The sequence below is a fragment of the Clarias gariepinus genome, chromosome 2, assembly GCF_024256425.1.
Source record: "Clarias gariepinus isolate MV-2021 ecotype Netherlands chromosome 2, CGAR_prim_01v2, whole genome shotgun sequence".
Classification (NCBI taxonomy): domain Eukaryota; kingdom Metazoa; phylum Chordata; class Actinopteri; order Siluriformes; family Clariidae; genus Clarias; species Clarias gariepinus.
In genome coordinates this window covers 33,956,531-34,028,619 of record NC_071101.1, presented here as the reverse complement: position 1 = coordinate 34,028,619, position 72,089 = coordinate 33,956,531, and the positions used below count along the sequence as shown (strand labels likewise).

General features: G+C 39.5%; 3 protein-coding genes across 5 annotated transcripts; 2 read left to right on the top strand and 1 right to left on the bottom strand.

Annotated features, from left to right (window-relative positions):
- Window positions 1-20,774: 20,774 nt before the first annotated feature.
- On the top strand, window positions 20,775-31,061 carry LOC128539423 (protein FAM180A). Of its 2 annotated transcripts, XR_008364678.1 has the most exons (4): window positions 20,775-20,974; window positions 25,937-26,034; window positions 29,262-29,892; window positions 30,009-31,061. XR_008364678.1 is itself a non-coding variant. In XM_053510670.1 (3 exons), exons 1-3 carry the CDS (start codon window positions 20,893-20,895, stop codon window positions 29,589-29,591), a joined length of 510 nt encoding a protein of 169 aa, XP_053366645.1. In that variant the 5' UTR covers window positions 20,775-20,892; the 3' UTR covers window positions 29,592-31,061. The 2 variants fall into 2 exon arrangements, 1 of the variants encoding a protein (XP_053366645.1); XM_053510670.1 differs by having other exon boundaries at window positions 29,262-31,061.
- A 7,899-nt stretch (window positions 31,062-38,960) lies between these two features.
- Window positions 38,961-58,399, top strand: upf2 (UPF2 regulator of nonsense mediated mRNA decay). Its single transcript, XM_053483071.1, has 22 exons — window positions 38,961-39,060; window positions 41,945-42,319; window positions 42,433-43,212; window positions 43,304-43,464; window positions 46,127-46,318; window positions 46,405-46,560; window positions 46,646-46,749; window positions 47,048-47,133; window positions 47,596-47,704; window positions 47,874-47,987; window positions 48,089-48,205; window positions 48,383-48,568; window positions 48,666-48,869; window positions 49,007-49,282; window positions 49,464-49,647; window positions 54,333-54,484; window positions 54,725-54,826; window positions 54,925-55,023; window positions 56,513-56,680; window positions 56,851-56,992; window positions 57,083-57,203; window positions 57,333-58,399. Exons 2-22 carry the CDS (start codon window positions 41,946-41,948, stop codon window positions 57,340-57,342), a joined length of 3,837 nt encoding a protein of 1,278 aa, XP_053339046.1. The 5' UTR covers window positions 38,961-39,060; window position 41,945; the 3' UTR covers window positions 57,343-58,399.
- Window positions 58,400-64,977: 6,578 nt separating this feature from the next.
- LOC128539671 (uncharacterized) lies at window positions 64,978-71,585 on the bottom strand. 2 transcript variants are annotated; one of them, XM_053510686.1, is made up of 4 exons: window positions 71,496-71,585; window positions 70,731-70,910; window positions 68,385-68,640; window positions 64,978-68,082 (listed from the first exon to the last, which is right to left on the bottom strand). In XM_053510686.1, the coding sequence occupies exons 2-4, from the start codon at window positions 70,791-70,793 to the stop codon at window positions 66,653-66,655; spliced, it is 1,749 nt and encodes a 582-aa protein (XP_053366661.1). In that variant the 5' UTR covers window positions 70,794-70,910; window positions 71,496-71,585; the 3' UTR covers window positions 64,978-66,652. The 2 variants fall into 2 exon arrangements, with proteins under 2 accessions (XP_053366661.1, XP_053366662.1); XM_053510687.1 differs by lacking the exon at window positions 71,496-71,585 and having other exon boundaries at window positions 68,385-68,636; window positions 70,731-70,817.
- Between the last annotated feature and the right edge of the window lie 504 nt (window positions 71,586-72,089).

Here is a 72,089-nt window from a genome sequence, read left to right as displayed (position 1 = left end):
CACATTTTTTTTATTTCCCTGCTCTGCCACACCCTTTTCTATTTGGAAAAGGTTCATAATTAGCTGACTAGTTAAATCAGGTGTGCTGGGAGCAGAGAAAACACTAAAATGTTTAGTGTATGTGGTTCTCCAGGAACTGACGTAATACACCTTTTAGCCATAAAATTCAAAGTAGTACAAATAATCATAACACTCAATGCTGGCCATGAAAGAGAGGCTCCAGAACACATAGTGCACCACAGTCTACCGCATGCAGGGCCCGTCAGGTAAAAAGCCCAAGGGCACTAACCTGGCCTCTAAACTGGACACTTTCTAATAATTTTGGCACAAGAGTACCCCCAATACCTAGGTGGTTTTAATGGTATGGCCAATCTATGTACAGTATGTTAAAGTAGAGTATGGTGTTTGTGACATATGCTATTTGAAAACTATACAATCATAATTTCATATACTTGCGTGTTGTTGGGAGATGAGGAGAAGCCTGTTAACCTCTTCACAGATATTAGTCAGAGCTCGAGCTCATACGCTGGTGCTTTGAAGCAACGTCACTGCCTGAGGCACCACGGTACCACTCTGATCATTTTATTTCATTAATTAAAATAAAGCAGCTTTAATGGTGTCTAAGGCAGGAAATAAATTCACATGATGGAATGTGTGCTTGTTAAAGCATATTTTTCTTTCTTTTTTTCCCCCTGGGAGAACCACCGAAGGTTCAGTTTAGAAGAGTAGTACTACTTGTAGTACTGTTTTAAAAAGCTAGGATCCCTTAAAACATTTCTTGTGTAGATGTATTTTTATAAGCTTAAAAAATAATGGCCTTTTTAGGAAGCTGCTTCAACACTGATGTTTCTTAAAGAAATGTTGTTCCTAAATTGTTGAACTGAATTTTATGCAGAATATATTGCATGCTGGAAGAGAGACAACACCTTAGCAAGTGAACATATCTTGAATATAGTCAAATAATATTAGCCAAAATGAATAATGATTTCCTGTTCTATGATGCCAATGATTCTGGTATACTTCAGATGTGTTCAGGCAGATATGTCTCCTCCACCAGTTGTTGACAAGTTATTTGTTAATGTTCAAGGATCAGGTGTTTCTGAGCCACCTTTGCTAGGATCATCATTCATGGACGTATCCTTCTTTAAAATGTTTGCACCATTCAGATGTTTCACTGCGACTAAGAGTCTCACCACTGTGCGTGAAGTCTTTTGTAAATGTCAATCGGTTTTACACCTTCATTCTCGAGAACTGTCATCACAAGTCCCGGTTTGACTTGAACACGCCCCATTGTAGTAGCAGCAGTAGTAGTAAAAAGTATATACTCTCATATTTGATTCACTGTAATTGTATAACAGAAAATACTAGACATACAGTATTTGACAAAATTTACGATATGTTTTAACTGAGATGTTTTTTATTGCCGTCTATTGCTGAGCAGCAATACCAGTGAGAAATGTCTTAGACCAAGCCAGATCAGACTTATTTATTTCCAGCAGAATTATTTAATTCGCTTTAGTCTGTTGGTGTCTCTAGGCACCTGATATTTCTTTTTATATGACAGTGTAGCAGGCACTGAAGAGAAAAGTGCAGTCTCTTGTTTTTCCTTTTATTTTCTAATGCTTTAATAACTGCAGTTAGTTCTGTGTCATGTTTATCTGTTGTCGTTGTTGTTGTTGTTGTTGTTTTGTACAATCTTTGCATAACCAACATCAGCATCATACTGTGGACATCATACTGACCTCCTTACCACCAAGCTCTTAACAAAAACCTAAATCTTTGTAGCAGTGTGGCCCTCATCCAGGGCTTAGTGTGAAGCACAGAGATGATGAAATGCATTGAAAAAAAAAGCACACACTTAGTTCATTAACAGATTTAAATAATAATAGCATGCAGTGTGGAGCGTTTAGTGCGTAGTGACAGGCACGCTTGTAGGGAACAGCCCTCTGTGATTACCATATGGTATAAACTAATTAGATCCTAATTCCTATTTCTAAGTCATTTCTTCCAGTATGTTCTCACATCAGATGCCTCTTATAAAAGGCCCAGTAAGGCAGATTTAAACTGAAATCGATGATATGTAGTGTAAGGGAGGGTAAAATAGCTTTTTTTCTCCATTTCCAATTCTCTTTTGCTATTGGCTCTGTTTATATCCACTTGCATCCTCTTTTTAAATTTTCTTTACAGAAAATGTAATTAAAAATCTTGGAATGTTGCTATTTTCATAAAAAAGGAGTTAATATTAAAGTACACTTTATTGCCAAAAGCCTTCGCTCACCTGCCCTCACATGCATATAAACCTTGAGTAACATCTAATCCTTAATCCACTGAGTTTAAAATGAGGTTGGCCCACACTTTGCAGCTATAACAGCTTCAACTCTGGAAAGGCTTTCCACAAGGTTTAGGAGTGTGTTTATGGGATTTTTTGATCTGATCCAAAAGTGCATTTGTAATTCATTCCAACGGTGTTCTATCAGGTGGAGGTCAGGACTCCGTGCAGGTCAGTCAGGTTCTTCCACACCAAACTTGCTCATCCATGTCTTTATGGACGTTGATTTGTGCACTGGTGCGCAGTCATGTTGGAAGAGGAAGGGGCCATTCACAAAGTTGGAAGCATAAAATTGTCTAAAATGTCTTGGTATGCAGAAGCATTCAGGGTTTTTTTTACTGAAACTAAGGGGCAGAGCCCAACTCCTGAAAAACAACCCCACACCAATTCCAACATGACTGCATACCAGTGCACAAAGCAAGGCCAATAAAGACATGGATGAGCGAGTTTGGTCTGGAAGAACTTGACTGGCCTGCACAGACTTGAGTTCAGCTTTTATTTGTCACATATACATTATAGCACAGTGAAAATCTTTCTTCGCTATCCACGCGTAACTTGGGTCAGAGCGCAGAGTCAGCCATGATACACATGCCTGGAGCAGATAGGGTCAAGGTCCTTGCTCAAGGGCCCAACAATGGCAAATTGCTGGGGCTCGAACTGCCAACCTTCCGATCATTAGCCCAATGCCTAAGCCCTCTGAGCTAAAGTACCACTGACCTCTGACCTCAACCCGATAGAACATCTTTGGGATAAATTAGAGCAGAGAGTGCGAGTCAGGCCTTCTCATCTAAGATCAGTGTCTGACCTCACAAATGGCCAAAATGGCCGAAAATTTCCATAAACACACACGCCTTGTGAAAGCCTTCCCAGAAGAGTTGAAGCTGTTCTAGCTGCAAAAGGTACGCCAACATGGATTAAGAATTAAATGTCACTCAAGTGCATATGCATGTAAAGGAAGACGAGCAAATACTTTTGGCAATCAAGTGTATGTGACCCATCATATCAAGTCAGGTATTACATTGCACATGTTAGTTTTACAATATAGCTAAGTGTGCATTAGGTGAAGTGTTTTAAATGTTTAAATGTGTAAAACTAAATACTTTATGGGTGGGTCACTTGTGCTACTGAAATACGAATATTTTTTTCACTGCAAAATGATTCTACATAGTCAATCTTCATTATAGTCATTTTTATTAGTGTTTTTGTTTGTCTTTTTATTATAATATTAATAACCCTATTTTGACACTTTTTATTGTTTACTCAAAAACGTAAGACTGGCCTGTGTGTATTGCGTAGGGCTAAATATTCAATTAAAACAGAGGCTAAGAAGCTGACTGATGATGGGCAGAGAGACTGGATAGTGACATGCAGTATTAAATACTTACTAGACCTTACTAGATAAAATATTAATTATCATATTATCATCTGATCTGTTTTAAATATCCGTATTCATATTTTAGTGTGAGTTCAAGATAACTGAATCAGTGCAGGAATACATTATAAATATACATTCATAATGTATACATAAATGCATTAAATACATTTCTATCTCTATTTTATATTCTTGTCCTCCACAAATCTGTCCTGTGCTGTAACCCTGAAATGGTGACATCGCCATCTCATTACTGTCTTCATTATTTCCATGTTATCCCAGTAGCTTAGGGCACATCATTGCTGGACATCAAGGGTTGATAATGCTATAGAAGTAGATACAGAGAGCCACAGGGGTTGCTTGGCTTTCTGACCCTTTGGATGGCATTATGTACAGCCTGTAGATTGCAGGTTCTATACTAACAGTTCCAGACAGAACCAGCCTGGAGATTATAAAGTCGTTGTGAAGCTAATCATCCCTTATTAAAGGAAAGGCCAATGAATTAATATATCCGGGGTCTAAATGGATTCAGAATGTTAATCAGAATTTAAAGAGGGGTGTGTGTGTGTGTGTGTGTGTGTGTGTGTGCGCGCATGTGCGTAAAAAAAAGAGCACCAAGGTGAAACCTACACATTGTGGAATCCAGCAGCCGCTGGAATTACTCAGTTACTAAAAGATATTCATTTTGAATGAAGCAAGTTTATCCTCCATTCCATTAGTATTCACTCCATCATTCTTGGCCACTAAAATGCAGTTTATGTTCCAGGTATTATTTATGGATCATTTTTTACCTCAGGCTAACAAGGCTAAAAGGATTTGTTGACCACTCCAGTTTAATCCATCTCCAGTTCTGAGTTACATTTAGGAGTTGTGTGTCTACTGTATATATACAGTGGGTACGGAAAGTATTCAGACCCCCTTACATTTTTTACTCTTTGTTATATTGCAGCCATTTGCTAACATTATTTAAGTTCATTTTTTTCCTCATTAATGTACACACAGCACCCCATATTGACAGAAAAACACAGAATAGTTGACATTTTTGCAGATTTCTTAAAAAGGAAAAAACTGAAGTATAACATGGGTTTATATATTCAGACCCTTTGCTCAGTATTTAGTAGAAGCAGCCATTTGATCTAATACAGCCATGAGTCTTTTTGGGAAAGATGCAACAAGTTTTTTACACATGAATTTGGGGATCCTCTGCTATTCCTTCTTGCAGATCCTCTCCAGTTCTGTTGGTGGACACCCTTTTTTTGGTCTCTTCAGAGAGTCAGGGCTCTAGCTGGGTCATTCAAGGACAGTCACAGTGTTGTTGTGAAGCCACTCCTTCGTTATTTTAGTTGTGTGCTTAGGGTCATTATCTTGTTGGAAGATAAACCGTCAGCCTAGTCTAAGATCCTGAGCACTCTGGAGAAGGTTGATGGCTGATGGCCACTTCCAGCAGAATAATGCACCATGTCACAAAGTTCGAATCATTTCAAATTGGTTTCTTGAACATGACAATGAGTTCACTGTACTAAAATGCCCCCCACAGTCGGTTAGCGGCACCAGCTTCCCTTTCTGCCCTTAATGGCGAAAGAGCCGAGCGACCGCCTGCAGCTCAGTGGCGCTCGGTAGGTGAATCTAGCCGGGGACAGGGCTACCCATCGCGGCTAGGTAACGAACTCGTCTCAAAGGTTTTGCGGCGATGCCGAGGCACGGGACCTCGGGACTACCGCTGCAACGTCCTCAGGCCTGAGGGACAGCGTATTCCAGCAGCCGCTAAACTAGCGCCGGGGGGACGGTTGGGAAGCCGTACTGGGATTTACGTCAACTGTGTGCTGGACGGCGCCTTGCTGCGGGCGCTCGCGGACACCGGCTCCACTGTTTCGCTGCTGCGCTCTGGATTACTGGGGCAAAGCAAGCGTGTTTGCAGACGGCCCGATCCCGCCTTCAACATCCGCACCGTTGCTGGGGGCTACGTGAAGGTACAGGCGTGTCGCACGGTGCGAGTCCAAGTGGGTAAGCAAACTTATTCACACATTCTTTGTGGGTGGAGGTGAATGTCGAGGAGGACTGCATTTTGGAGTTGGACATTTTGGAGAGATGGGGTGCAGTGCTGAATTTGGCTAACGGAACTCTGCTTGGTAACTTCGGGGTAGCCAGGTTGCTAGGACCCAAACTACAGCCAAACAGGTTAGTAGCCCACACCTGGGGGGCAGAACTTCCGGTAGTAGACCGAGCGGGAAACCTACACGTTAATGCCGGCGCGTTATCCCGACGGCCTGGCAGCAAAGCGCGCCATCGGAACTGCGAGCGAGTTGAGCGTCGTTGCGTCGTAGAACCCTCGACTCCGAACATTCTCCCCATGCAGTCCTCCAGGCTCTCCGGCGATGATAAGCAGTCCGAGCCAGCGTGCAGCCAAGTTACTACATCACCCGTAGTCGCTTCGCGGTGTCACAGTTGGACCGTGACCCGCTCATCGCCAAGCAGGAGAAGGGGGGCACCTATGGAGCTTATGGGCGTGGACACTTACAGCCGGGGGCGAAATTTTGCTGCTGGAGAGCAGGTATGGGTGTGTTCCTCCGGAAGGAAGAGGGGGCTCTCGGCCAAGCTTATGTCCCACTGGGTGGACCCCTGTACCATAATTGCTCGGCTCTCCGATGTCATCTACCGGGTGCGGTTAGCGGGGCGGGCACGAGTCTTGCGCCTTACCAGCCGCACACAGACAAAACATCAAACTCTGTGGAGGCCGGACCGCCTCAGGACAATGTTCGCGCTCATCCCTCACCCGCCAAAGGACTCCGCCTCCACGCCTCCGAGACGAAGTTCGTCATGGTGACCGGAGACGGTCACAGCTCGGGTGACGACCAGCATGCCTTGCGGTGATGTCTGTGTGTTTACCATGTTGGGGAAGGGTGTTTGAGTTAGTGGCTTCAGCCCTGTTTGTGTGTGGTGTGAGTGTGACGTGTGGAATGTGCTCCGATTCATGCTTCTGCTGAATTGCAGGTAGGTTCTTGTGTGCTGCTTATGCTATACAGTGCTGTGTGCATAATAAAGTACTCCCAGCCATTGCATACTTGTGCTTCGCATTTTGTGTAACTCTTTAATTGTGTAAGAGACTAATAATTCTAGTGAACTGCAGCTCATAGAATCCTAAGGCTCTGTTTACTTCTTAATCGGCATCCAGGCTTTATTAGCCCAATCCTAAGATGTGCTACGGTGCAAATCAGACCCACTAACTGTCCAGTGGGCGATTCACGAGTTAAAATAAGGGAAGACAAGAGCAGATTTATTTAAAGAACAGAATAATAAAGCTCACATGTAGAGCTTTAGTTCAGGCTAGCGTGGTTTTACTGCAGCTCAGCGTTCATCATGATTAAAGAACATGGACGTCTTTACCGCTTGATAGATTTTTATTTGCTTTTTCTGTTTACAGCATTGCCATGCACAAAATCAAGCAGGCAGTTTCCCTGGGTCGTGGCCAAATGAAGAAATGTTCCATGCACCTGCTGATGCATTACCCACTTTAGATTGCTTTTTGGGGTGCTAGGAAATAAGTGTTTGAAATTGACATCACCATCAATCAAAGCTGAGTCTGTCTTTGTAGATAAGACATTACTTTCATTTCTTTAGGTTTAGAAATACTTTGCACAAATGCAATAATAACAGCATGTAAGTGGTTAGTGATTAATGATTTAAAGGTAGACCATTTTTCTATTAAAATCATGCACTGTGTTTTGTTTTTGTTTTGTATTTTTCTCAAAGTGCCTTTTATTGTTTTGTTTAAATTAGGCTTAAGGTCAGTGCAATCGAAAGCATTGCCACTTTGTCTCCTACAATGTCATCTGGTTTGATGCTTATTATTGCTTTTAATATCAGGCAATTAAAACAGGACGTTTTTCTTGCGCTCTGTCAATTGCAACTAATAATACACAACAAACTCAGGTTATTTTAAAGAAACTCCAGCTACAGCTTTTTTTGTTTTTTTGCCCTAGCACTCTAACTCTGACATCCCTCAAACCAGCCCAGAGCTTATGTTGCAAATCTGCATCACACGTTTCAGCAAATTGCGCTCGGCTTTCAACCTCATGCAATGGCTTGAAATATTTATGAAACTATTAAAACCGAGATAGCTGCTTAGCCCTCTGTGGAATTAATATAAGGCTAACTTTAGTCTAAAAATTGTGGCTGAGTATGCATATACAGTAAATTCTAATTTGTGAATACATCAATGTCAATTCCTTTTTTAATGCAGTAGCTTTACTAATCCTGAAGTGCTTTGCAAATGTTCTGTGCTCAGCTTCTTTCACACTCGCACTTTTATGTAGGAATTCTGGTGGTCAATTCCAGAGACAGCGGTTAAATGGGAATCCAACAAAGAGTTGAATTGCAAGAAAGAGCTTGACACAGCAATCAGCCCAGGGAAGACACTGAGCACAATTCTAGGAAAATTATCAGGATGGCCCATGTGATTTAGAAGTCAGCACTGTGAAAGAGATAACAGGAGAAAAAGCCTGAAGCCAACAAAGAAGAAATGCGTAAAAAGAAATTGGAGCAAGTCAGTGAAAGAGCTGTTGGCCATTCGTACAAAGGGTGAAATTATTCATGAAAAGAAATGGCGGCGACCAGGATGCATCATTTATAAGTGAGTCACAAGCAGACTTCGAGAGTGGTCTAAGCAAAAGGAAGACGCACTTAATAAATAATTTCAAGTGTTTGAAATGTAAATTTGCCCAAACCTATTGTGTGAAACAGGATTTTTTTTATAGCAAATGTGAACATGTGCATTTGTTAAAATAGTGTTTGAAGATTCAAGGACTGAAAACATTAAGCCCAAACATTAGGCATAATAATGATCTCCTGGGTTTTAAATGTACGGGAAAAAAAACTGTTAAGGTGTAAACTGTGTAAACTGTTAAGAGCCTGGTAATCCCTAAGCGGTTAGATCAGGGGCGCCAAAGCAAACACATTAGATTAGGCCAACTCGGCACACCAACTTGGGTTAATACTAAATCACTTTCCAACTGTCTGAGAAATTGTTCAAATTTAAAAATGTAGTGGTAACCCATCATTACCACTAATACCACCCTCCATTAGAAATCATACTGGAGCAATATTTAAAAATAAAGGTTTTAACATTTCCACACACGGTGTATCGAACTTACAGGCTTGGGACTAAACAGTTGTGTGTCCATAAGATAACCAATAGTTAGTGAGGCAAATTAGGGAAAAAAGGCTTTATTATGATAAAGGGCATAAAGATTGGACTTTGGAGTAATGGAAAATGTCCTGTTGTCTGACGAGTCCAGATTGACCCAATTCCAGAGTGATGGTTATGTTTTTTTTTCTTGATGGCACAGCTGTATTTCAGGATGACAATGCCAAGCTTTACTGGGCTAAAAGTATCAACTTACTAGATTAGGGCAACTCAGCCAACCACTGGGTTAAAACCAGATCCATATTAGCTAGGGAAAATGGACGACTTCTTTACAGTAATATGTGGATGAGATGGTTTGGCACACCCTTTGCAGCTATAACAGCTTCAATTCTTCTCAGATGGCTCTCCACAAGGTTTAGGAGTGTGTTTATGGGAATGTTTGACCATTCGACCAAAAGCACATTTGTAAGATCAGACACTGATGTGTCTCCGCTCTAATTCATCCCAAAGGTGTTCTATCAGGTTGAGGTCAAGACTCTGTGCAGGCCAGTCAAGTTCTTCCGCACCAAATTCGCTCATCCATGTCTTTATCGACCTTGATTTGTGCACTGGTCCGCAGTTATGTTGGAAAAAGAAGGGTCATCCCCAAAGTTAGGAGCATTAAATTGTCCAAAATATCTTTGTATGCTAAAGTATAGGAGTTCCTTTAACTGGAACTAAGGGGCCGAGCTTCTGAAAAACAACCCTACATCATAATCCCCGCTCCACTAAACTGCTTGGTACAATGAAGTCAGACAAGTACTGTTCTCCTGGTAGCCACCAAACCCAGACTAATCCTTTGGATTGCCAGTCAGAAAAGTGTGATTCGTCACTCCAGAGAACATGTCTCCACTGCTCCAGAGTCCAGTGGTGGCATGCTTTATACCCCTGCATCCATTGATTCATTGCACTTGTTCATGTAAGGCTTGGATGCAGCTGCATGAAAACTTATGCAGCTGGATGCGGCTATGAAAACTTATTTCATGAAGCTCTCTAGATGCTGTTCTTGAGTTTATCTGAGGGCCACATGAAGTTTGAAGGGCTGTAGCTATTGACAATGCAGAAAGTTGCACTTTGTGGCTAAATTGCTGTCATTCTCAGTTATAATACCACTAACAGTTGACTGTGGAATATTTATTACAGAGGAAGTTTCATTGGCTGCTCCGTTATATGAATTTGTTCATCTCCAGTGGTGAAGATTTTGCATGTGGGAGTAACCGGTGGACCCTGAAGAAACCCACACAGGCACAAGAAACCCATATCCGCCTAAAATCCAACATTAAATTCTTGGGCTTTGAAACAGCAATGCTCCCCACTGCACCACGGTTTGCCCCTGCTATATAATATTATAGGTCTTAATCTAAATGTGAAATTAGAAAATAAATACAGCAATAATATATTAATGAATTAAATATCTGGCTCTTATTCCGTTTTGAGAGAATACACGACAGATCAATTACCCCTTGGGTGGACTGATGTTGCACTGGTCTTGCAACTCTTTCATCAGATCCTCAGTGCAGTTATATAGAGCTTTGCAGTGTGACTTTTGCAATGGTGGTCTGATTTGGCTCTGATAGAGCTCTTTCAGCTTTTAAAGCTCAGTATTGATCCAATGGTGAATCTTTTCTTATGGGCATTTTTTGTGGGGGCCCATTTCCTCATAAGAATGGAGAAACAATAAATACCTTACCTAGCTTTTAGTCATTAGGTGAAATACTTGATGACTATGTGTGCATATATGTTTGGGAATGTTTTACCGAACCAGTGCCCATAAAGCTCAGCCTTATCATGTGTTTTTTGGTTCATTTACTTACACTCCCAATGGCAGTATTTTACATTCAGTCTGTGTAGATGCTGAAAATGTCATCAGTCACACTCATCAGATCTGTATGGATAAATGGATAACTTCAAACTGCAACTTTTTTATGTATACACTAGGCAGACTAATATATACAGTAGGCCTATATATATATATATATATATATCATGTGACCATCAGAAGAGAGGCATATATTTTTCATGTCGAAGTATGTCCCTATACTTATTTAGTATATATATATATATATACATCTATATATTTATATATACTGATAAGCTATAACATTATGACCACTGCATACTAATGGCCTCCCTATTGCCGCCAAAGTATGCCACAGTAATGACCTTTGTGTCCTGACACCTTTTCACTGAAACCACCTTAACTTTTTCAGCAATCTGAGATAAAGGAGCTCTTCTATTGCACTGGACTAGCCTTTACTCCCCACATGCATCAATGAGCTTTGGCCACCCATTACCCTGTTGCCAGTTTACTGGTTTTCCTTCTTTGGACCACTTTTGGTATGTTAGTCCATTGCAGACTAGGATCACACAACAACAGCTGCAGTTTTGGAGTTTCCCTGACCGAGTCATCTAGCTATCACAATTTGGTGTTTGTACGCTTGTACAAATTATACCCTGTACAAGCGTACACACACCTTGCTAGTACTGAGTTAGCTCCCTTTTGCCTTAATAACTACCTTGATTTTTTCTGGCATGGGTTTAATAAGCTGCTAGAATCATTCCTTAGAGAGTTTGTGCCTTATTGACAGGATAGCATAAGACAGTTGCTACAGATATGTCAGCTGCACATCCATGATTTCAATCTCTTGTTCGACCACATCCCAAAAGGCGCTGTATTACATTTAGATTAGGTGACTTTGGAGACCACTTGAGTTAACTGTCATGTTCAAAAAAACAGTTTGCAACCAGTCTAATTATTAGTCAAATTATTGTCATACATCAAGCAAAGAAAACAACTAAGGAGGTTGCTGAAACTAGGTCTTGGTTCTGCAACATCATGTGCCCATACTGAATGGTGCTCAAGTTGTGAAAGAGTGGTTCAGGAAGTATGAGATCATTTTCACGCATGGATTGGCCACCACCAAGTCCAGATCTTACTCCACTGAGAATCTTTGAGATGTGTTATATTAGGCTTTACACAGTCGTCTGACTCTCCCATAATCAATCTTTGAGAGAAATGAATATGGCTCTGAGCTAAAATAAATGGAGTGAAATGAAGCTTAACAAAATGATGCCACAGCTGTAACCAAAGCAAAAGACTGTCCAACTAAATATTACTTTTGTCTTTTTTTTTTCTTTTGGCTGGGCAATGCATATGTATATGTATATATTTTTTTGCTTTAAATGTGCAGGTTTGTTTTCGCTCATTGCTCTCTCTCTCTCTCTCTCTCTGTGTCTCTCTCTCTTTCTCTCTCTGTCTCTTTCTCCTTTTGTTTTTCTGAAGAGATAACACAGTGTCTGACCCCCAAAGCTACAGATGATTCAGTCACCACCAATCCTTCCTGCATTTTGGAGAGCATGTCCTTCACATCACAGGAGGAGTGATTTATCAGCCATCAGATAGTTCTCAGGCCTCCAGCTGAACGCACTGATTACACAGCAAATTGCTCAGTGCTTTGCTGTATGAGCAAGTGCCATGTGGAATATAGATCCAGGAATGCTCGAAGTACAACTTTTCCCTGCCTGCACCACTTACACTGTGCACTTTTCTAATCATTGGTGTTAATTACATGCCTAATTCCATGCCTCTGTTAATATCATTTACAGGTTGTCCATAAAGATAAATAAAGACATGCATGCTAGAAAGGAATATTGTTTAAAATAACCCATGCTGGAGCTTTAGTTCAGGCTATACTATACAGTGTATAGTATTGGTGTATTGGTGTATTGGTATATAGTCAGGCATGCCAAAAATACTTGTCATGAATCCTGCTTGAACGATTTTCTTCTTCAAGTTAGAGTACCCATGCTGGAAATCAGAGTTTTGTTTATTTGTATCTGTATGGTGTGATTGCGAGAGTGTGAGGCACTTTTCGATTGCCCCAGTAATGAAATCTCTAATGGAGCTAATGAATGCAAACAGCATGTGGTATTAGGAGCCGGCGCATCCATGGTAAACGTCTCAAGACTCAAGGCAGAGACAGACACGCATTACTTTGCCTACAAATTGGTATAAAAAGCTAGCAAATGTCAGGATGACTGGAATAAGTGCTTAATTAAGTGAAGGTCATATTCAGTTGACTCTAGCTGGCATAGGGGAGCATATGTTTGTGTTTCAGCTGTCTATATTATAAACACTACCGAATTAGGCTCTGGTTGTGTGATGAAAAAAAAAATCCACAAAAAGAACCTTTTCTGGTGCTGTGGTCATTAAGAAGAGAACAGCCATTAATTTAGCAGTGTGTGGTTATCTCTGATAAAGTTCTTACTGGTTAAATTTTTTATGGTTTGCTACAATTGTTTTCAGAAATTTACTGAAGACCAGAAAAATTACACTCTCACTCATCGTCTATACCGCTTTATCCTGTACAGGGTCACAGGGGGCCTAGAGCCTATCCCAGGAGACTTAGGCCACGAGGATGGGTACACACTAGATGGGGTGCCGATCTATCACAGGTCACACTCTCATTCACACACTATGGGCATCTTGGAAACGTCAATTAGCCTAATCTGCATGTCTTTGGTCTGTAAGAGAAAATCAGACTAAACCCACCAAGGAAGGAAAGGAAACCCGTATTGTTAATTGTATTGTTACAGTTTCAGTAGTATGTTTATTAGAGAACTCAGCAGATTCATGACCTATGTATGCCTACTGCTCTTCCCACGAAATGGCCAGACACTCTTTTCCAACGGTGCTGTAATTTGACTGTCACACAGAGTGCTTCACCCTCCAGCACCTGAGATAAAATGGCCCACATTCTTCCCTCTGATGCATCTGTCTTTAACACAAAATGTAAAGAAAATCAGGCGAGGGTAGAAGGAAGGTCCTCCAGACAGCTGCTTTAATGATCACAAAGGGCTGTTGGCATTTCTCTGATCACTGGACACTGGAAGAAAGGAGTCAAGTTTAAAACTGCTCTCACATAAAAGACACAAAAAAATACAGGAAAAAGCCTTTTCCACTTCCCGTACCACAAGTAACAGAGGTTTAAACTATTTATTTCAACTTGTTTAGTGTTCGGTTATGGTTGTGTGGGTCAAATCTGGTGCAGCCTGGCTTGGACTGCATTTATTCCCAAAGATTGATAAAGAATACATTGTGTACCTCACATAAATGATTTGAGTTAGGATCTTTTCAGAGCCGTGCAACATACCAGGGAATATAGCTGACATGTTTTGGAAAAATTACACATGGAAATGATTCCAGCAAAATTTCTTCTTAGATTAATGAAAAAAAGAGTTATATGTCATAAACTACCCTACCAGTAAAACATCTAGACAGTTTGCAAATAAACTGTTTAAGAAAACATCTTGTTCATTTAGGTTCTTTTTATGAAGATAGTAGTATTACAAACTGATAAAGGAAATGTTGTGCATGTTTTCTTTGATTCATAAAGAGTGAATTTTGTGTGGTTTTGCTAAACCCTGTAACTCCACATAACACAGATTTTTCACAATGTAGAAAGCCGCTTGCAGGTGTTTGTGGTCATATTGGTATGCAATAGGTAAGTAGAAGGGTAAGTCAAAAATTATCAGCAATTCGGTTATATTAAACCTTCTATTGGCCACCCTGTCTTATTAGTGCTTTCTATTCAAAGCTATTGTCTCCCCAGTCACTGCTGTGCAGTTGTAAATGTGTTACATTAGTTTTTTTGTAACTGGGATGCAAGCAAAAATGGATGCCCCTCTTGTGATTTGTACAAAAGAAGAGCAGCATGCAGTGATTTTTTTTGTTTTGTTTTATTTTTTTGTAGTCTGACGGTGTATCTGATGCTGAAACAAGGCATGGAAAAGCATTAAAAGAAGCATTTGGATACCTGCAAACTAAATTTCTAACAATACCTCGAGGAAGGGGAAAGTTTCTTAAGAGAATCATTACTGGTGATAAGGGATGGATTCCTCACTACATGTCTGAGAGTAAACAGCAGTTTATTGAATGGAAACTTCCTCAATCGTCGATCAAGGAAAAGTTCAAAAGCCAACCATGTCTATATTGTTTGAGAAATATTACTGTAAGTGCTTCATGCTTTAAAAGAAGGAAATAAAAAGAAGAAGAAAAAGATTGATTAGTCAAAAAGTATATTGCACTAGAAAAAAACTTCACCACAGTGCTTACTGCTTACACATGCCGCATTGCTTTTTTAAGTACTGTAGCATGGTGCCCACAGACCACCCAAATCGCAATGCATTGGAGACTTCAAGTGACACATATGTATCTGTATACTATTGCTGTGGTACACAAAGTGTGTACATGTTCTTCATTTTGGCATCAACATTCCCTAATATCCATCAAATGTATTTTATTCATTTGACTTTACAGCAGGCAGTTTCATGTGACAGAAAGAAGCAACGAGATTAGCTTTTTACAACACGTCTGCTTTTGCTTTCAAATTCTGCCATATACTGTATTTGTCATGCCTTGAATATAAAAAAAAGGTTATATAGTGATTTTCACTTTAAACATTTTGTTACAGGTAGTTAAGCTTGTGTGCCAGAGAACAATTAGTTGTCAAAATATGTAAAATTCCTAAAATAGTGATTATCGTGTTTTGCTCTCAACCCTGCTTATATATACCTTGTATTGTCTAAAACCCACTTTAATGAAATTTAACAAATATGTATTCATCTATCTATGAAACTAGAGTGCTTTTAGTAAGCAGATTGTACTTAAAAACAACTTGTTACTCCCACAACAAAAGTTTTATTTACAACTGGAATTTTTAACTCAGCAGATGAGCAGATGTGTCCAATCTATGAATACCTACAGTAGTTAAACCCTACCACTGTTTGGGTCATTTGATATTGTTTTGCAGACACAGTGGAAATTCTTCAGTAATTGACTCCAGACTGCAACGGATCCAGGAGGGAGGACCTGTTATTGACCAAAGCTGTCCATGAAACCTGGGTCGAATGTACCTATCCTTCCGTTTACACAAATTAGTATTGAACGTGATTACTAATGGATAAAAATAATTACAGCATTGTGATTTTGTTTGATTACAAGTTGTTATGTGAAAAGCATTCCAACTCCTTCTGGGTAAAAAAAACTAGGGAGAGACTAAAAAAAAGCTATATTGTTTTTTTTTTTTCTAAATGATTCAGTTACATTGACTCTACTACAAAACAAAAAAAAAGAGAAGTTAATCTAGTACTGCCACTTAATTGTAAATTCAGTGTAACTGTGTATCTAATCTGTGTATCTAACTATAACGCTGTTAAGCACCAATAAATAACATTTCATGTGTTTTCCCAGTGGTGCTGAAATCGTTGCACCAGCATTTCAGGATGTGCAACAGCAGTGTTGGGGCTTTTAATGATCAGATTGCATATATATTTGAGCGAACCTTGCAACTGACCCTGCATGTTCTCCAGACATCTGCCAAGAAGAACTGACAGGCGTTGCAATGTGTGTGTACTTAGCCTTTGAGTCATCCACTTGGTCTTTTATCTGTGTTAACAAATCAAGTGATCTGCTAGTGTTTGCTGCTCTGTCTCGCTTTGCACCTGCAGTTACCGGGAGTTATGTGCATTATTTGCAGGCATTAGCCTGTAGCAAAGGCATAAATCTAAATCTTTAGTGCTTTAGTGTTGGTCATAGCAGCAAGTATGCTTATCTTTTACTCCGGTCAATGCTTTGAGTTGCTGTTGAGTGTCGCTCTTTCACCCATTTCATACATTGTAAAAAAGACCAGTCACTTGCTTGTGCTTAACCCATACCTTTATACATAATGATACCTTTAAATGGTTTAGGAATTCAATCATCTGTGTCAAGTTGAATATCAGCCATCAAGGGGGCATTTGCAACTGATGCTGAGTCAGACTCCTGTGTTAAGCATCAGGGACCATCTCTGTACTGTATGTAAGGTGTGTATAGGCTACTTAGGACCTCTTTTGCACTGCTGTAGAGCCACTAAGAGTTTTTGCATTTGGACTTGCATTACCTACAAGTCCTACAAGTCTACCTGAGTCTCCAATAACTACCTGGACTTCATATTTACATCAATTAACATTAACTGTTATAGCTAAACTGCCTGCCGTCTAACACACAGTATGAATGCAGATCAATTCCTGCTTTCTGTTTCACCAAAATGAGGATGGGTTCCCTGTTTTCCTTGCCACTGTCGCCCTCGGCTTGCTCACCAGGGATAATCTGATCATTCTGATTCATACGCATTCACATTCCATACAAACTAAATAATTTTTTTTATTGTGTAAAGCTGCTTTGCGACAATGACAATTGTTGAAATGCTATACAAATAAAATTGAATTGAATTGACTTTGTCTCTGAATTTAAACTCCAATGCGGTAAAAGTACTTGCTCTTCCAACTGACAACCTTTTAGTTGTTTCCTTTTGTTCCACTATAACACAGCAGTCCCTTGTCTCCTCAGTGAAGAGGACGGTCCTGAATAGCCTCAGAGACATAACGTAGGCATTGTTAAAAGCCTTATTCTCTGGTTAGTGCAATGGTCTGGGAGTTCCTGTAGCAAATGTTCAGCCCTGAAATAGGCTCATTATTTCAGTGTTAAATACACTTTCTTTGATGAAGTTCTGACTTGAAGAGGTTCTGGACTTTATTTACGCTTTACTAAAGAGTTACAATTTAGTTACTCTTTGTCTGCAGAATCCATGCTTGTCACATGCAAACGTGCTCCCACTAATAATTTATGAAGGGTTTTGAAATTGCAGGTTCGTCAGAGAGACCTTGGAACCTTAGGGAACTGAAGATGATTTGATGAATGAGAAAAAAATGAACAGAATTCTGGAAAAAAGTGTATTACTTCTTACTGTACTGTAAATGTCTCAAAAGTGCAACTAGAAGCAACAGTTTTGGAAATGCATATAGTTGTTAATATTTATTACAACATTTAGTACAACATTAAAATACCTCATTTGTATACATTTAGAAGTATCTATCTAATATATCTGCTGAAGGTATAGTAAAAAAAAAATTGTCTGAAAAATGTATTTCATCTTATACAGTATGTGGCTTTTAGCTTGGAGTATGTCCCTCATTAAGACTCATTAATACTTTTGCGGACATTAAATAATTAGATGTTAATGCAAACAGAGGAACGCAAAATAGGAATGTGTATTTACTCGAAGGATTGGATATTTACTTGAAGTATATTTGCGATCCATGTTCAAGAAGAAGGGAGAAGCAGTGTGATGAGAAACAGGTAGAGGAAATGAGTGCAGTACACATTAGCCAGAGATTGTTCACGTTGTGGACCTTGTCTACATTTTAATCCCTTAATGCTATAGGCAAAGTAATCTCCGACTCAGCCTCACACTGCAGTCGAGGGACTTTTTACTTCGTGTCATACTGGATACAGAAATAGTAGCTTGTGGTTCAGAAATAGAGTTTGAATGATAGAAAGAGAGAGCTGTAGACTAGTTATGGTTTCAGGGTCAGAAACTGAAGCCCTTTTGCAGGTAGAGTTAGAAGGCTAGATGCTGTTTACCGTGTTCCTGTCTTTCATTCTTTTTAAAAGCAGATAAAGCATTGCTTTGATATGCAGCCTCACGATGTAGCAATTAGGGCTATTGAAACACACAAAGCCAGCAATCTAAGACCATTTACATATCTGAGGTTTACCCAGGCAATTACATGGAGGGGCTTTACAAGGGGGCCCACCTGCATTTAAATTCACACAACACGGAAAGTACTTTGCGTAGTTTCATTAGAGAGGGTTTTTTTCCCCTAGATTTGTTGTTGCAGAGCTCAAAAATGAATCCAGTGCCAACCGAGCTGGAGTTGTTGCAAGGTGCCAGGGAAAAGACAGATATGTGGTGTACCAGTGCCACCTGTGGGCAAAAGTGAACAAAAGCAGAAAGTGTGGGGGGCGAATACTTATCTGTCACTAAACATTGATTTCATCAGTCATCCCCACTGATCATCTCAAGCATATGCATGCTATGTAGAATAATCCATGTTGACAGGAACTCTAGGAAGATCTGGTGTTTACATGAGCATGCACTAGGCCAGAGGTCCTGGAGGATAACCTATCCTGTACTTTTTAGTGTTTTCTTAAATCAGGTTTGTGTGCTGGGAGCTTGGGGGGAAAACTGTCTTAAATTGAAATCTACAGGGCAGGGGTCCTCCAGGACCTGAGTTGAGAACCACTGCACTAGACAGCACATCTGACACAGATTGTACAGTACAGCATTTCATAAACTGTGAGCAATATGTGGGGAATGGATCTCAGGTATGAGTACTCGGGTGTATTTTTGATCCCCTGGGTCCCCCTCCAGGCTTTTGTAGATTCTGTGAGATTTGGTATAATTCAAGTGTATATTCGTATTCCATTGATGCCTTCTTCGTGACTTTTTTTAGCCTTGATTTTTACTTGATGAAGTAAAGTCTTAAAGAAATATATCTAATTATACAAACTATAATTGCATGTATGTATGTATGTACGTATGTATGTGTCATAAAGAGATTTACTATATACAATCTTAGTATATTAAAGAAGAACAGCCATATCTTGATGCTATATGATGATGAGTTCCTCTGATTGTACCCTTTTGTTAAAGCCTCACTTAGAGTTACAAGACACATAATAGAGTCTTACATTAAGCTTTTCATTTACCAAATTCCAGACTTGTGGTATGCTAGAAAACATTTATCCAAGACACCATAAAATGGGGATCAATAAATTAACCCGGCTTCTCTTTGTATATACCAGAACCGATTGTGTAGAACTGGTTCAGGAGCCTACAGAGCCTTTCGTGTCCACAGTTGTGTTGCAAACTTCAAGGCCAATACCACATATGGCTCTTTGGAGTGCTTTTTTTATAACAAAAAAAAATTAAAAAAAACAGTCCTGACTGATCACAAAGAACAGAATATGCAAGCTTGAAGTGAAAGAGACTGACTGCTGCATTCAGGCTGAAGGTACTTAGTGCTTTGGGACAATTATTTTCCCATGTTTGTGCCACCACTTTCTTTCTTAATATTCATTTATGCGCCACCTGTTGTATGATTATTTCTGAATGAAGAGCCCTCAAACTGTTCGTTTGTCTTGTTGTGCCTGGAGACTGGCTAATAAACATACATCATCCCAGTGTGCAAGTTGTTCCCGGTGTTGATTTATGTATGTGACTGTAAAGAATATGCATGGTTATTTTCATGCATTTCATTTTTATGTTTGTGCATGAGTGTGTGGGTGTATTTTTCCTCCTGATTTCTGCGGAATACTGAATTCCTTTTCAGTGTGACCCAGCCAATGAAAATGGAGAACTTTGAATTCCTGTAAAAGCAGACTGGTTCACTGCAGCTCTGCTGGAAATAGTAACAGTTAACTGGAACTGACCCCTAACTAATGTTTTTTATCACATCTGTTGCAGTGACTTTGGCAGATGAGTGAGACTTAATAAGGGGGAATGTTACAGCAGCTACCAATGCTGAAGGTAAAATCAAAAAAAAAAAAAAAAAGAAGAAGAAGAAGAATGGTGAATTGAAAACATTATCATTTTAGTCATTACTGCATTTTATTAGGATAATGAAATGGATAATGGGGCAACGGTGTAGCTCATAGGCTTTAGATGTTGGAAGTTTATTGGGCTCATAAACAAGTCCACCTGTTTGTTTGTGTACTTGACTTTGGCGTTGGATAATTGTACATGTAAGTCAGAAAAACTTGGAGTTAATTGATGTAATGTGCCTCATTAGTCAATTAGAAAAGAAAACACGTCGTCTCAATGTCATGATGACTTCCAGATGAACGTCACCCTCCGTCTACTCTGCACAACGTTCATTTCTCTGTCAGAAAAAGAGAGGGAGAAGAAAGAGGAGGAGAGAGTGCCAGGAAGAGGAGGATGGAGTTTGGTGTATGTGTGTGTGCGTGTGTGTGTGTGTTTGTGTGTGCATTTGTGTGTGTGTGTGAGAGAGAGAGAGAGAGAGAGAGAGAGTAATGTGCAGGCAGTAGTATGTGTTCATTGTCTGGGTTCAGACTCTTGTGCTCTACATTATTGACAATAAGAGGAAACCTTAAAGACAAAGGAGAGCATGGAGACCAGCTTGGCCCTGGTGATTTTATCCTTGGTCCTCTGTCATCTGTCCATCTCATCTGCACTGCACTCTCGGAGAGGTAAATACAAAAAAAAACTATAAGACTAACACAGAAAACTATATTGTGACTTATTTGGTTATTAAAATATTTGTGTGCCATTTTACTCACACCTGCGCATGAACAAGAGAAATTTATTCTCAGATTTTTCAATATAATAAAATTAGATATTGCCTCCAGAAAATAGTTTCATAGGTATTTAATTTTGGAAACTCCAGGGTTGATTTTAATATGAAAACAGATCTGCTTCTGGCTGCCTTTTTCCCCCCATTCTTTTTTTTTTTTTTTTTTTTTCATCGTGACCAGATCCTTGAATTGTTCTGTTATGCCTGGATCCAGGACTGTATCAACAAAAAGTCTTGCTGCTTCTTTGGAATCCAAACTGCTTTCATAAATGCATCAATGTTCCAATAAATAAACACATCCACAGTGTCCCAAGCCAAAGTAGTGTCTGCAGTGTCTGTTAATGGCTGTTAGAAAGGATGAGGCATGTGGAACACCTTAATCTCAATCCCTGTGAAAATAAAAACATATTTGCATGAACAATAAACAAAACAAAGCACTTGCATTTTTTTATTACAACTGAAAGCATAAATGAAAACGGTGTTGTGTATCCACAGAAAAAGAGGTAGTTCAAAAAGATTATAGAATTGTTATATTATTGTCTGGCAAAAAAAAAAGTGACTGAATGTAATATTTCAATATATGATATGAAATATGGCTGTGTCACCAGAGATGAAAAGAAAAATCCATAGATGTAATTACCTGGTCATTCAGTACTGTATATTCGGCTAGTCAGCTGTCTTAACTTTATTGCCAAATAATTTGGATTGAGATCATACCACTGCCTCCAGAGCCTTGTACAGTGGGCATGATGGGTGCATAGTGATATGTGCTTCCCCTCGTACCCTGACATGGCAATGCTTGGGATAGAATCAATCCTTCCCATGTGTCCTGGAATATCTGTGAGCCTCCGCATATTAATCATATACAATGTCTTGGAAATCGACCCCACCCACTAAGAAATGTGATATGTTGACATTGGGCATGAGGCAGGGTACACCCTGGACAGGGTGCCAATCCATCGCAGGGCACACACACACATACACACACTCACACACCCATTCACACACTAAAGGCAATTTAGGCATGGCAATTAGTCTAACCTGCATATCCTTGGACTGTGGGAGGAAACCGGAGTACCTGGAGGAAACCCACCAAGCACAGGGAGAACATGCAAACTCCATGCACACAGAGACGGGAATCGAGTCTGGCCGGGAATCGAACCTGGACCCTGGAGATGCAAGGCGACAGTGCTAGACACTACACCACCGTGCCGTCCTCTCACTCACTCATTCTGAAAAAAAAAATCTGAATCTATTATCACTAAATCTATTTTTTCAGATCGAGCAAATGAGAGAAGGCTCATGCATACTGATTTATCCTGTGCTCAGTGTGCCTGTCACTTTTCTTAGTGGACAGGGTTGATTCCCATGATATTGTTTATGATTGTGGGTGTTAGGGATCACTGCTATCAATACTCAGAAGGTGACCAGATCTTTCGTGAGACAATCTTTGTCAATGTAGACTCATTAGACCACATGACATTTTTTCCATTGCTCCAAACTCCAAAGCCTTTTTTTTTCCTGATTAGTCTCACTAACAAGTAACACTATGCGTTCTTGTCAAATTGTCTGGAAATACTTTTACTTTCACTTTGAAACCCAGCTGTGATTTCTATTGCTGAGTTTTTCTCTACAGCTTAACCAAACAGGGATCATCAAACGTGATCTCCAATTGCAGTGAAGTTGAAGGTTGAGTACTGTCCTTTCAGGTTTTTAAAATGCTTAGGACAGTTCTTAACCCAGTTCCAGTAATTTTATTTGATTGATGGGGTCCCTTCTGAAATATTGACTCTTTTGGCCAGGCTACTAAAGAAATTTGAAAATATAAAACATACTCTGAGTAATTTAACACACTTTTGTTGGCTACATAATTCCATTTCTGTTCTGTCACAATTTCAATGTCTTCCCTATTTATATACAATGTTGAAAAGAAAAAAAATAAATGAAAAAATAAGGTGTTCCAACTTTTAACAGGTACTGTACATTGTTATATATTTATCCTGAATGACAGAATGAAATTGTCAATGTGTTTAGTGTTACCTCTTAGAGTAGTTTTAATGAGATGCCTGAATGTGACATTTGGCTAAAAGGCGTAGTAAATTACAGATGTGCTTCCTGGATATTAAACTCTGAAATACTTTTTTTTTTTTTTTGGAAAGGCATTCTCCAGCTCTTGCTCATAAGCACATATTCAACAGTAATCCTTCATACTGTATTGTATCACCCAAAAATTTCAAACTAGTCATTCTGGATTTGAAATCCCATTTTAAGGTGTTATATATTATACTAAGGTGTACACTTATACTCATTTTATTTGAGCCAGAACTTATTACTGGCACTGTTAGTATTATAGGGTCATTCAATCTTCAATCCATTCAGAGGATTACTAGCCATTCACGGATGTGTGTCAGCTCACATGCACATGAAAGATGGTAGAGAGAGGTTTTTTTTAAGTGATATAACAATGTGAACAGCAGCTTAAAAAATTCAGTACTTTATGAAAGAAAATTTGATTCGTCTGCCCAGGGTAACTTTTTCAACTTTATTGCTCTGTGGTGTAATTCTGATGCTCATGTGCCCATCGTAGGTGCTTCGAGTGGTGGACATGGGTCAGCACGGGCACTCTGACTAGCACCATACACAGCAAGCTGGAATGGATTGTGTTGTGATTTCTTTCTATCATAGCTAACATTTTCATCAATTTGAGCTACAGTAACTCTTCTGAGTGATCAGACCAGACAAGTTAGCCTTCTTTTTTCATACACATCAATGAGCCTTGGGCACCAATGACACTGTCACCAGTTTACTACTTGTCTTACTTCGTACCACTTTTGGTAGATACTTTCTCCTGCACACCCACAAGACCTGCTGTTTTGGTGATGACCGTCATACAGTAGTTTGGCTCTTAAATAAAGTGGTTCAGGTCCTTATGCTTGCCCATGTTTTGCTTCTATTATCAGCTTTGAGCCAAGTTTAAAAATATTATTCACTTCACCTGTCATCATTATGATTGATTGGTGTATGTGGTTTGTTGGCTGCATGTGTCTTAAAGGAAGCATGTGATAAGTATTGTATTGTTCGTTTATTTCATCATAAAATTATATGGTTTAAAGAAAAGAAAATGATGCATGTGACTTTAAGAAAGCAGGGTGATTGGCCTTGATTTCATGACTTGTGCTCTTGAATTCTGCTTAGTCTGTGAGAATGCTCAAATGCTCAAAGCAAGAAAAAAACATTTGCTAGAACGTTGTGTTTATACATTTAATTTTACACTCATAAATCACCAAAATAAAACAATATCTGTAATTTAAGCTAGATTAGTATTGTTGCTTTGTCTTCTTTTTAAAGAATCACAAGCTATGCAGTGTAGCAAATATATTTAAAACCTAATAATCTGACTATATATATATATATATATATATATATAAAGCCAGTAGATTGTGAATGTATTGGAGACATAGTATACTACACAACATCAGGTAAAAAAGGCCATTACATTATACATTATGCAATGAACATATATATTGAGAAAGAAATCATTCATGATAAATATAAATCAGTGTACAGTACATGTCAAAAGTTTGGACACACCTTATTATTCCGTGTTTCTTTTTTTAACATTCTATATTCAACTCATCCCAACCCATCTCAACTGGATTTAGATTGGGTGATTGTGGGGACCAGGTCATCTAATGCAGCACTGTGTCACACTCCTTCTTGGACAAATATCTCTTTTATAAAGAGGTGTGTTTGGGGTCATTGTCCAGTTGGAAAACAAAAAATGCTCCCACTAGGTGCCAACCAGATGGGATAGTATGTCACTGCAAAATGCCTAATGTAGCCATACTACTTAAGTGTGCCTTCAATTTTGGCTAAGAGTGTCACCAGCAATGTACCTTCACACCTATACCTCCTTCTTCGTGCTTTACAGTCAGAACCATGTACAGTATTAAGGAACTGTCTGTTCACTCTCTCTAACAAAGACATGGCGGTTAGACACAACAATATCTAATTTAGACTAATCAGACCAAAAGACAGTTTTTCACTGATCCAATGTTCATTCCTTGTTTTTCTTGGCCCAAGGAGTCTCTTTTGCTTGTTGTTCTTCCAGTGTAATAGTTTCTTTGATGCAGTTTGACCACAATTTTGTCACCAGTCTTTACTTAACTAAGTATTTCTTCCCATAATATGGATTTGCACAGTAGTTGTAGAAGCACTAATAGACTGCCACCCTCTGCACAAGACAACCGATGGTTTAAAGCACATTAAAAAGGCAAGAAATGTCACATATTAACTTTTGACAAAGTACACATGAACTAAAAAACCATGGTACCAAGCTGTCATAAAAGCTAATTGTTGCTACTTATAAAATCTAAAACATTTTCTGGGTTGTTTAACATTTTTCTTTTTTACTATATAATTCTTTCATAATTTGTATGTCTTCAGTATTAATGTACAATGTTGAAAATAATAAATAAATAGATAAAAACACTGAAGGAGAAGAAGTGTCCAAACTTTCGACTGGTAGTGTATGTTTTACCATCAAAAGCTGAGGGAACATCAGTGCCTGTGTATTTGATGAGGAGCAGACACAGTCCTTAGAAGCCTGCCACACAGATGCCTGTTTGCTTTGTAGTGGACCATCTGCATAACATGAGAAGCATGTTGTGACCTAGGAGCAGATGAGGCATCTCCTAGTAAAACCTGGTTGCCGACAGCCACAACCTGTTATGTATTCCCTGCAGTCATTCTGTCAGCTCTCACCATATGGTTTAAATGTTCAGGTTTGATGTGTAAAGAGAACAAAGAAAATGTGGTACCACGAACATGCAGTGACCTTTGATCTTTTCCTTCTCAGTACTGTACCCATCTGCCTTTAGAGTGAAAAGAGGAACTCCAGCTCTGCTCAATCCCACTATTCAGAGATCAGTGGAGGATGCCAACCTGCTTTATGAGGTACTCTTCATCCAGCCCTCTCACCATCAAGTGTGGAACCCAAGCCAGTTTAAATTGAAACGAATGACGAATGTTGATTTGGGTGGCAGGGTGGCTTAGTGTTTAGCCCTGTAGTCTTGCCCCAGATTTGATTTCAGCCACGGGGTCTGTGGGCAGGTTGCCTGTTTTCCCCATGCTTGGTGGGTTTCCTCTGTGTACTCTGGTTTCCTCCCACAGTCCAAAGCCATGCAGATATGCAGATTGGGCTAATTGCTCTTAGGTTCCACTGCTTTGCTCATGTTTATGTGTAGCAATTCCACTGCCCTCCTTAAGGAGAAGGAAGTTAACGGGAGGTAGCCAGATTGGGCTAATTTAAACCTACTTTGCGGCTACCAAGGGGCAGTTTTATAACAAGTAACCTGAATATAATAGTGCAGTCATTTGTATTGTAAAATATATCGCATTATGTGGGGGTACTCTAAAAATTCACTTGAAACTAAGCAATAGGATAAATCAAATGTCACTTCATTTTGTTTATGGCTGTGCGCTTAATATCATCCCATGATACCAAACTCCCTTTTGCACTGTGGGTAATGGTGGTTTAGCCTGACTGCATTCAAATAAATAAAAAAAAATTATTTGAATATACACGACCATACACATGATATACAGTAAAATGCTTATACAACTGTTCATGACCTAAAAAATAAAAATAGGGTAGAGTGGAAAGAGGATAGGTTAGAGAGGATTTTATTGACCTGTGATCATGACCTGTGAACAGCTTATACTAATTTGATGCTGCAAGAATGGTCCAGGCTGGTTTGGCTGTTGTGGTGTGTTGTGTTGTTTTTTTGTGATGAGCATGCATGTTTTTTTAACTAAGCACCGCTACCTGTTAGTTAGCACTGTTTTTTTTTTTTTACTAGAGCATTGCTACCTGATAGTTAACACAGTTTTTATTAGCTAAGCACTGCTACCTGTTAGTTACACCGTTTTTTTACTAAGCACCGCTACCTGCTAGTTACACTGTTTTTTTTTTGTTTTTTTTCTAAGCACCACTTAGTTAGTTAACACTCACTCACTCGCGGGGGCCTGAAGCCTATCCCAGGAGGCTTAGGGCACGAGGCAGGGTACACCCTGGCCACTTTGCCAATCAATCGCAGGGCACATAGACATACACACAATCACACACCCTTGCACACACTACAGGCAATTTGAGAATGCCAATTAGCCTAACCTGCATATCTTTAGACTGTGGGAGGAAACCGGAGTACCCGGAAGAAACCCACCAAGCACAGGGAGAACATGCAAACTTCATGCACACAGAGACGGGAATCGAGACTGGCTGGGAATGGAACCCGGACCCTGGAGGCGACAGTGCTAACCACTACACCACCTAGTGCCTTAGTTAACACTAGAGTTTTTTTTTTTTTTTTTTTTTTTTTTTACTAAGCACCGCTACCTGTTTGTTAGCACTGTTTTTTTTGTCTTGTTTTTAGCTAAGCACTGCTACCTGTGTTAGTTAGCACTGGTATGTGCATGGTAGTTGGCTAGTATTGCAATTCTTCAATTCAATAGTCTTTACAGATTATTTTTATTTCTTTGGACTTTGTAAAACTATGCTGAAGGCATCCAAGATAAGCAATCATCTCATATTAACAGCTGATATTGAGATGAGTTTGTTCTTGATATAAAAGATATATAGTCGCTCAGATGAGGAATGCTTAGTAAGCCATTCGAGAATATTAGGCAACACAACTTGTTTACTGATAAAATTCATTTCAACTGAGTTGGTCCTGCCAGTGCTGACTCAATGGTTACAGCCATGACACAAACAAACCTAATCATTTAGCTAAAGGCTGTAAACATGTAAAGGAATGTTGAAACGATATGCAAACTAGCTGCAAGTGGACCATTAGCTGCAGCGTAAGAATAACTTGTCAGGATCTAGTACTGTTTACGCTGCATAGAAACAGGCAGTCGATGTAAACGGATACAGGAAAACAAATATTTACAGGTTTATGGTGACTCTGAAGATTCCAATGGTCCTGGGCAACTTTGGTGTATAGTCTGTTTGTCGATATTATAACTACTCTATACCACACTGGTTTACCTGATAACATGTTATAAGCCCTGAAATATGCTACAGTATTGTCAGGTTATTATTTATTGTTCCAGTACACACAAAAAAGCCAAAATGTAGATTACAAATTGTCACATATCCATGTTCAGACTACAGTAAACACACTATTCTGACCTTGACCATAAGTCAAGTTATAAGACAAGTTAGTTACTGTAATACACAATATGACCTAAGTATGTGGACACCTGACCATCGCACTGTTGTGTGGCTCTTTCCCAAACTGGAACTAAGCAGTTCCTTGAACCTGTTCCAGCATGACAATGCCCCTAAGTAAGCTCTGATGTCATGGTTTGCCAAGGTTCGAGTGGAGGTTGAGTTTGCCCCAGTATCCTCAGTGAAGCCCATTCTAAAAGTACTAATGTGGATTACATCAGAATTGGATGCGTATGGATGTGATAGTCAGGTGTGCACAAACATTTGGTCTTATAGTGTACACTTTTTAAGACAAATGATTATATCAGGATTGTCTAGATCACAGATGTCAAACTTGAGTATAAATCATTCAGCCCTTATGAACTTACCGTGGCACCCACGACACTATCTATAATTAACACCAGACCCGTAGCATAGCAACCACCTGCATTCCACATATTCCACACTGGCTTTTCTCTTCACAGGGCTGCAGCACTGCTTAAAACCAGAGCTTACAGTATCTGCACGTCCGAGATAGGTATTAACAACATATCTGCCAAGTAAATATTGGTAACTTGGTACATATTGAACTGTTCATCATTTGCAAAATTACACCAGACATAGAGTGTAGAGGAATAACACGTTTGTGAATGACTAACATGTTAAAACTGATGTCAGTCAACTTCTCCATCGGTTATAGGACACTAGACTCAGTAACAGCAGTTTTCTGCATTAGCCCTACCATCACGCTTCTCTGTGACAGTAGTTTTGAGAGAGTTCTTTTTAAATTATTGTTTTGACTATATTTCTTGAGGATTTTAAGGAAAAAAAATCACTCTGTAATTATTTATCTACCAAACTATTAAATTTTTCCTCCACTTATCTGCTGTGTGCTGCTTACTCAAATTTATTTTTGATTTTTTCATTATATAAAGGATGTCTCCTTGCATGTGTATGTGTGTGTGTATGTCAGGTGGTGTGGTCGGGGCTGAATGTGGAAGAAGAGAAAGGGGTGCTCCGTGTGGCTGATGAGGAACTTGCATCTCTCAGAAGGCTGAAGCCTCTAGAGGTAGTGTGTGAGGACATTCTCCCGAGAACACTCTCAGACATCCGGCGTCTCTGCCATCATCTGGAACAGCACCGGGGACGTCTGAGCAAGGAGGACTTTGAGCGAACCGTACTTACCATGGTGTACACGGCTCAGCGGCTAGCACAGAGCAGCCTCGCCCATCAGAGGGAGCTGTGGGCCGATGCACTGGTGCAGCTTTATAAAACTATTAAAAAAGATCTGGGAGCAAAGTGACGGCACTCACAAAAACAACCACAATAGTGTACTATCACACTAATGCACAAGAGTATATGTCAAAATAGCAAGCCTCTATTCCACTGCGCTAACATTGTATACCAATTTAAGAAGCATATCTTTAAAATCTAATAGTGGGCTTTTTGACGCTATTCCTCTCACTTACTGACTGATTCTGAAAGTATGAGGTCATAGGTTTGAACAAGACAAAAACAAGTTTAACAGCATCACCAGCCCTTTTAAGGAGCACCAGGAGAAAAACACCATCAGCTTAAACCAGATTAACCTAACCTGACCTCTGGTAGTTCCAATTTTAATTTCTAGTAATGTTTCTGTTTCCCTTATGCACAATTAATAATGATATAAAAAATTAAACAGCTAAATTCTAACTCTCCCTATTGAAACATTTATCCTTAGATGTTGAAATGCCTTGATCTGCACTTACCGGACAGAATAACAGGAGCACCTACATGTCTGCACTCTTGCAATTATCCAGTCAGGCAATCATGTGGCAACAAATATCACAAAGTGTTGGTGATGTAAGAGTTATAATTATTGTTCACATCAGTGTCAAATATTAATGAATAGGGCTGTGTGCTGTAATATAATATCCACATCCTGATCAGCCATGTCACAGTATGCTTGACTAGAACTGACTAGCACTAGGCTGACTATAAGCCTTGGATATGATATAGTCCACTTAATTCTTACAATGGTAAAATCTTAACTTTTATTTTAAAGATTTCAATTTTATATTAGTATAGTTTAGATTTATATTAATTTAAATGTTATTATGAACAAAAAGTATATTTTTGATAACAAGCCCTTGGGGAAAGATAATAATGAGAAACTAGTAGAACATTTGTGGCATGAACATTTTTATGAGATTTGCACTTTTAAGAAAACAAAAAAGTACGTTTTTGTCAAGAAAATTACTATGTTTTGCATATGTGAAAAAACAAATTTTTTTTTATTTCCACTATATTTATTCTTTTTTTGTATTAAAAACACCCTGTTTAGCTAAAAATGTGATCAACAGTCATTTTAGGACTTTCAAGCCACCTTCTCAACTCTAAACAACTTTAGCACTTTGCTGAATACATAACAATATACAGTACATGTATATTGCATTTGCTTTTGGATATATATTACCTAATGCACTTCCTTTGCTGTTATAATTCTATTCCTGTCTATCTTTAGGAACATCTAAATTCTTTGTAATATTTTTTCAAATATGTTAACATATAACATGTTATAATCATTTATTAATTATATGACATCTAGAAACATCTATAGTAATAACAAGCTGTTACAATTAATACAGTAGGCATCTATAGTTCCTTTGAGTGTTAATGCCCTTCACAGAAAAATGTGCAAAAGTCAAGCTTTTTTTTTTTAGGCCTATATGTTCCACGATTATCGACACTTCAAAGGAACATTTTAAATAAACATACATTGTTTCCAAAAAAATCTTTTTTGTATGTTTTATGCTGTGTGGTTTAAATATGAAGCTCTGGAGATGTTTGAAAGTGCTTCCAACCAGAGGTATTTACTAAAATGTGATGCCTGAATTCCAGCAGAATTACAGTCAACAGTGCGTGTGAGACGAAACCAGCGTTTTTTTTTTTGTTTTTTTTGTTTTTTTATGATGATGATTATGATGATTCTCAACCATTATCTGCTGTACACACAATATCAAAGGGGCTAATTTCGGGAATGTTTCTGCTAAGCACCAGGATATTTCAGCCCTAAAACCTGGTTGCCAGTGTACATTTTGTCCTCCTGAAAGTTGATGGTAGCCAACCTAAGCTGTTTTCATGCAAGAATAATGAAACAGCTTTGAAACACTTTATAAATAGAAGAAAAACACATACTCCATGGAAGGAGGATTCCTCAAGGTAAAACATTTTAAGGGATTCTGGCAATGTTTCTGTTCTTTTTTTTATTATTATTCCTATCTGAAAGTAAGATCCTGAATTCCGTCATTGTGTAATAACTTCTGTCGTATTTGCCCTGGCGCAGTATATAAAACAGTAATTCTTAAGAATTGAGAGTTTTATAACATTGTCCCTGGAACATAAAACTGAAAGGAGTTGGAAGACAACTAGGACATATTGATCACTCAGGTTGATGAAAAGGGCTGGAGTAGGAGTTCGACATGACATTTTTAATAAGTTACTCACTTGGGGCATAAGATAAGAACTTTGTTATGTGTACCCTGTAAAAATATTTCTTGAAACTGCACCTGAACTGTCCAGTAGTTTTGAACAAAACTGTCCGTGCAGTCCTTTATTTAGTCGTAGACTCTCGGTTAAAAATCTTAATGATGCAAAATTATGGGAACATGTAGAAATAATGAAATGGATGGCACGGTGGTGTAGCACTGTGGCCTCGCCCCTTCAAGGTCAAGGGTTTGAGTCCCACTTTTATTTCTGTGCATGTGGAGTTTGCATGTTCTCCTTGTGCTTGATGAGTCTCTTTCAGGTTTCCTGTCCCTGTCCAAAGACAGGCAAATTAGGATCTGTATGTCTGTCTTCAGTCATCCTGGTCATAGTATGCCAATAATAATATTCAGTGGCAGCTGGACTTTCATGAAGTCTTCTACAGTTCACAAAGTAGAAATAACTGTGAAAACCTCTTCAGAAAAAACTGCATTGTAAGTAGATGATAAGCAACATAAAAAATGTTTATGTTCCATTTGTTTTTCTTGCCCGTCTGTTGCTGACGTGCTCCTACTGGATCTTTTTTAGTGGATTTAAAAAAAAGCTTAGGTTGGATAGCCACAGCTTTTGTGAGATTCTTTGATGTGTTTGTGTGCCTTCGCCTTCCCCTCCACCCTTGTGGGTGCATTCTGAGTGAAGAGTTCTGTTTACTCCTAGTTCTTGCTCCAAAAAAGTCAAAAGGTAAATATTGATTTATGTGTGGGTTTCCTGTATACTTCAATGCTGAGGTTTCTGTCACCTCCAATGTGAAATTGTCCAGATAATTCCCAACTAAGTGAACTTGATGTTACAACTTGATGTTATAACACTAATGCGTTTAAGCTTCCACTTCCTCTGTTTTAATTATTGGCCCGAGTGTCATCCACATACTGTAGGTGAAACAGTGACTTAGTGTAATTCCTGTGAAAGGGCTTTGCTCTCCATGTAGAGATGAAACTATGGCACAGCTCTGTTTCTGTCTATACAAAACTCAAGGCATTTGAAACAAGTGGTAGCCCAGTAAAAGTCCAGGTGGGCATCTATGCGGTCTGGGATGAGTTTGGTTCTGTTGGAAAAAATGGACTGTCATTTAATATCTGTCATGGATTTGACTGCCTCAGCTGTGGAAAGGCATGTGAAGAGTGGAGTGACATGGTGGGTTACCATGGTTTCATCGAGTCCAGTTTAGGTTTTTAAACCTTGTTTAAAAAAAACCTTAGTTGTTGATGTGTATAGTGTTGCCAACAAGGGGAGGCTATTATTGTGGCCAGATGTTTGGAATTGATGTAATTACCTGAGCTGATGCCATTGAAAATGGGTCTGAGTGGAGTTCTAGTGTATACTGAGAGGTCTATATGTGAATAGGGTAATTTCTCAAAGTTACACGTGATAGTATAAGGCTTAATAAATGACTTTTTATTTTTTTTGTGTGTTGACAGTCTAGCCCCTTTTTTTATAGATGTCACTGAATCCCCGTTTACACTGTTTACACCTTCTTTAAACTATGACTCATATCCGATTTAAGTGTTTACACTTGCCATACCATCTGAAACATCGCGCCTACTTAAAGGGAGGTTCTTGCGCTACACACTAGCCAAGAAAGACGGAAGCGAAATATGCTTGATGCTAGCTCTGCGATATATGCAAAGTTCTCAAAATGTCACCATGGTTTTGAAACGGAGGAGGGGTGGGAAAACGCCATAATTGCAGCCTGTGCATATGCTTCATTCACCAAATACTGATTTCTAAATGTTATTTAGCCTTTTCCTCTTCCATGTCACCTGTGATGTTATCATTCCACACGCACTTCCACCGGAGAATAACATTACGTCATTAAACCGCAAATAAACTGCAGTTTTAATGACGTACAGTCACAATGCCTCAGAAATGCCTCACAATGCCTCAGAAAATCATATCTGTCTGTTTACACGACAATCACATTAGCACATATCTGATTTATATTTTATTTATTTCCACATATGAAGGAGGCCTGAAACCGATCTCAAAATATCGGAATGCATTCATTTTTTTCCTGTTTACATGGACATAGAACATACCTGATATGTGTCACATATGAGCAAAAATTCGGAATTGGGTCACATTTACCTGACAGTGGTAAGTGTGTAGCTTAAGACCTCGCCTTAAAGACACATATGTAGCAGGGTCTTTGAGTAGACAGGCAACCTTCGTATGGTAGTTCTTCATGTTCAGGCATTGCATCTCCATATTCTCATTTTTCTCAATAGCTGCCTTCATTTTTTGGATGGTTGTTGGAAGTGGATGTTTTAGCACTAACAAGAGCAGCTAATACCTTCACCTTGAGTTGCTGTGACCCTGGTTTTATCGGTTTGGTTCCTCTAATGGCTGACTGAAATGAGGCCTACTACTGATAAAACGATGTTTTTTTGTTACTGCAAAGTTCACTTTCTTGTCTCAGGCATTATTTTCAGGCCTTAAGTTGCATAAGCTCTCTGTCAGAATTTGTGTTTCTGTGGCTCCTTGCCCTTGGAGCATTTTGCTAGTTATCCTTTTTCACATAAATGTTTTTCCACATGATTGAGCTGGCTAGATGTGAATTCAGCTCCTGGACTAACTGGTCAACTTTTCCTTCCAAGGCATCAATTGTGAAATTAACCTGTCTCACTATGTGATTGAAGGGAAAAGATCTTCTTGCTTCACAGAGGAGTCCAGGCATAGGCTGTTGGGGACGAACCTGTCATTTTGGTCGTGATTTCACCAAAGGTGCAATGTTAGAAGTCTTTAAACTCTCTAAATTCCATTTAAAACACTGAGTCTTACCACTGGATGAACATTAAACAAAAATAAAATCAATCAGAGGTTTTATTCAGTACTACCAGTCAAAAGTTTGGAATCACCTTCTAATTGTATGGGCTTTCTTGATTTTTACTTCTTTGTACACTATACAACAATTCTGAAGGCATTTAAAATGTATATATACATAATAAACAATAATATCTTTTAAACAGTTGATATTAAGATGAGTGAGTTAATATTTTAATCATATTTCCCACCTCTAGCAGGGTCTCTGTTCAGCAGCTAATTGAATCATTATTATTAATTTGTAACATCATAATAATTTGGGACAATATACAGTATATCTTGTTGAGAAATTAACCTCCCTAGGCTATAGTCGAGTTTGATTGCATGTATTTTTGGCCACCCTTAACAGATACTGAGCATGGCTATATGGCAAACATGTGGACACTTGACCATATGCCCTTATCTGCTCATTCCAAAACCAAAGGAATTACCACAAAGTTGTTCCCAGTTTGCTGTTAAATAATAAACTCCAGAGAAGGCTTTTCACAAAACTTTACAGCATGGCTATGGGGATTTGTGTTCCTTCAGCTCCAAGAGGAGTAGTAAGATCAGACACAGATGTTCAGTGGGGTTAAAGTTAAGGTTCTAAAGTGTTCTTCCACTCCAAAGTTGGCAAACCATATCTTTAGGGAGATTGGTTTGTGCACAGGAGCTTTGTAAAACAACACGTTTGGGATTTTAATCCTATAGAAGGGAGACTGTAATACTAACGCATACAATGACAATCTAGGCGATTGTGTGCATCCAACTTTGGGCCATACAGTGTAGTTTTAAATGACTTCTTTCTCTCATCTAGTTGGTAACATGAAGATTAATAAAAAAATTATTATGTAATCAGCTTTCTTGCAATTATTTTGCTGATATATACCATTTTGCTGATATATACCATTCAATTCCTTGAAGAATTTCAATCAGGTTTCAGGCCCCATCATAGTACAGAAACTGCACTAGTTAAGATTGCAAACGACTTGTTTTTAGCTTCGGACCAAGGCTGCACCTCAATTCTAGTCTTGCTTGATCTTAGTGCTGCATTTGACACTATAGATCATAACATTCTCATAGATCGCTTACAAAATCACATAGGTATTCAGGGACAGGCATTAAAATGGTTTAGATCATACCTGTCTGATCGATACCATTTTGTAGACCTAAATGGAGAACTGTCTGGTGTAATGCCAGTGAAATATGGGGTCCCACAAGGGTCAGTTTTAGGACCTCTGCTGTTCTCAATATACATGCTTCCCCTGGGTAACATCATTAGAAGACATGGGATTAGTTTCCATTGTTATGCTGATGATACCCAATTATATATCTCAACAAAACCAGACGAAATACCTAAATTGTCTAGATTAACCGAGTGTGTCCAGGACATAAAAGATTGGATGACCAATAACTTCCTTTTACTAAACTCAGACAAGACAGAGATATTACTCATCGGCCCAAAAACCAGCACACAACAGCTTTCACAATTCAGCCTGCGTTTAGAAGAATGTACTGTTACTACTAGCTCAACAGTAAAAGACCTGGGCGTAATATTAGACAGTAACTTGTCCTTTGAAAATCATATTTCCAATATCACAAAAACAGCCTTTTTCCATCTTAGAAATATCGCCAAACTTAGGAGCATCTTATCCGTATCTGATGCAGAAAAGCTAGTTCATGCATTCATGACCTCCAGACTGGACTATTGTAATGCATTACTAGGTGGTTGTCCTGCATCCTCAATAAACAAGCTACAGTTAGTCCAAAATGCAGCCGCCAGGGTTCTCACCAGATCCAGAAAATATGATCATATAACCCCAATATTATCATCTCTGCACTGGCTACCTGTTCAGTTTAGAATTAATTACAAAATAGTATTACTTACATACAAGGCTTTAAATGGTTTAGCTCCCACATACCTAACCAGTCTTCTGAAACGCTATAATCCGCCACGCTCCTTAAGATCACAAAACTCTGGACTTCTGGTAGTTCCCAGAATTTCAAAATCTACAAAAGGGGGTAGGGCTTTTTCATATTTAGCTCCAAAACTTTGGAATAGCCTTCCAGACAGTGTTCGGGGCTCAGCCACAGTTTCCCAGTTTAAAAGTAGACTCAAGACGCATCTCTTTAATCGAGCATACGCGTAACTCATCCCATAACTTCATACTTCAGTACATCTATTCTGAATGGCAACTACGCTAATTCTCTCCATCTGTTCTGTACTTTTCTACCCATCCCGAGGCATCTGGAGATTGTACCAGCTTCAGTAGATAAAGGCCAACCCTGTGAGGATCCTGAGGCATCCAGAGAAGCACCAGCTCCAGCTGAATTCTGCCTTATTATGATTGGAGCTACACATCCTGCTCCTGTGCTCCCAGTGATCCAGACCCCATCTGCCCTCTGCACCTACTGACTCATGTTAATTAAAAGAATTTCTGTTATATTGTACTCTCAGCTGCATAACACACATGGTGTTATATCATCTCTATCTGTTATCACCCAAATGAGGATGGGTTCCCTGTTGAGTCTGGTTCCTCTCAAGGTTTCTTCCTATTGCCATCTCAGGGAGTTTTTCCTTGCCACTGTCGCCGTCACCCTTGGCTTGCTCATCAGAGAAATTTCATTCATTCATCTCATTATTAGACACATTTTTTTCACACATACACAATTTATTATTATTATTATTAATATTTTATTATTTTATTATTATTATTATTTTCGTATTAATTTTTTTAATTATTATTATTTTTTTTATTTTTTATTTTTCTTTCATCTTTGTGAAGCTGCTTTGAGACAATGACCATTGTTAAAAGCGCTATATAAATAAAATTGAATTGAATAAAACATAAATGCTAGTTCATGACTAACTTACTGTATTTAAGGGTTTATCCTCGCAGTAAACTTTTAAGCAAGACATTTTGCTTATATTATACAAAAAAAAAGAGTAATGTAAAATTATAATTTGATGTTATTGAGCATTTTCAAACATATATTGCTTTAAAAAGTACACCTGTAATATTTAAGGGAAAGTAAAATCATATGATTATACTGTTGTATCTAGCTGTTGATCATGGCTTATAATGTAATCATGAGGTCATTACACTCTTAGAGTAAAGAACAGCTCATATTATAATTATGATGTTTGTGAGCTCTCTGCACATTCAGGCAGATTACAACTGCCCAGAGCCAAAGTATGGAATATCCTCTTCTTATATCTTGTAGCATCAAGAGAAAACATGATAAAAATGTTTGAGCAGCAGTAAACTGAAACTCATTGGTATGGCAACAATGCAAAGCAACAATGATCGGGCCCAAGCACCTGTGTCATCGCCACCCGGGCGCACCACATTCCTGTGTGCGTTTTGAGTGTGTTAAGCCCTCCAAAGATCCCTGGATTCTGGGGAAAAAAGCATCACGCTATGATGTCGCTCAGTATAATGTCATTCAAAAAGTTATTAGCCACTTCTCAGCATAAGTTTAACGCATCTCCATGGCTAAACCATTTGAGATATCAAAAATCCCTTCGCAATTTTGCACCCTTAATGTCTTGAGATCATATAAATCTCCTAGAGGGAGTAGTTTGTGTTTTGCAAACAACCCAAAATAACTTCCTGTTAAGTAGAGCCTTTGCTTATTTTTAAATCTCACTCACTCACTCACTCATCGTCTGTACTGCTTTATACTGTATCCTGTACTCTGTTCGTGGGGGGATGGAGCCCATCCCAGGAGACTTTCACAAGGCAGGGTACACCTTGGACAATGTACCAATCCATGACAGGGCACACAACCTTGCACACTCATTTACACACTACGGGCAATTTGGACCTAACCTGCATATCTTTGGAATGTGGGAGGAAACCGAAGTACCCGGAGAAAACCCACCATGCCTGGGGAGAACATGCAAACTCCATGCAAACAGACCCCAGTGGAAAACGAACCAGTCCCTGGACAGTGCTACCTGCCACTATTTTTAATGTTCTACTCTCATTTTTTTTTTCCTTTACTTGACATACTGGTACATAATTTTCATTGTATTTATATTTTATTTTATTTTATTTATTATTTTATGTACATTTTACTTAGTGTGTGTGTGTGTGTGTGAGTGAGTGAGTAAGAGAGAGACGTATTAGCATGCCCAGCTTTTTTCCTGTTTTTCTTTCACTGTCCTTCTAATATGGTTAAATTTTTTTATCCAAGGGGACTATTAAATAAATATTGAAACAATTAATAATACATATTAAAGAATGTTGGCCTGGTGTTTAGTACTTTAAATTTCAACCACGATAGCGCGCAGATTTGACTGAGGACATCTGATTTTTGATCAGGCGCTCAAAATGATCCACTTTGGGGTCCTAGCTAGCAACGGAAGCTAGCGGAAGCGAAACGAGTAAAGCATCCAATTAAAACTACCTAATCGCATGGTTTTATTTTTGCTTCTTTTGAAGGTAAGATGATTTGTACTGAACGACCGTAACCGAATTCATTGTCTCTGGATGATTTTGTTGCTTTGCCGTGCTTGTTGGTGTCAGTGGTAGCGGTGTTGCTGGTGTCTGATCAATGTTTACATACAAACCTCTCCGACAGGGCGGCCTGGAGTCAGCCCGAGCGGGTTTACGATCACTGACACTTACTTGTCAGAACTAGCTTTCTATCTAGATTTGCAATTAAATTACTGATGAAAACCCGTATCGTATTAATGTTTGTATCAGTAGTATATGAACGCTGAAGTTTTTAGCACTTCTTCCTAGATGTTAGCTAACACGCCTACTAGTTTAACCTACCTGCTAGTTTTTGGTAATGTTAACGTCTGGTTGGCGTATTTGGTTATTGTTGTTTATGTATTTCATAACTTTTAAGCCTATTTGACTGTATAGGTTGATTGTGTGGCTAATATTCGTTATAAAAATGCTAGGTGATATCAGTTATAATTATCATGACGCTGTTGCAACCGAAACGCTAGCTAAGCAGCTAAATTCGGGAGCTTTTATTTTAAAGGTGCAGTTGAGGTTTCTTTTCTTCCGTTTCTTTTGTTCACAATTAAGCGGGAGAATGTGTAGAATATTATTATTTATTAACTGGGTAAGCAATAAACTTGAAAAAAAAAGGGAATTATGCTGGGAGGACAACTCGTTCTGAAAATGCAAAAAAGTTGTTTCCGGTCCGGGATTCCTGTTTGTGTCTCCTGTCAATCATTTTATAGACTTTCTGCATCTGAGGGAGGTCACGACGTGTGTCCGCCCTGGTCCCGCCCACCTCCGGACGTCATTTACCAGATGCCAGTACAAAACACAGAAACAAAATGATTTGTCCAAACCTGCAGTGACATTTTATTCAAATACATACACTTTAATATGGAGTTGGTCCCCCTTTCGCAGATAAAACAGCTTCCACTCTTCTCGTTAGATTTTGAAGTGTTTCTATGGGAATTCGTGCCCATTTATTCTGTAGAGCATTTATGAGGTCAGGCACTGATGTTGGACGAGAAGTCCTGGCTCACAATCTCTGTCCCAGTTCATCCCAAAGTTGCTTAATGGGGTTGCGGTCAGGGCTTTATCGGGCCAGTCAAGTTCTCACACAACAAACTCCTCTATGTTTTTATAGTCTTTGCAACAGGAGGGAGGGACAGCATTGTCCAGGATGTCTTGGTATGCTGAAGTTAAAAATTGTCCTTCACTGAATCTAAGGGGCCTGATTAAAACACCTAAATTCAATAATTAACAGGTTTGGCCAAATACTTTAATCTACATAGTGTATGTTCACAAGTTTCCCATGGTTGCTTTGCAGTGGGGTGTGCTAACAGGCATGGATAATATAGCCTTCCATCATATACAGACGAAAAAAAAAAAAAAACAGAAGTATGCTATAGAGTGTATGGTGCATAATCTGATCTATTTTCTATGAAATTCACTGTAAATATACTGTAATTTTGTAACATACCAAGTTGCTTTAGCTCAGTGGAACTGTAGAAATGTATGTTAATTTCTGTTTTTTTATTTGTTTGTTTGTTTGTTTGTTTGTTTTTGCAAAAGGTCTATGTAATTTTGTTCTTAAGGTGAGGTTGTATTTTACAGTCTACAACCAATAAAGCCACAGCAAACACCCCCGGTGTTTAGACCAATAGGTTTCCAAAAAGATTTTTTTTTTTTAAGGTTTAGGACTTGGTGGCTTTACCACCTGGAATTTTGCCATGAAAATTGTATCAAGATGTTTGACCAGGTCTCCCGAGCGCAATGAAATGAAAATATCTCCTGGGTGGAAAACGCACTGTTTTCAAGCTATGAAGACCCATTTAGTACCCATGTCCAGCCACTTTGCCCTGACTTCTAGTTTGCTTGTTTATGGTTAATCGGAAAAAGAGGCACATCAAATGGCTTATCAAAGTGATTGTCAGCAAAATACTAAAGTTTTTCAAATTTATAAAAATGATCTATCCCTTTCAAAATGTTTCTGAATCCAGTGCAAAACTCAATCTGTAGACTGTAATGAGATTTGTAGAGTGGACACACACTGAAAAAAAGCTTTTATACACTTTGGAAAAAATCCCACCCTTTTAGTCTCTGAAATATACCCATAAAACTCCTACAAGTTTAAAGTGTAAAGCATCCTCTCAATCAATTAACGAATCAAAACCCTAGGCCCTATGGTTCCTCTGCTGTAAGTAAAAATAACACAGGAGGACTGTTGGCTTTGAAGTTAATGATTGTTACATTCTCTCTGAATGGGAGTTTTGTGTGCTGGGGGGAGGTGGTTGTAGCGACAACCCCTTGACGTCAATTACATGCACGCACACTCCCTCACAATGTCACAGACAACTTGTATATTTGGAACTTTATTAGCTTAAAATGACCAATTTTCTAAATTTTCCTCAGGCAAGCTATGTGCCATTGCATCTCTACTTCACAGTTTCTCCAGGAATTGCATCTAGTTAGAATTATTAGGTTTAATGCTAGCAGGCTAGTTTGTTGCTAACTACTCTGCTGTTGTTACTGTGCTATAGTTTTGCTGCAGCAGTACAAAACCAGTAGCCACTGAGGCCTGTAACTGTAAAAGTGCAGCTCAAATAGCTCTTTGTGAGCTTTACTAGCTCTGACAGAGCAAACAAAGAACACACTTTTATGGAGACGTCCATGTTTTCCTTTACACCTTGTAAATCAAATGGCTCGAATTAAAAAGGTAACACAGACAGAGGATAAGATCATGGGACAGGGCTTCGCCACAAATCACAGCAATCATACAAATTTAAGCTGAAAACTAGATGTTGTTAGGTTCATTTACTGTGTGGTAATGTTTTGGGGAAAAAATTAAAGTCTTTCTCCGATGTTTCATCAGAATGCCGGCTGAACGCAAGAAATCAGTAAATGCGGATGAGAAAGAGACAGGCCCCTTCAGTAACAAAGAGAGAGAGAAAGACCGAGATGGCGATAGAAGAGCGACGTTCTCCCGAGAGAAGGGCAGAGATGAGGGCAAAATGAGTGGAAAGAAGGAGGGTGGCAAATCCGCTGACGAGAAGAAGCGAAGGATCGAAGAGGAGAAGAGGCGGAAAGAAGAGAAGGAGAGGAAAAAGAGGGAGGAAGAAAAACTGAAGGCTGAAGAAGAGCAGAAAAGGAAAGAAGAAGAAGAACGAAAGCAGCAAGAGGAACAGGAAAAGAAACTGCTGGAGGAGGAAGCTAAACGACAGAAAGAAGAGGAGGCTGCTCAGCTAAAGTAAGATTTATTTTTGATGTTCTCTGGTTTGAGATTTGTAACGGTGAGTTTCTTTGCTCCAGTAACTCTTGTTGTTCTAGATTAAATATTCAGCGATTGTTCCTTCTCTTTAGGGAAAAGGAGGAAGCTCAGCAGCTGCACCAGGAGGCATGGGAGAGACACCAAACCAGGAAGGAACTGCGTGTAAAGAATCAGCACGCGCAAGAGAGCCGTCCTGAAGAAGCCTTTTTCAGCCGTCTGGATTCCAGCCTGAAGAAGAACACAGCTTTTGTTAAGAAGCTTCGCACTCTCACGGAGCAGCAGCGCAGTTCGCTCTCGCACGACTTCGACTCCCTCAACCTGAGCAAGTACATCGGGGAGGCGGTCAGCTCTCTGGTGGAGGCCAAGTTAAAGATCTCAGATGTGGGCTGTGCCGTCCACCTGTGCTCACTTTTCCACCAGCGCTACTCCGATTTTGCTCCACAGCTCCTAGCTGCGTGGAAGAGGCACTTCGAGGCACGTAAAGAAGAGAAAGCTCCGAACGTCAGCAAGCTGCGCACAGACCTGCGCTTCATAGCTGAACTTACCATTGTGGGGTTGTTCACGGATAAAGAAGGACTCTCTCTGATCTACGAGCAGCTAAAGAACATCATCGGGGCAGACCGTGAAACGCACACACACGTATCGGTAGTGATCAGCTTCTGCAAACACTGCGGAGACGACATCGCCGGGTTGGTGCCTCGCCGCGTGAAGAGCGCAGCAGAGAAGTTTAGCCTGGTTTTTCCTCCCAGCGAGATCATCAACACTGAGAAGCAGCAACCCTTCCAGAACTTGCTCCGAGAGTATTTCACCTCTCTTACCAAGCACCTCAAGAAAGATCACAGAGAGCTGCAGAACATTGAACGGCAAAATAGGTTAGACTCTGCTTAATTTAATTTCTCAGATAAAGCCAAGCTGTTGGGACTGTTCCTAAAACATTACTCTCTCTTTTTGTTGTTTTTTCAGGCGAATCCTTCACTCCAAAGGGGAGCTAAGTGAAGATAGACATAAGCAGTATGAGGAGTTTGCAACATGCTATCAGAAACTGCTGGCTAACACTCAGTCTCTGGCTGATCTCCTGGATGAGAACATGCCTGAGCTGCCTCAGGATAAAACTGTTCAAGAAGGTAAACACACACAAATCATCCATTATTTGATATCCAGGTTCACTTGCATCTACAATGGGTTGCAAAAGTATTTAACCCCTTCATCCATTTGAAATTTTGTCACATTACACCCTGGGAATGAAATAAATAAAAGTGAGATTGTATGTCATACATTTTTACAAAATATTATTTTATACTGTGGAAATTGATAAAAAATAAAAGTGTTAATTATGAAAGTATTTACCCCCTCTGCATTGAGACCCCTGAGTTGGTCCGTAACTCTTTGCTGAATGGAGCGGATCTTTGTGCAAGTCAAATGTCAGGGCAAGTTCTACAAAACTTTTTAAACCATTGTTGAAATTAATCATGAAAAAAAAAATAGAGATCTTCATCCGGGAGACCCATCTTTGGGACAGATCGTAAAACCCACACCCATCATCATTGCTGTGGTGATCAGCTTCTGTAAGGAGTGCCCTTACCGGCGTGTAGAGCGCAGCAGAGAAGTTCAGACTTGTCTTTTGGACTTGGACTTTGGACACATCTCAGATAAGAGGGACTGTTCTCAGGACTCTCACAGCCTGGATACAGAGCGTTTTGGACAAATGGTGAAAGGAAAGCTCTAATTCCAAACATCTACATTAAACTTTACTTGATGTTTCGTTAAAGAGTTAATTTGCAGAGATTGGACAAAAAAGTTGAAATCCCGGCGTGAAATCTCCTTAATCGTGTAACATATGCTGTGGTGTGGGCATGGTCCGGTTAAAGCCCAAACCTCAATCTAGAAAAGAGTCTCAAAGCAATGGTAATAGAGAGACTTCTCAAGAAGTATATAATTGCCTTCAAAGGTGGTTAGGAAAGGTGGTATTCCCCCATGGGGACAACCACTCGAGCAACCAGCAAGCCAGCTTTTTAGTTTATCCGCCTAGGGAAAGGTCAGACATCTTGTCAAAATGAAACCGTTCCCAATTAAATCTATTTGAGTTCCAGGTTGTACTGCTACACAGTCTGTTTACTGCAGGTTCCCGACCGCACAGCTGGTAATATTATTATTGCACCATTCTGTAATCTTAAATCTAATGTGCTTGTTTTTCCACCTGAGGAAATAAATTAGATTTCAGCAGCATGTCAGTGAAGTCAATGTCCTTTGTTTTAAAGTGTGTGTAATAAATAAAATAGAATTTTTTTACAGATGGCTTTGATTCAAAACTGGTTGCCTACAGAAATTGCTGCAGTGATGCAGTTGACACTCAACAGCTCCACCCTGTGGCTGTAGGCATTATTGTTATGTGTCTTTCTGTACTGTATGTGAACATTTTAAATAGAGGTAATTTCAATTGTTAAACATAAAATAACAAGCGCAAGGCTAATGAGAGCAGATGTTTGTGTTGATGATGTTTACCAGGACCTGTAAAGCACATCCTAATTTCTTTTTCAATAATTAGGCTGTAGCGCTAATATCTTTGAAATATTCAAAAAGGCCTAATGTACATGAGGCGAGATAAATAATGTTGACACATATATGTAGCCAAATATATATTATAGCCAAATACTGCATCAACAACTCATCACATGACTGTGGGAATGTCTTGGCGTGTGGTTGCCCTCTAGTGGTTACGAGGGGTAAGATTGAACTATAATAAATCAGTAGGCTTTATTTATTAACCTTTTAAATAAAGTAATGTTTAAACGTTTCCATTCATGAAAGCACAAAATGTTGGATTAGGGTAAAGACTGAAAAACTGCAGTTGGTTTAAATAGAATTAGTGGTTTATACTGCAGCCTTTATTTTGTTGTAATTGAATAATTAATTTGATTCATCTTAATATGGGGGATTTATCTGGCTCATTTTTATATTCTTCAATTAATGTAGTTTATCTAATTCAACTATATTTAATATATATAATATAATTGCACAAAAATGTTCTTGATGGCATGCTCAGTTCCTAACATAATGTATTAGCATGAGTTTGTTTGTGTTTCGGACTTCTATAAGTCGCTCTGGATAAGGGTGTCTACTATACATTGTAATTAAAAAATAAGCCATTTAAACATGGTAGTAAATTCAGATCTAAAAGCCCAGGCATCCATGCAGGTGATATGATCGAGTCGAGTTTTGCTTTAGTGACTTTTTATATTTGTGAAGTGTTTTTTTGTTTTTGTTTTGTTTTTTTATTCATTGTCAGGATTTTCATAAAAGTTTCTTGTGTATATAAGCATATATGCATTTTAGTAAAGTGTTTTATCTACCTTGATAAAGAAGCCATAGGTCTGGTACAGACAGCTTCTTAATAACTATCGGACTTCTTATCTAGCTATCGTAGCTACCCCATGTGCATATGAGGATTAGAGAAAAGAAAATGCTACTCTAGGATGCATCTCAAAGTCGTAAAACACTATACCGTTCAATTAATAATAAAAATTACCAATTTACAACACTCTAATCAAAACAAGAAAAAAATACATTTACGTGAAGTCAATATATATTAAACTTCACTTCAATTTATGATTCCTCTTAGCGCTGGCTGATTTAAAAACAAAACTGAAAGTGGATCTCTTTTCTAACGTTCTTGAGACCCATGGTGCTCTTAAGTTTTGAACGGCTCCAGACGAAATTCCAACTAGAGCTAGTGTATTATGTGGTTTTATGACCCTGCCTTTACATGAGTGTGTGTTTGTGTGGCAGAACATGGTCCGGGGATCGACATCTTCACCCCAGGGAAACCTGGAGACTACGAGCTGGATGGAGGGATCTGGGAGGATGAGGATGCACGGAACTTTTACGAAAATCTGGTGGACCTGAAGGCCTTTGTTCCTGCCATTCTGTTCAAGGACAATGAAAAGACCAACCAGAGCAAAGACAAGGAAGAAAGCAAAGGTACAGATTTCTAAGCCAGGTCACGTTCAGACCTGAGTGTTTTAGTTGTCGGGATGTAAATCACGTCTGAGTTATTACGTTTGCAGAAGCTAAAGAAGGCCAGGAGGGGAAAGACGTGAGCTGCACAGAGGAGCTAGAGCTGGAGCTTGAAGCCTTGGATATCACAGATGACCCTCTAGAGCTAGAAGCTGCTGATGAGGCTGAGAATGAAGAACTGGCCAAGAAACTTCTCGATGAACAAGGTGAGGAGATGCAAAGCACAAAACTTTCACGACATGGTACTGTATTGGTTCATTAAGGATTACATTTAATTTTGTGTTTTTAAAGAACAAGAGGACGAGGAAGCGAGCACCGGCTCTCATCTTAAACTCATCGTCGACGCTTTCATCCAGCAGCTTCCCAACTGTGTAAACAGAGACCTGATCGACAAGGTAAACACAAACCTTACACACCTGAGCACTTGGTTCTGCCCTCAGAAATTAGATCAGGCATGACGTCCCTGGTTTTATGACATCAGACATGCTTTATGGAGTGAATGTGCCTGTGGGTGTAACTAGCACTATTTTAAGGAGTCACAACCTGTCCGACCAGAAAGTAATGATCGAGCTTGGAGTATAGAATCCAGTTTGTCCTGAAATAGTAATTAAAATTTCCAAGAAGACACCTAGTGTGCCAGGATCTAAAAGTTCACCGTGCTGTGTGTGTGTGTGTGTGTCTGCTTTCTTTCAGGCTGCCATGGACTTCTGTATGAATATGAACACAAAGTCCAATCGCAGGAAGCTTGTCCGCGCGCTTTTCACCGTTCCCAGGCAAAGGTACCCCTTCTGCACCTGTCAATAAACACCAGATGGCACTGTTGTTCCTTTCATCCTAATGAGTTGTAGAAGTATAAACCGTAAAAAGGTTTAACTCCAATAGTTTTATTTTTATATTGACCGATATTAACAAAAACATTAAAAGTGAACATAAAGACTGTAAATTTTCAGTTTTAAGACATCATGCTTCTGGAACAATGCTAACACCCATCTCCACTGAACCATGTGGGAGTGTTTTAAAATGAAAACATTGGTGTTCGTTCTATTACATGGACTTTTATTAATCTTTTTTAAAATTTAACAAGGGGGAAAAAAACATACATAAAGTAATAAGTAAAACCACATGACTCTAGTGTCTGTATCACCTTCCGTCACGTTAACAATGTATGTTTGATCTTGTTAAACTATTCTTCCATAGAACATAATAATTCAAAAATTCCATTTTTTTATTTTTGCTCTCAGGCTGGATCTCTTGCCCTTCTATTCCCGGCTGGTGGCAACTCTGCATCCGTGCATGTCCGACGTAGCGGAGGATCTCTGCTCCATGCTCAAAGGAGACTTCCGGTTCCACGTGTGTATTGTGCATCCTAGTCTCACATGCACACTTGTACCACTGCCCATGTTACACACACACACACATACACACACACACACACACACACACACACACACACACACACACACACACTGCACCTATAGCCATCCTCTTATTAATCCTCAAGTTTTTTTTTCTGTTCTAGGTAAGAAAGAAGGACCAAATAAACATCGAGACCAAGAATAAGACAGTGAGGTTTATTGGCGAGTTGGCCAAGTTCAAAATGTTTTCCAAAACCGACACGTTGCATTGCCTGAAGGTGAGAGAATGGAAACCTGTGCATTTTAAACTTAAACAAATTGCCTGTTTTGTTTTTTTCCGTCCTCCACCGTAGCAGTGTAACATGCTTGTGATCTGCAGATGCTGCTGTCTGATTTCTCTCATCACCACATCGAAATGGCCTGTACTTTACTGGAGACGTGCGGGCGCTTTCTCTTCAGGTCCCCCGAGTCTCACCTGCGTACCAGCGTCCTACTGGTCAGTACACACAGACGGTTTATTCGGCATGATCAATCCGCCACAAGCTTCATTACTGCGAAATCAGTCTGTCAGTCAAACTAGACACCATCTAGTAAACACCACTGTTTTTATTTTTTACTACTAAAATCGTGTCCAGTCCTTTAATTTAATCCTCCTGTCCACTTTGATCTTTAGGAGCAAATGATGCGGAAAAAGCAGGCTCAGCACCTGGACGCTCGCTATGTGACGATGGTTGAGAACGCTTACTACTACTGCAACCCGCCACCCATGGAGAAAACCGTGCGCAAGAAGAGGCCTCCGCTGCAGGAGTATATCCGCAAACTGCTCTACAAAGACCTGTCGAAGGTTACCACTGAGAAGGTGTGTATCCTGCTGTCGCCAGAATGTATAACATTTAAAAAAATATATTATTAGTTCATTTCTGTTGTATATCATGTGTGTGCGTACGTGTATCCAGGTTTTAAGGCAGATGCGGAAATTGCCCTGGCACGATGCAGATTTAAAGAGCTACCTGATCTGCTGCATGGTGAACATTTGGAACGTGAAGTACAACAGTATTCACTGTGTGGCAAACTTGCTGGCCGGTCTTGTCGCATATCAGGAAGATGTCGGGATACACGTTGTAGATGGAGTCCTGGAGGATATACGTCTCGGCATGGAGGTCTGTGTTTTGTCTGCACATTCCTATTAGCTCTTGTGCCAGTCTTTGTTAGCATTGCACAGGTGTCTGTACAACTTCACTTTCCATCATAGCATGTCACATTATCCAGTAATGGATTATTTTCTTGCTTTTCTCAGGTCAACCAGCCCAAATTTAACCAGCGACGCATCAGCAGCGCAAAGTTCCTGGGCGAGCTGTACAACTACCGCATGGTGGAGTCGGCTGTGATCTTCCGAACGCTGTTCTCCTTCATCTCATTCGGTGTGAATCAGGACGGCTTACCCAGTCCTCTGGATCCCCCGGAGCACCTGTTTCGGATTCGCTTGGTGTGCACGCTGCTTGACACCTGTGGCCAGTACTTTGATCGCGGCTCCAGTAAAAAGAAGCTAGACTGCTTCCTCATCTACTTCCAGGTTGTTGTTTTTTTCTTTCTTAATGTTCAGGTCATAAATTTGTGGGCTATTCTTGTCTAATGAGTTTTTGATTCTTAAGCTGCTGGTTCAACTAAAAGATAAAAGGATTATAATTTGTCGTCAGTGTTTTCCTGGGGTGTAAGTGTGTGGGTTTTTTTTTTGTTCGTTTGTTTGTTTATAGAGGTATATCTGGTGGAAAAAGAGTTTGGAAGTGTGGACTAAAGACCACCAGTTTCCCATCGATATTGACTACATGATCAGTGACATGTTGGATTTGCTACGACCCAAAATGCACCTGTGCTGCTCTCTGGAGGAAGCCTGCCATCAGGTGGCTGAACTGGAGAGAGAGGTCCTCATCAAACTGGGTAATTCTTTTTCTGTCTTGTTTAAATGCTTAGTCGTGGTACAAGATCATACAGTCAGTCAGGTTACATAAACCCCTTCCTCTGGACTTCACCGATCCCTGTGTTCATCTTTGTGAGTGACAAAGCAACAGTTAATTTTAAAGTTTGTTCATTTATGCACTCAATACTTGGTCAGGGCTCCTTTGGCATGAACTACTGAATCAATGCAGCATGGCACAGGATCATCCTGTGGGAAACCAGGTTGCCTTGATAGCAGCATTCATTTATGTTGTTGGATCTGGTGTTTTTTTATCTCTCTCTTTATAATACCCCATAGACAATCAGATCAGGCGAGTTGGCTGGCCAGTTAAGCACATTAATATCGTAATTAGCCAACCAATTAATGCTAGATTTGGCATTGTGAGCAGGTCCCAGTCCTGTCGGAAAATTTAATCAGCATCTCCATAAGGCTTGCCAGCAGACAGAAGCATGAAGTGCTCCTAAGTCTCCTGATATACAGCTACTTCGACTTGATAAAACACAGTAAACAAACACCAGCAGGCAACATGGCACCCCAAATCAACAACGACTGTGGACACTTCACACTGGACTTTAAGCAACTTGGAGTCCGGGGCCTCCGAGTGGCGCAGTGGTAAAGTGCTCGCCCTATCATCCGGAGATCGCGAGTTCCCAGGTGATGCTGTAACCTCTCACAGTTGGAGGCCTAGAGAGAGCTGATTGGCCGAGCTCTCTCACAGGGGGAGGGATGAGAGGTACTCCGGGCTCCCACATTAATGATGGCTCTACAAGCCAATCAGGGGCGTCTGTGAGCTCACGCAAGCAGAAAGAGCAGATAGCGCTGTCCTCCTAGTGTGTTACGCTGCCCCCGATGGTGCGTGCGAAAAGATGCGGTCGGTGACGTCACGTGGGCCGGAGGAAACACGTGATAGTCTGCAGCCCACCCGACTGATTGGTAGTAAAAGCTTAATGTGGGAGCCCCCTAGTGACGGGGAGGAATTGAATACTACTAAAAATCTGGGAGAAAATCGGGGAGAAATCCAAAAAATATATAAATATATATATATATATTTTTTAAAAAGCAACTTGGAGTCTGTACCTCTCTACTTCTCCTCCAGAATCTGGGACCATGATTTCTCAATCAAATGCAAAATTTACTATTATCGGTGAAGATTACATTGGACCACGGAGCAACAGTCCAGTTCTTTTTCTGTTAAGCCCAGGTTAGACACTTCTGATTAAGGTTCCTTAATTCTAGGAATGCACGCAGTAGTTGTAGCCCATTTTCTGAAGACATCCATGCGTGGTGACTCTTGATGCACTGACTCCAGCGCTCCCAAGTTCTTGAATCAACTTTGCTTGAGAATCTGCAGTCATTTCTGTTGCTTGTGGACATTTTCCTATTACACTTGTCCCTTCCAGGCAACTTTCCATGAGTATGCATTCTCAATCAGCCAGCTCTAGAGGTGACCTTATGTGCTTTACCCTCCTGTCGATGATCAATCGTCTTCTGGGCAACTGAGAAGTCAGCCGTCTTACTTCTGTGTGTACTGAAATACACCAAAAGGACTCAGTATTTATACTGTATGCATAATAATGTATGATAACTTGAATATTTAAACTTGAATAACTTGAGATATTATAAGTTTTTGAGATACTGGATTTTTTTTTATTGGCATGGCATGTAAGCTATTATCATCAAAATTAAATGGAAAAAAAGACCTGAAATATTATATGGGCGTGCCAGTTTTAAATGAAGAAAAAAAATATTTTTTTTCACAATATTCAGGGTTTTCAAGAAGTGCTGAAATGAAAGTTTCATTTATTGTATATCGAGAGGCGTTGCTAAGAAAAATAAAGCTTGGAGGAATGTAATAGAGATCAGTGAGAAATTTTTCATAATCATTTTTTCAATACATTTAAAGACAAATATATGATAATGGTAAATCCTGTGCTTTAGGCTATACGTCTTAGACAACAAATTTCGTTTATACTTGTTCGTACTCAGCACATTGCTACCGGTTCTGCCAAGAAGCCCAGACTCGACTTTAGAAGCCCAGACTCGAGTGGTAGTGTTAAATGAAGCTGGCAGTTGAGGAACTGTAAAATGTCTGTTTCCCCAACTAGAGACTACTAGTGTGTTGTGTTGGCTTGGTTAAGCACCTTGACCTCTTGCTGCTCTTTCTGTCCTGCTTAGAGCCAGTTTGTGCAGTTCTTTGGAGAAAATAATTGTGTGAAATGTTCAGTTTCGTGGCAATTTGTTGTACTAAGCAAACCTGTCTTTCTCAAAACTAGTACGGACGCACATGTTTCAAAAAAGAGGGGTTTTTTTTCTGTTTTTTTTTTGAGATTATAATCAAATCCACAAATACCGATGCTCCAACAGGATTACATTTTTATTGTTTCTTTAAACAGGACAACAGAGTTTAGCTAGACCAACATATTTGCATTTTTTACATTTATTTTCTTTTTAATAGGATACACCTGAATTAGGGATCGCAGTGCGTTTCTGGAACACAGGAGCGATGGTTGCCTGATGATAACCTTCTGTACATCTGTCTAGATATTACATTAAATCCAGCTCCATCAGTTTGCCAGCTACAATAGTTAAATAAATGTATATGTGCTTTAAACGAGGTGAATTTCTTAGTAACCCGGAACTGGTATTTGCCTGGTATTGTATACACATCGACAAAACAATGAGCAAATAAACGTCACTATAAAAACAGCATCATAAATACTTTCTTTTTCGGCAAGTTCATTCGAGTGCCTCTGATTTATTATTCAAATATTTAATCTTGTAAATCTTGTACGTTGGAATCACTACTTTGTGTGTGTGTGAGAGAGAGAGAGAGAGAGGGAGCTAGTTGTCCCAGTTGTGTGTTTCTGTCATCCCTGCCAAGCAGCATTCTTTTTTTCTTTTTTTTTGGTTTGGTGAATGAGTGTGTGTGTGTGTGTGTGTGTGTGTGTGTGAGGAAGTCCTTTGACTAACTCACTCGAAGTTGATCAAACTACTTTCCTTTATTCTCCATTCACGCCTTCATACCGAGAGAGTGAGGATATAGCATATGTAATGGTGATATCCACGCAGGAATTCTTTTGTGTCGTGTGTTTCGGAGGTGTTGACCTGGAATCCAGTCATACCTGTGTGTGGTGTGTCTGTGTGTGTGTGATCTTTTTTTTTTTTTTTTTTTTTTTTTTTTTGTGGAAGCGGAAATAATACTTGCATTTAAAAAATATATATGCTTATGCCTCCCTTGTGTTACACAAAGGGCCTGGTGTATTTTCAGCAACAGAATAAAATAATTGACGCAATTCTTATACTGGAGGAATGCAGCAACACTGGTATAATTTAACAGTCAAAAGATAACATGAAATATCTCATTAAGACACGTATATGAAACTAGATACGTCTTAAAAAAGAAACTATTTCTGACCCTGAAAATAGGGGTGTTTCTTCCCAAAGAAACACTCCCTCGAATTCATACTCGTAAACACGGGACGTTCTTTTAGAGAAGGTTTTCACTTAGGATAGCTCTTTATTCTATTTGCAACAACTTTCCAATTTATCAATTTTCCTATCCTATCATTCTATATATTCTTAGTCTATCCTGACTAATCTCCCAGTCCTAGAACAACATCCAAACAGCATGATGCTGCCACCACCGTGTTTGATTGTAGGGATGGTTTTAATGAGGTGATGTGTAGTGCCGATTTCCTGATTTCAAAGAGTTCAATATTTGTGTCTTCAGACCAGTGGACTTTGTTTCTCCTGGTCTGAGAGTCCATCCCAGCCAGCTTTCATGTGTCTTTTAGTCAGAAATGGCTTTGACCCAAACCAGAACTGTAACACACACTGGGCATAACATTTTATTTCCACTATTTATTTCCAATTAGCTTTTTAGTTATATATTTTTTAATATTATACACAATTTACTCTTAAGTCATTTTATTATACATTTAGATTGAGGTTTTCTGTGTGTGTGTGTGTGTGTGTGTGTGTATGTACAAACAAAAAAAAACGTGAAGGGAGAAAAACCCTCCCTTCTTTTAAACAAGCCAGTTGGATTTTCTCCCTAATGTGACCTCATATAAGAGTACATCCCAGCTTGTGTCTCGCCTTACACTTGCTGGTGTAAGGTGGGTCAACAGTAGGTCATTACATAGACACTGAAACAGCTTACTAGCATTCAGCCGTGGTCTCTGATGTAAAACATTTGCTCATGCGTTACAGATTGTATCAGGTCGTTAAATGCTATCTGTCACCTCATTCAAACTTATCCTCACCTTTTATATCAAAGCCAGGATGCTGCTCTATTTTCAGGTCTGATTGAGTTCAGTGTATCCTGGGTCTCATTCCACTCAGTGTTTGAAATGTGGTAAAGTGTGTGCTTTCCTAGTCTGCACGTGAGATTACAGAAAGAAGTATGCTAGAGTGCACTCAAAATGTTCCCCCTGGTTTACTGGAATTCTTAGTAAATTATTAGTGCTTTAGTTATCATCACATCGAACAAAATAAGAAATAAGAGGGAAGGAGATAAGCTTGTGGAAGTGAAGCAGGATGTCTGTAAGTGTAAGACAAAGAATCCACTGCAGCAGTATAAGTGGCCGTGTTCTTAGAGACGACTGCTTTCCATTGTTCTCACAAATGTGTCTGTGTGTGTGTGTGTGTGTGTGTGTGTGTGTAGGTTTTGCTTTAGACAAGGACGGAAGCTGTTCCACCACCGTAGGAGAAGGTGAGGCTCTTGATGAGGAGGATGAGGATGACGAAGACGAACGTGGAGCAGAGACGGAAGAGCAGTCCGGAAATGAGAGTGAAATGAATGAACCCGAGGAGGAGGTAAGTGCCATGACGCACAACGCCACTGGACAAAAGTAGGAGATGTAGTTAGTTCTGGAGTACAGCCACAGCTGGAATACCATTTGTGCAGCTGGAACAGAGGAGGATTTGTGGTGTTTTGTTCCATGCAGTGAAAACTCATTTTTAACACAAAACCACTTTTCACCACAGACATGAAACAGCAAACAGGTTCTGATTTTGTTTTGGTTTTGCTCATGATCTTGGCATGTGCACTCACAGGAAGGCTCTGAAAACGAGGAAGAAGAGCATGACGAGGAGGAAGAGAACACTGACTACCTGACCGATTCCAATAAAGAGAATGAGACTGACGAGGAAAACAATGTAAGCACTGTCGTGCCACAGTAGGCCGGGGTTTAGTTGGACTTGTTAAACAGGATTTGGTTTAACTGTAAAGTATGCATCTGAATTTGTGCCTGTAGGAGGTGATGATTCGTGGTGGAGGTCTAAAGCATGTCGCCTGCGCTGAGGATGACGACTTTATTCAGGCTCTAGACAAGATGATGCTAGAAAACTTGCAGGTGTGTAAACAAATTCACACGTGCACACATTATTATACGTGTTTTCTTTATTCATCATAATGTACAGTAATTAAGCAATATCGCATGAAAGGGAGTGCTGTTGTGATGAACACCAACAGGGCGTGATGTGGTAGAAGGTATCACGGCTATACTGATAATCGGCACAACAGCATGACTGAGTATGATATTGCTTCTATCCAACAGTGCCACAAACACCATTTGTCATCAAAAGATTATGTTGCTCTTCCAACACACATCTTCCTTCTGACTGGCGGAGCTGATGACCAACAGTTACAGACTGACAGCTAGTGTAATTAACAGGGGTGAAAATAGATGTCATTTCTTTCTTTTTCTACTATGTAGATAAAAAGTGAGTAAAATAAACAGTGGTGGACAGGCCTGTCAGTTTCTTTTTATATTTGCACTTATTTGGCTTGAGAATATCAGCTCATTTAACTTCTGTGTTCCAGGGTTAAATTCCAAATAGCTCTAAATAGAAAGCTAAGTTGTACCGACCGTCGTTCACACATGAAGTAACTCCCTTGATTAGGGTTTACAGAGGGAAGTATTTAAAATGACATAACGTGATCATGTTGTTTTTTTAATGGTTCTGTTACTAGTCTTGAATGTTGGTTTTGATAAGCAGCTGATCTCCCTCTCCTCAGTAAGGTGGACCATACAGACCTACTTTTACTCATGCTGTGACTAACATTTAGTGTAATTAACGATTATAAGAACACCTTGGACTCGGAGCGATTCATGTACATGTACAGGGACAATCATATAATTTTGATTCATACACATTTACATTTCATACAAACTTAATTCTTTTGATTGTGTAAAGCTGCTTTGTGATGATGTAAATCGTTAAAAGCGCTATACAAATAAAATTGATTTGAATTGAATGTAGTTAGATGTCCCAGTGCTGTTACCGTCCCTAATCACATTTCGTGAAATAACTTTCATCCCTTCAGATTACTCAGTTAGAACTGACCGTTGTATAATTATCCTTAAAATAGTGCACTTTTTGAGAGTTATCAAAAATCGCCCTAAACGAAAAATAACAAACATTTTGTGGTTCTGCTTTAACACGATTTAAGCCCTTTTTAACTGACATAATAGTGATGACCATAAAAAGCACCTGCAATATTATAGCAACCAGCAACAAACATGAATATCCTTAAAAGGTTTCGCATAGCAGCTGGCTAGCAACAATTTAGCAATCATGTGGAATATGATAGCAACTGACCAACTGGGTTACCATAGCAACCACCTAGCAACACCTTGCAAACCAGCTGTATAAGCAGGTACCTGGAATACCACAACACCCATATTGCCCCACCCTGGCAATCAACCATGTTGGCATAGCAATCTTCTTGAATTCATCTGGGTAAAAAATAGAATAGAACAGCCGCTGGAATGTTGTTTTAAAATAAATGACAACAATGCATTGTTTAACTTATATTGGTGTGTGTTTGTGTGTGAGCAGCAACGCAGTGGCGAGGCAGTAAAAGTTCATCAGCTTGACGTTGCTATCCCGCTGCAGCTGAAAAGTCAGCTGAAAAAAGGCTCCGCCCCCACGTGCACAGGAGACGCAGACACTGACATCGACACCATGCAGTTTGTCATGCTGACCAGAAAAGGCAACAAACAGCAGGTCTGTAAAACTGTGTGTATTTTCTGAGGAATGCATAGTTTGGGCTGAAGCACTAGGGTGTGTTCAGGAAGTAGCTTTGGGAAAGTCAATTATAGCGTGCTTACACACACACACACACACACACACACACTTAACTCAGTTTTTCTCATTTATTCATACTTGACTTCTAGTTTAAGATCCTGAATGTGCCACTATCATCACATCTGGCCGCCAATCACTTCAACCAGCAGCAGGCAGAGCAGGAGGAGCGCATGCGTATGAAGAAACTCACTCTAGACATCAACGAGCGGCAGGAGCAGGAAGACTACCAGGGTAAGAGAAGGAAAGTTCATTTTAAGGTCTTAACAAGTCTTTTTGCTGTTCTTGTTGACTTTTTTTTTTTTTTTATACTTTTGCACACAGAGATGATGCAGTCGCTGGCTCAGAGACCTGCCCCTGCTAACACAAACCGAGAGCGCAGACCACGCTACCAGCACCCGAAAGGAGCACCGAACGCAGACCTGATATTCAAGACTGGGGGAAGGTATGATGAAATATACAGGATTTCTGGTTCCTTATAATTTCTGTCCATTTCAAATGAAGTGGTTGTTTTGAGTGATGTACTAAATGACGAGGGATATCACACATGATGACCTGCCACTCTGATTCCTAGGAGACGCTGAGCGAACGAGTGATCGCATGAAGAAGAGAGAGAAACAAAGGGAGAGCGTGGTGCACTGCTCCCTCACTGATGGGAAACCGTACCCGCTACAGACTCAAACTACACCAACCTGAGAGGAGAGCAAGACGATGAAGACGAGCCCCATCAGCTCTACGGCTGCGGTGTTCAATGACCAGTACGGTTCACACACAGAAGAACAAGATATGGACACACAGGCACTCACATACTCACACAGTCATGCGCGCACGCACACACACACGTGTACACACTCACACACACACACACACACACACACACACACAGAAATATCTCCAATTACAAACAGAGGCCATGTGAATGACTGACAAGCTCCAGAGCACAGACTGCAAATGTGTGAAGGGTTGCAGCGAGTCAGTATTTGCCAGGAGTGTGTTTAGTTGTTTTAGCAGCTACTTCATGCTGCAGTGAGAATAACGTGGTGACCAACTCACACAGGGTTAGGAACAAACCCTTCACAGAGTGAGTGAAAACTCAAAAGAAAGCAATGTTTTGATGAAATGGGCAGCTCAAGACCCAGGAGAGTGAGAGTACTGTAGAACACGCTGCTTCCCTCAGCAGGAGCAGAGGAATTCGATAAGAAAGGGGAAACATATTGTTTATTTTTCGTGGGCAAGCTTTCTGAGTTGTTAACCATTGGCACTCCTTGATCTGTATTTTTCTTTCTTTCCTTGTTTTTCCCCCTTTGTGCTTTACATCAGATTTTGAATAAATAATCTATTTTCCCTGTCACATTTGGCTGACTCTAGTGGCAAGTGATTTTCTCTCTGTTCAGCAGCTTATATTAAAATAGAAATGTGTTCTTAGAGATGGCATAGGCCTCAGCATATGCTTTGTCACCAAATATGAACTATGTGCATTAAAGTCAAATTAATTGCTGTGATCACAACTTTTTGTGTCTTATTCTGTCTGTAAGCATGGAACACACAGGTGAAGCAGGATAAATTACATGTAATTGAATGCAAGTAATGTACAGTAAATGAGTGCATGTAAATAAACAACATATTTGGTTGCTAGTGTCATTGGATTTGCAATAAAATATTGGTAAAAGCAGGCACATCCTAATGCTCGCTCACTCATCCTCTATACTGATTTATCCTGTATTTGAGTCGCGGCGACCTGATGCCTATCCCAGGAGGTTTAGGGCACGAGGCAGCATACACCCTGGACAGGGTGCCAATCTATCGCAGGGCACACACATTATGGGCAATTTGGGAACGCCAATTAGTTTAACCTGCATATCTTTGGACTGTGGGAGGAAACCAGAGTACCTGGAGGAAACCCACCAAGGCCAGGGAGAACATGCAAACTCCATGCACACAGAGACGAAAATCGAGTCTAGCCGCGAATTGAACCCGGACCCTGAAGGTGCAAGGCGACAGTGCTAACCACAACACCACAGTGCTGCCTCCATCCTAATGCTAAAAATTTTAAAGGTCTAAGATAAAGAAAAACTGACATCATCAAGCTTTTGAACTTAATTGCTGTTATTAAAATAATAAACACAACAACCTTTTTGTTCGTGAAATAAGTACACCAGCATGTACATACACAACAACTCATAAATAAGAGCACAGGACATGCTGAAAACGTTTGTTCTCAGAAACGAAATGTTCTCAAAAACAGGTTTGTCATTTTACTTATTTTCATCAGGACACACATTCACACATTGTCAGCAATTTGGGAACGCCAATTAGCTTAATCTGCATGTTTTTGGGCGGTGGGAGGAAACCGGAGTACCCAGAGGAAACCCACCAAGCACAGGGAGAACATGCAAACTCCATGCACACAGCCCCAAGGTGGGAATCAAGCCTGGACCCTGGAGGTGCAAGGCGACGGGGTTAAGCCACTATGCCACCTCATTATAACTAAAGCACCAAAAATGCTCTTGGGTATATTGGGGTGTCAAGAAGGTCCTCCTTCTCTTAACTCAGCTTGATTCAAATACCCAGCTCTCTCCAGACCATTATACCATGGTGGGTAGTGATCATGCACACCTCCTTCCCTACACTGGAATCCGGCAAAGCCATTATTTTCTCCTACAGCTCAGCCAGGTTCATTATCAGAGGAGGACTTAACTGACAAAGCAGCCACCTTGACTTGTCAGTCAGGCTGGATTGAAAATAATTTACCCTGGACAGAAGGGTAGGCCCTGCTGATGAAATATCTTGCAGTGGAGAAGAGCCACCACCTTATTTGTATTAGAGGCATGTTGCAGAGACCGTGGCTTAGCATTCCCTCACAATACAGCATGGAACTGACTACAGGCTTCTCCATGTATGGAAACTCTTCAGGTACCAGACAGGCAGGAATTGTTTCCCTGTTCTTTTTACTTTAGGCAGCTTTTCCCTATTATAGTAATATCAAGTCACCTCATCCTGAACTTCAGGCCATTTGATATTGAGATCCTGGTGGTCCAAATACTGGAGGTCCAGAGCCACCACAGCAAGTGCTTCATACTTATCTGTAATGTGGAATTCTGGCCCACCATCTAATTGGGACAGTGTTGCCACTGTTGCGTCCTTAAACAAGGCCCTTAACCCTATCTGCTCCAGGGATGCTGAATCCTGGCTGACCCTGTGTTCTGACCCCATCTTCCTAATAGGGATATATATTTAAAAAATGTTGCATATGACAAATAATTCAATATTGAGTTGATCCCTCCAAATCAGTTCACTAGCAGCACTGTGGGCTGCTGCAGTTGAAGCTATCATAGGGTTTTTTTCTAATAAACCAGTCAGAAACAACGGCATTTGAAAACTTTTCAGAAGACTCAATGGTAGCTTTCTGCATAAAGCACATCAACAGGCCCATGTCCCAGCCTAGTATTTTATCTGTTTTTGTAGCAAAAGGAAGGGCTCATGGCTGTGCCTTCCCCTCTGCTTTATCAGAGACAGTAATGGCAACCATGGTTGCTAACAGGCTTTGATAGCTCTGAGGCTATAGATAACCTAGGTGGGTAAATGGTAGCCGAACCGGGATTGTTGGGATTTCCTAGAGGGTTATACCACCAGAGTATTGCTACTCTTCCCGCTACCGTTGACTACCTACTGTATGTTAGCTATGAGGAGCAGTTAACATTAGCTCAGAGTATTTCTACCTGGTCAGGTGTATTGCTACCAAAGACTTCTACCACTCAGCTAGGTTAACTTTAAAATTATTGATACTTTACACAGTCAGAAAAATGTATCTATTGTTTTGTCGACAGGCTATATGAGCAGTCCTCTTAAGAAAACTGTGCAAAATGACAACAAAGTGCCCAGTGACATAGTGTTGTTGGACAGTTAAGCTATGTCCCAGAGAGACAGTTGGTTCAAGAGATGGGTATTGAAAAAGGTTTCAAATGTGTTTGTCATTTCCTTTTGTTGAGGGAGCGGGCATCCTCAACACATACTTCCTGCCAATCCTGCCTGGCAGAGTGTAATAGGAGCTTCTAATGAGGTCATGCGAAGGCGTTCCCAATGTGAGAAGTGAAACAAATGGATCGTCATCATTAAAATACTAATGTCATTTGGAAAAAATATTCATCCTTCCATTACAATTAGACATATGAATCTAGAAGTCTCCCAAAATTTTTGCTATCTTCTTGTCTCTCAATATACTAAGAAACTTCATTTCCTTTGTCACTCATTATGTAGATAAGGTAAGATTTAAACTGTATTACAGCTAGTTTTGTTATACACTAGAAATACAAAGTTAACACCCAACAAAAGATAAATCGGACTTATGAGTTGAATAGACCTTTGTCATCACACCATCTAGTGATCCTTGAAATGCTATTGGACAAAACCGATGGATCTTTCTGGATTGGAGTCTGGCATGTGCGTAAGCATGTGTATGAGGTGGCCAGTGCATGTAGTCACAGTAATCTTACTTGTCTGACACACCAGCACCAGGAATGAGCCCAGTTCTACTGCATTTTTGTCTGATTGTTATGTCCTTACTTAAATAGAATTGAGTGCTTACACACATGGCAAGGCAACAATTCACTCAACCTTGGTGGCTCCTTGAACTCAAACAAAAGTTCAGCAAGAGTCCGATTTTTTCTATTGTGCCTTCCAGCCTTACAGAGCAAGAGGACCAAGCCCTATAAAACAAGCAAATGCATCCAAAAATAACTGCAGAATAAGGAGAAAGATCAGATGAAGAAGGTCTTAACAATGGGCTCATCATTTTTTTTGTCTGTTTTTGTCTAAGGTGATATGTATTACTGAGTAAACTATGGAAAATAAAAAATATATATATAAATTATATATCCAAAAGTTTGTGGACCCCAGACCATTACATTTACACTACTTATTCCCAAAACTGTTGTTCCCAAAAAGTCTTTGTATCTTGTAGAGTTAGGACTCTCTTTGACAAACCTGTTCCTGTCAGACAACTGCAGCTGTGCACAAAGCAATGTCCATGAAGACATGGTTTGTTAAGGTTGGAAAAAACTGGTGTGCCTTAAACAGAGCGCAGACCCTTAAAAAAGTGACGGTTACTAAAACAGCAGGAGGGAATAAATGTTAAATGGGATGCTCAACATACAAAATATGCATTTTAGTCATATATTGTATACTGTAGGGCTTTCTTCATTGACAAGCACCACTAATTTTGTCCTTTGACAAAAACAGTTTGTTTATACTGTACATAAACCTTTTATCCATTGTTTAAGAGGTAGAGATAAAAAAATTAAAAATAAAAGACCAGATAGGTAAACAATGCAGTCACCTTTTGTACTTTGTTTTCACATTTAAGTTTCATTACAAAGAAGGTTGGAATCAAATAGCAATACATCTATTATTACAAAATGAAAAGAATATGATACGACTGTGAAGAAGCAACCAAGAGGTCAACAGGAACTGAAGAGCTAAAGAGATCTGCATCTGAGACAAGAAAAACTGCTTTCAACCTTAGCCCAGAAACTACTGAACACTGGGCTTTATGGAAAAATGGAAAACTATATAAAATTGGCAGAAAGCATAATGGAGACAGATATTGAGAAAACAAAAGGTTCTCGGTTCTGATGAGATATAAAATATGTTTTGAACTTACATAGGCATGAAACCCAACACGCATCCCCACAGGGAAGCATCATGGTAAGAGTTACCCTTGGCTTCTCAGTTGCTTCTCTGATCCATCCACTCTTTATCTGGTTATTACAATTTTTTTCGATGGCCATTTCTGGGCAGATTTTAATTGTACCAAACTTTGATCGGTATACAGTGGTGTTCAAAATAATAGCAGTATGTTGAAAAAAGTGACACTGCTATTTTTTGAACAGGCTAATATTTGTTTTTTTGTTTTTTTTACTTTCTGTAAACTAATAATACATTTAGTACATTTTTCGAGAATAATATAGAATGTGCAGGGTGTCCAATGCATTTATTTGATTTAAATTAAAAGTTATTATATGGATATGGAGCTTTATTTGCTTTCTTCAACACACTGCTATTATTTTGAACACCACGGTATTTCTAGCACTATGCCCCCGGTTGCTTTGATTAAGTACCTTCTTCATCTTCTTGGTGATAGCTGTTTTTTTAGGTATTTTCTTTCCTAAACTTTGGTATCTTCAAAAACCAGGTGTATTTATACTAAGATCACATGACACTTAAATGGCACACAGGTCAACTCCATTTAGTTAATTATGTGGAACCTGATGATAACTCGTTATACTAGAACTAATTAAGATAATTAAAAGGTTTTTAAACAATTGCCTGAAACTTGTGGAATTTTTATCTAAAAATAATTGGAAATATCTTCCATATGACATCTTCCTCACGTGAAAGTACTACTGGTATGAGTGTATCAGACACAGTAGCAACATCTTAGTATCAATGCTGGATTAAAACAATTAACAGCACAGTAACCAAAAATAAGGGGCAATGATGATGCAAATGGTTGAGACTCTATATTGCTGATAGAATGGTCGGGTTTTGAGCCCTGCTGTTGCCAGGTCAACACTTTTGGGTATGAGTTAAGACCCTTAACACCATGCCCCATTTAACTTAGTCCCAGTTCCAGTTAGAAAAAATGGGATAGTTGTGACAGGGCAGCCAGCGTAAATGTTGTCTTATCTTGAAATACAATATGAGAAGTGATCGGGTGGTGGAATGGAGTGATTATAAGGAATGTCCTCTCTCTCCCTAATCTCTATCACCAGATGCTATTCTCAGCTCTACTCTTGTTGTGCCACATTGCTTATACCAAAACCATGCACTCAAGTGATCATAGCAAAAATCTATCGCTAGACAAAGGACTCTTTTGTATAGTCTGGCCCTCTTCTAATGGGCCAAGCTATTAAACGTCACTATGGGCAGCACTATAATGACTTGCCTTACTGCTACATAGGACCAGATGTTATAAATATAATGCGCAAATTCAGACAAGGAAACTGTGCTTTCAATTTTGAGGTGAGGTCGTAAGTAAGCATAGCACAGACATATTTACTAGTTAAATCTTTAGGAAGGATTAAAGTTAGTCTTGTGGATGAACATAGACGTCACACAGCTAGCCAGCTCTCGTTTTGCTAACAAAAGACAAATGTGGAGGCAGACATGTTTTGCTCACATAACTATTTTGTAGCTTAGATGCATAAGATGTCAAAAAATAAGATCATTTACAGGTAACACATCTAATCTGATTAATGTTGTGTTTTATTATTAGTTGATAAGAAAGATTATCAATCTATACATGCATCCATTGTTTTTCCACTTATCTTGCTTAGGGTCACTGAAGCCTATCCTAGGGAACTCGGAGCATAAGCTGAGGTACACCATGAATGGGGTGCCAACCAATCACACCGCACGAGCATACACACTCAATCATATGCTATGGTCAGCCTACACTACATACCTGAACCTGGATTAAACACACAAAGACCAGTGATGAGATTTGGATCTCCTAATCACGAGGTGACGGTGCTAACCACTAATAAACAGAATTCAGTTTCATAATGCCTTCCTTTGAGATTTGTGTGAGATTAACAACACACAAAATAAAATACTTTTGATGATTTAATGAGAATTAAAGGTGCATAGATTTACCATCTCATTGCCATTTCTTGTATACTGTGTTTTTGCCTATTTCCAGGATATCCCTTGTGATTTGGTTGTATGTCTGGCGTCTTACATGTTTATCCAAACTACTAATAACTGGCATAATTAAAGCAGTATAAATACTCTTTCTCTATTACTTGCCCCAGGGGTGTGCCCCTCACTTTCCGTTGTGTAAAACTTTTAAGCAAATTTTGAGTTGTAATGTTTACATGATTTACCAATATCACTTGACTGTTGTATAGTAATATGCACAACTGGCAATTATCCTTCATCCACAGTGTCAGACAGGTAGTATTTGCAGTATGATACTACAATATGAACTAGATTGGCATCTATTACAGAGTAATGTCTTTTATAATGATCAGATAAATGTCAATGATTTTATGTCTGTGTAAATACATTCTTGAGACCTAGCACCACCCGTTAGACACATTTGTAAGACTTTTATAAATTACATAAACAACTGATTATTCCTTATCCCACATTTCCAGGAAGCATAAATGCAGTCGTAAAGGTGATAAATTATTTTTATTCACAAAAGAAAAACAGCAGGCTGTGATACAGGAGTTTATTTATAACTTATAATTGACTTTAAAACTATCTCAAAGTAAAGGAATAAAAGGAAAATATCTTTATAGTTCTGTTACTCATTGCAGTGGCACCATTTGTAAAAGTGAAACTGAAGATAAAGATGAAGAATGAGTGTTAGGGTTGCTTCTTAGGTGTGCAAGTGTGTGTGTGTAAAAACACAACCTTGTGTTTAAGGTACTTCAATGATGTTTGTAGAATTGCTACAAAAACCGGAGTCATTATAAAAAAAAAACAAAAAAAAAACAATACAATACAAATAAATCATCCATGAACCAGGCACCCATTATCATTCTTTTACATTTTCTCTCGCTTTCTTTTGTCTAATCACACACGCACGCACGCACGCACACACACACACACACACACACACTTGCACTGTCACAAACTTTTTTCCTCGAACTTAACCCTATACAAAATCACTTTGTTGTTTGTAACACAACTAACTGAATATAAAGAGCTACAATTTTGAATGAAGACAGAACGTCAGAGAGAAGAAGTCCAGAAAAATAATGCCAATCCAAACAGAAACAGAACCAAAGAGGAGGAAAAGTACATGTTCCATCACCACCCTCCACATTTGGATTGCTGTGGTTTGGTGTGGGAGGTGCTGGCGTCAAATTTAGAAATATCCCGTCGACATGACCGCCGCAAAAGAAGCAAGCTCTAAGCAACGAGATGAAATCTCATTCAAATTCATCCCTCTGCAGTCATACGTCAAATTTCTGAGAACTTCTGGCATATTGGTGAGATTTAAATGACAAATCACAGGTTTGATAACGAGATGCTGCAGCCAACACTCCAGTCCCAAAAGCAGATAGAGTTTACAGTAGTGGTGGTTAAGCTCATCTCTGGTTGAATTTATCATTTAGATAGACTGTAAGGTTTCTGCTTTACATATTCAGTATGTCACGCCTATTTCTGTCCTTAGGAGAGCTTTGGTATGACCAGTGACTTATCACTTATCAGCAATTCATCATACAGCCCTTTACAGTGATGATCTGATCCATAGCCGAGGATAGGATCACCTACTAACATTAGTTATGTGTACTTTCTATAAAAACTACTCAGAATGGTCAAACATGAAGCCAAATGATTCTTGGGTAACATTTAGAATTGGCTTCTGTCCTCAGCACTGCACTCTCATTCAGACCTTTTTGTATTAGGTACCATTTTTGTAGTGAAAATGGCAGTGGTAGTTCCGTGGTTAATATGCTGACCTTCAGATTGGAAGCTCAGAAGTTCTGCCAATCTAGCACTGCTGTGCCTTAATATTATTCCAAATTCTGTAAATGTACAATCAGATCAACTTGACTCCCCAAAAATCACTGTAAGAAAGAACTGCTGAAAAGCTTCATGGTAGATAAAGCCACTGGTCATGATTTGTTGAATAGCACTGAAACCTAACTGTTAAGTAATACACGTTCTTAAATAAATTTAAAAAGAGATTACGTATAAGTAAAAGAACTAGAACTGATTATACATTCAGAATAGAAAATAATACTATAGCAGTTAATGAGCTCCATTATCTAAAGGACAATTACATAATCCTCAAAAGTTCTGCCTTTAGTTATAGTAAACTGCATCATTGAAATTGAGATTTCAGTTAAAAAAATGTTCACAGGTACTGAAAATGAGCATTTAGGATGTTTTCTTTAGCAGTCCCAATCTGCGCAAGGCATCCTGTCTGGCTTCACCTGTTGTTCCTTTTCCAGAAAACTGTACCGTGACACCTTGGTTGCGGAACGATGGAGCAGGCTTACTGAGGATCTCTGGAGGAACTGGATCTGGACGAGTCCTCATAGATGAAGTGGAACCTTGAGGTCTAGGGGCTGTTGGAGGGGCCACTGTAGAAGGCCTGGTCCTGACTATAGGCTGGTAAACTGGGTCAGTTCGTACAGGAGTAAGTACTTTGGGTTTCACATCATAGCTATTTTTCTCAGATTGGTATCTAGATCCAGTGGGGTCTCCGTGATATGTGGTGGTAGGGCCAGTGTTAGTTGTTGAGTGGCTGTGGGCAGAGGTTACCCCGTCTGGTTCATCTGTGCTCAATGAAGGATTTATAACTTTTGATCTGCCACCATAACTGTTAAACTGGGTTTCTGGTGGCTCATGTGCATTTGCATATGGGGAAGAGACAGATTCTGCTTTGACACTCATTGCGGGATTTAAAATGACGCTTTTACCACCATAGCTGTTAAAGTCAGTGTGTTTCACTTCAGCACTAGACCTTCTATCTTTGTTAAAAGTGGGACTAGTGTCTTTAATAGGTGTGATTGTAGCAGTTTTGCCCCCATAATAGTTGAAGTTATTGGGAGCGATTTCACTCTTGAGTTTTGCCTCATAGTCGCTGTTGGAGGTGGATTGATTGAAAGAAGGGTTGCTGGTCTTTCTCTGGCCAACAATATTCCTTACAGCAATGTTGTTAGATGTTTGAGCATGCATGCTGACGCTCGCTTTGTTAGAGTTGTCGATAGGTGAACTTGCTGAGTAAGGTAAGCTGCCTACTTGGTAAGTGCTACTGTTAGGTGAAACAGTGTTGCTGCTTAGTTTAGTGCCAATATTGGGAGTTGAATGAGTTGTTTTTCCTGCCATTAACCCCAGTTTGGACAGAGCCTCAACCCTGGACTTATCAGGCGCCATGTCGTTGAATGACACACTGCGCATAGGCACATTGCGCACACAGGCAGGTTCTCCCCCCTCTAATGGATGGGATCCCTCGGGCAGGTTGGCCAACATCTGTGAACGGCGTTCCTGAACATTGACAGCTGCAATGGCAAGTGATTGGGCGTTGAGTTCTTGGTGGCCCCGTGTTAGGCTCATTTTGCTGGGAAGATGAGGGTTCCTGGGATGCATAGAAGGGTCACGTTTTGATTCTAGGCTGCGTCTGCGGCCTAACAGTGTTGAGGGACTTATCCCACCACTGCCCTGGTCCTCTGAGATCTTGCTGACAATGACAACTGGTGTTGGAACAGAGCCTGGAGGACGCGCATGGTTGTTCTCCTCGTATCCAACAGGGTCGTTTTTTGGTGTTTTTTGGTGAGGGTCCGAAACAGAAAGGTTAGAAAAATCTGCCAAAGAGAGAAACAGAAATGTTCAGCATTAGACCTTCTATTAGCTCTTACATAGCTGTTATAAGACACCTTTGACTGTTCTAATGTATTTATACCCCATTTTTTAAAAGTGTGCTGCATAACACTTGCAGGTTTCTGCCTTTTTTCTATGTGTGTTATGTTTTGTATGGATTTCTATAATAGCTACTCTGAGGCTACAGTATACTTGGTGGTTTGGATTTGTCGCAAACGTCTGAGCCTTTTTATCTTGATCAATTACTTAACCACCATTGTTTCAAATCAAAAACTTAAACCGGTACCTTGCACAGTGAAGTTTGTTGAGGGACGAACCAAGTCAATGATGTCATGCTCCATTACATTGGGGGAGACATTTGTCCTAGGGGCAGAACTTAACGCTGAGCTAGATGAAGCTCGAAGGCTATTCAAAGAAATTATCTTTCTGGGAGTCCGCCCTGTGGTATCATCAAAACCGTCCTCCAGTGAGTCTATAGTCTCCTCAAAGAAAAGAATGCACTCCTTTTCCTCTGAACTGAGAAACTGTAGGGCATCGTCTTTCTAAGAGGAAAAAAAGTCTGTTAAATACTACAAAAACATGTCTATTGCTTCTTAAATGCAAAAGCACCTATCGGGACATCCCGGTTATGCATTTATGGTCGTCTTTATTGCTGTGCAACGTCAAACAAAAACAAGTTGCTGTTATCACTTATGTTACAGCAGCTATAAAGCCATTAAATGCAACTTGTTAAGTGACAACCTGTAAAGCCTAAGTATTGAGGCTTTACAGCTGAGATTTCACTCACTGCTGTCTAGTGCAAATTTATACAAGATGTTATTTTGTAAGAACCAGTGGTCTTTGTCATCATGACAGCTTCAATTGCTGGGGTTGAGAGTTTGTGTTCATATTCCCCTTTAAATAACACCCTACTTCACATAGGGGTGCACAGTACACAGAGGGAGTGATGATGTTAGTGGTTAGTGGTTAGTGGTCGTTTTCTCTGGATTTTAGATACTAATAGAGAGTTTCCCTGAAAATCATAATAAAACACACACTAAAAGGCCTTTTTTTAAACATGCAGGTCATACCCTGGCTAGATTCAGTGGAGAAATGCTTCAAGGTTGCGCCTAAGCATCACATACATAACATAACACACAACACACTGTGCAAGCAGCCAACACCCTTCTCTCCTTGGTGTGTGTGTGAGTGTGTGAGTGAACAGTAGGCTACTTGTTTCTCTGGTCCCATGCCCCCACCTATTAACCTGACAGGCCCAGCTCTGACGTGAAAGACAGGATCACTATACCTGTGTCTGTGTGTGAGGACTGTGTGAGGGTGTAGCGCCATGTATGCTTCAGGGGGAAAAAAAACAACATACATTCATCTTCTAATCATAGGGGCCAGAAAAAAAAAAACTACACTAGAGCTTGTCTTTAGATTTTAGATTTGCATCAATTAAGTATTAAACGTGAAGCTCATAAATGTCTACAGAACTATAATTACTTGAATAAAGCCTTTTAAACGCAAAGATAGATTCTGAGGCTTCCCTTAATTAACATAATTATTAATAGATGTGGGCCAGAGCAAGGAAGCAAGGGACAAGCAGAAAGAGGTAGAACCAGCTTTTCTGCTTGTGTTGAATGCATCAAGCAACTGAGCTCATCGCTGCGAGCTCTCACATTACTCGGACTTTGTAATGAAGACAATGCGTTAGGCTTTATGGCAGTGCAGCCAGAGCAGTTCTATTTCTGACTTTTGATCAAAGCACAACCCCAACCCTTGCTGAATACAATCAGGGAAATAACTATTACGAGTGTGTTTATGTGAAACAAAAATAGCTTGGAGAAGCTCCAAATTTTACCGGTTCTGTGATTACGGAAACACACACACAAACAACTTTCCTGTTCCTGGATTTGCCTGTTTTGTGAATCAAGCATATTAATGTCAACAGGCTTGTGTATTTTTGACATTTTTGGGGGAACACATTATCATGCACACATCCATGATGGCGGGCCACACCTTACAGAAAGTATGAGAAGCATAATGAGCTCTCTCTCCTGTCAAGTTTCACTGTCCAAGACTGCAGCAGAACTGGTTTCCCTGTCCTACTCCTCTGTCCTCTGTGTATATGCATATATTTAGTTGAATCAGTGTCCTTTTTGTTTTAAAGCATAAATATACTGTATGTGTGGCTCCTTGTTAATAACGAGTTTATTTATACAGCTTTTTTTGAGCAGCTTTACATGTAAAAAGCCGTTTAACCAACGGGTATTTCTTCTTTTTTTTATGTGTAATTTCTTATTGTGATGTTTCAAAAACCAAAGCATTGAGTTTCTCATGATTAAAGTATCAACTGCCATTGTGTTTAAACAATACATAGTCTATGCAGGTCAGGGTGAACTATCTGCTTTTTTGGAAAAGACACCGTCTTTGGAATTTTTTTTTTTCCAAGTAATACATTTTAAAAGGAGTTAAATATTTGGATTAATTATAAGATAACCTACTTGTGAAATATCATAGATAAGAAAGTAGTCAGAGATTTGTGTAATAAGTTAGTAATAAGTTAGAAATGTGCGGAGTGTGTGTGTGTGTGGGGGGGGGGGGTGTTAATCTCAGTTCTTGTGAATGAGACACTCTCTTTAGTACTTACAGATTGCTGGTAGCCGTTGAGCTTGTACTGAAGACGCGGGTTGCTGTGGACATGGACATCCATGGCTATAAGGGCAAGGTCACTGTGTCTCTCAGCTCAGCAGTGACATTGTAACATTCAGCCTAAGCATCTCCACTGATGCCTTGGACCTCGGTCTGGCCTGTGCGCATTAACACACAGCTGCAGAATAGACAATAAGTTTATATTAAAATGTAAAGATTTAACCTTTCAAGTATTTACACCCCCCTTTACATTATTAAACACAGTATTAAACAAAATAAGATTTAACACTGTTAAAACACAAAAAAAGGAAATGTTGGTACAACAAAACACCTAAAACTAAACACCGCAGTAACTAATTCATCTACTGACAAAACTATGACTGTGGCTGAAATCTTTCCAAATCTGCTTATAAGAAAATGAATAATAAGACTTGAATTTTTAGGCTAGAATTTCATGTCATGCGTCACTTTCATGCGTAGGCTAAAAAAAGTGAGATTATTATTATTATTATTATTATTATTATTATTATTGAGTATGGCATACAGTAAGTGTCTGAGTGACCCAATATTTCCAGGTACTTTAAATAAATAGTTTTCTGTCCAAAAAAAAAAAACACAATTTTCCATTTAAACGTGTAACAACAGCCAGTAAGGGGAATAAAACACTAAGCCGCACTTTTTTGAGCAGATCAACAAAACAAAGCTTCTATATTCAGCAATAAGTACTAAACAACACTTAAAAAAATCTTTAAGAAATACTAACCTTTGACTGGGGAGAAAGTATTGAGTATTGACAAGTTGAGAAAGTATTCAGAAATCAGCTTGCTGTGTGGTAAGTAAAGTGTCCTGCCCTGAGCAGTGCTGGAGAACTGAAGTAAAAGGAAGTGCGTCTGGAATTCATACGACTGAAGTGGCGCGTCCAGTTTGCCCATGTGACGTCACAGCCAGGGCTCCTCCTCTAAGTAAAAGGGTGGATCTGGAACACACTATTAGAGCTACACACCCACCACAAAGTGTTCCCTTCATCAGTCTTATTAACCCTTTCTTTGATTTGTTGCTATTTGTAAAAAATACCCAAACTGGCAATGTTGCCAAATCGCTAGAAAGCAGAAAAGAACTTCCCTTCCCCCAAAAAACAAGACATAGCTGTTTTTACTTGGCGTGATTTCACATTACATAGCAAGAGGATAGATTTTTATACTTTGACCAGTAAAATTTGCCTATTAAAGGGTTAAAGCCTCCACAACTTTATTGCTATATACTTTAAACACCCTTGGACTGTGGAGCCAACTCCATGCCTGATAATTATACTGTGTCTGTGCCAACTGCCTTGTGGTCTCCTTGCCTAGAAAGCAGA

Coding starts and splice junctions, on each gene's coding strand:
- LOC128539671 (XM_053510686.1), bottom strand. CDS start 70,793: ATGGATGTCCATGTCCACAGCAACCCGCGTCTTCAGTACAAGCTCAAC. Junction 68,641..70,730: donor TCAACGGCTACCAGCAATCT/GTAAGTACTAAA, acceptor TTTTCCTCTTAG/AAAGACGATGCCCTACAGTT. Junction 68,083..68,384: donor AACAAACTTCACTGTGCAAG/GTACCGGTTTAA, acceptor TCTCTTTGGCAG/ATTTTTCTAACCTTTCTGTT.
- upf2 (XM_053483071.1), top strand. CDS start 41,946: ATGCCGGCTGAACGCAAGAAATCAGTAAATGCGGATGAGAAAGAGACA. Junction 49,648..54,332: donor AGAGGTCCTCATCAAACTGG/GTAATTCTTTTT, acceptor GTGTGTGTGTAG/GTTTTGCTTTAGACAAGGAC. Junction 56,993..57,082: donor GGAGCAGGAAGACTACCAGG/GTAAGAGAAGGA, acceptor TTTTGCACACAG/AGATGATGCAGTCGCTGGCT.
- LOC128539423 (XM_053510670.1), top strand. CDS start 20,893: ATGGAGACCAGCTTGGCCCTGGTGATTTTATCCTTGGTCCTCTGTCAT. Junction 20,975..25,936: donor TGCACTGCACTCTCGGAGAG/GTAAATACAAAA, acceptor TTTCCTTCTCAG/TACTGTACCCATCTGCCTTT. Junction 26,035..29,261: donor ATGCCAACCTGCTTTATGAG/GTACTCTTCATC, acceptor TGTGTATGTCAG/GTGGTGTGGTCGGGGCTGAA.